General features: G+C 42.5%; 1 protein-coding gene across 1 annotated transcript; it reads right to left on the bottom strand.

Annotated features, from left to right (window-relative positions):
- Positions 1-2,406: 2,406 nt before the first annotated feature.
- On the bottom strand, positions 2,407-52,407 carry TFAP2D (transcription factor AP-2 delta). Its single transcript, XM_056343942.1, has 7 exons — positions 51,393-52,407; positions 47,690-47,750; positions 35,888-36,053; positions 32,992-33,110; positions 25,588-25,729; positions 18,623-18,736; positions 2,407-3,638 (listed from the first exon to the last, which is right to left on the bottom strand). The coding sequence occupies exons 1-7, from the start codon at positions 51,936-51,938 to the stop codon at positions 3,419-3,421; spliced, it is 1,368 nt and encodes a 455-aa protein (XP_056199917.1). The 5' UTR covers positions 51,939-52,407; the 3' UTR covers positions 2,407-3,418.
- Positions 52,408-72,089: the final 19,682 nt, after the last annotated feature.

The following is a 72,089-nucleotide window of genomic DNA, read 5'->3' on the forward strand; positions in this document are numbered from 1 at the left end:
GGCTGAGATTTTAATAGGAACAACAGTGAATTCGTTGCTTAAAACCCCACTGAAAGTTCCAATTTGAAAAAACAAAGGCATTTTGACACCGAACAGCTCTGATAACTAGTTCAGCAGAAAAGGCAGTAATAATTACTTTTTCCTTTCAATAAAATTATTGAGTACAATTACAAATAAAACCCAGAGAGCCTGTGAATGTCAGCAAACTTGCAGCTACCTTTTAAAAATAATTTTGCTCTTGATACGTGTTAAAAGAAAACCCAGAATGTTTGGGATGTAAATGCAGGTAGCCTCTTAATGGTAAGAAAATAGAGCAGTCAATCAGGTTGAATCAGATCTGGATTGAACTTGACTTTGATAGGTATATGTAGGGGTCATTAAGTCAAAACCTGGAAGTTTTGGGGCTTCAAGAGTGCTCAGGTTTATTAATATTAATAGATTAAAGGGCAATCCAAGTCAAAACTTTGTTTTCTGCAGAACAGAGGCTTATAGTGATTATGTAACAATGAAAGATGCAAGTCCTTAAATAAACTATTGTTGGGACCTTGGACCATATCCTGAATAGGAAAATGTTTCAAATAATGCTGTATACATATTATTTCCAATATCAGACATTTGAATTTGATTGTGATAAAATGCAGCTTTCTCAACAGTTTCACAGAATAATCTACCCAGCCAGTCATTCCTGCTTCTGCAGAAGGTTGATAATTTAGCGAAGAAAACTGAAAAGGATTTTAAACATTTTTTTTCTGCTCTTTTTTCCCCTCCATCAAAATCTAATTTAAATTTATCCACATCTTGGAGTAGAAGACCACAATCAAATTGCTTTACAGTACATTTTCACGTGGTAAATCTGTGTATCTGACACAGCCAGACATATAATCTGTCCCCCTCCTCCTTTTCTCTCTCTCAATTTGGGCAATAGAAGCAGCAGAAAAAGTTTCCTTTTCAGTTGTAATCATGGTTACTACTTTCACATTGAAGTATTTAATGTTCTAGAACAGTTCCACAATGTTTCTGTTGAAGAGATCTCTGAGGATCATTCATTTGATTTTGGCACTTCTCCAGAGATGCTGGAGTGAAAAATTCATTGAGCAGAGTTTAAGTTCTGTTAGGCACTTAGCTGATCTTAGTATGTTAAGGAGGTGGAGTCCCATGGAGATACACCTGTTTCCCTCAATGCATAGAGGGTGCATAGATAGCATTAAAGTAGGTATCTTAAGTTATATACCTACCACAAGCAAAGACAAATCTGGGCAAAATCATAGGATTCCCCCCCCCCCCCCCCCGATTTTTTTATGCAAACAAATAGGGACTCATTAGTTCCTAGTGTATTTTTCTCACCATGTTGGCAATTGCCTTACTGACCTCAAGAGGAACAGCATCATGCCATATTCACTCTGTTTTCTTCCTTACATTTGAAAGGCGAGGCTGATCTTGTCAATTCAGTTTGACTCCTTACATCATGGCTGCAAATGCCCTTGGATATATGTCATAGTCCCTAGGTTTATCCTAGAGCTGGTCATCCGAGATGTAATACATGCTAACCAGTTCTAGAAAGCTACGATGTAGACACGTGTATGAACGCTTTTATCCTTGGCTTCCTTTATACCTAGCTGAGAAAAGTACACACTTCCAGGGCATGATTCATTGTTACTTTGAGGTGAGATAAACTGCATACTGTGAGTGCCTTTTTCTCTCTCCTGATTATAGGGAGAGGAGGGTGATTAAGCCAGTTGTAGTCACGTGCAATGCAAAAACGCCACCATTATGTTCCAACTATTATCTGTGAAGAATGACAGGCACTTCCAGATGATCCCTTGCACCCATCCTAGACACTTGGTGTGCAAGTCAAGTGGCCACTCATAGGTCTCTATTGCTGTCTTCTGGGATCCTCCAGGTGAGTCTAGTTCTCTTCTAGGTTTCATGTCCTATCTGCCAAAACTCTGCGTCTGTCTTAGATACCCTGAAACATCTCAAATGGCTCTAAACACTTACACGTAGACAACTATATTATTTCCTACCTTAGAAAGACATGAATTGTCCCTTGGAAGAAAAGGTCTGGTTCTGCTGATCTTAAAAGGAAGTTTAGATGGCCAACATAACCCCACCCTGTAATTCCAATCCTTCCTAAGTTTCTCAGTAAATTGATGTCAGAGAAACAAGAAAGGGAATGTAATAAAAGTCTTGAAGAAGAAGTTAGAACATGGCTGGAAAAAGACTCTTGACTCAAAGAGGCTTGAGCTCAAACTATGCTTCCAATGTTTTCTGTGTGAGGATGTGTGGCAGATGGTAAAATGTTTCAAAAGTACATTAGCAAGGTTATTACCACTTAAATGCTGTGGACTACGCCAATCTGTCTTATTTGTCATTTGTTTTTCTTTTCTTTTCTTTTTGGTAAGTGAGTGGATTCTGTTAGACCTCTGCACCTCAGCTGGATTTCTAAAGACAATAAAGCTGCAGAAACAAGCTGTTGAAGAAAAGAAAGCATCATAAAATCAACACAACACAAAAGGTGACTCCAATTGCCTGCATTGATCCTGTTGAACAGAGACCCAGGTACAGCAGACTGCAGTGTTGTGGGACCAGGGGCTGAGAAGATAGAGGATAGAAGCCTGTGCTGTCAGTTAATCTGAAGTTCACAGAGGGATCAGGGCTCTTATTGAAACTATCAAGGTTTTTTTCATTTTAGTTTGCCATGCTCTTTCACAAGACACCATGGCTGCTGCTTGAATGGTCAGGACAGATTCCCAACAGGTTCTGGCCTCATTCCAGTGCAGCTTTATTGTACATTCCCATATGGGGATGAGCAGCCCCCAACACTGAATGGTTCATTTGTCCCACGACCCAAGAATTCCTCTTTTGCCAGTTTTTCATATAGTTTTCCCAATGGTGAGTAGATCAGGCATTTCCGATGGATCCGAGGAAGCCCTTCTTTAAATCTATCCAGCATGCAAGCAAAGTCAGGATGCTGGAACTGCGTGTCCGGCAACCGACAGACTGGCCCTAACTCTGCTGCTGGAGAAGAAAGTGCTTCAGATTTCATGTGCCACCTCAGCCAAGTCCAGAAGTGCTTATAAAAAACAGTGTTAGTGTATCATTCAGAACAATCAAATACTACGTGCACGAAAAAGTAGTTTAGAGCAACATAAATTTAAAAAAAGTGACAATTTCATCACACAATTACTGTACACTGCTGTTCTTAAGGTTGAATACTTTCCTCTCTCACGCTGCCTCTTTCTCTCTCAATCTTTATCTTTTTTATTTTCCTTTTCTGATTTTTTCTTTTTTTTTTTTCTTTCTTTTTTTCCCCCTTTTTTTGGATTTGGTCCACTGGAGATAAATTGCCCTCAATGATATATATATTTAAAAAAAATATCAGCAGCAAGACTCTCGAAATAGATTCTGTTTGATGTAGCTAGTCTGTCTTTTCTGTTTTGCCCTCTTTCACAGCAGCCTCTGAAGTTTTCCGCAGGGGGGCTTTCTCCGCGTTGGCGTGTCCTTGGCCGGATTCCGCCGCTCCTCCGTTTTTGTGCGATGTGTGCTTTTCCAAGTAGTTCAGCATTTCACTGAGAACAGTTTGGAAAGTGCTTAGGGCAGCACATATTGCAGGAGTTCCAAAACCATGAGTGATCAAACTACAAATGGGAAGGAGACAGAAAAAGAAAAAGAAATACACACACACACATAAATATAAATGCACTCTCATACATCGAAGAGTTTACAGTATACTCATTTTTCTATAGTGAAATTCAAGATTTGCTCCCTAAACTATTTATTACCTATGGGAGAAACAGAAAAGAAAAGAGTAGAGCCGAAGAGCAGACTCCATAGAGCTTCAAAGGCTGGCTTTGTAGGAGTCTCTGTTCTGAAACACTGTGGGACAGATCCTTGGTTGATGCAGATTGACACACTGTTGTTGACTTCAGAGATGCCCAGAGAGGATCCGTGCCCTAGGCTCTCCAGCACTGCTACTTTTTCCAGTCCCAGAAGATTTGGTTCCCCCCTTCTCAGGTAAATAAAACCAGTTCTCTGTGGTTTGTTCACTCTTCTAGATCAGACTCTTGAACAAGACCTGGTTATTCTACGTGGGTATATGACTGCATCTGTACTAGGAAATTAAGCAATGCCAAGGGTGCAATCTCTGAACCTTAGCACAATTGGCATGGTTTGGCCATATCTGTGCTGCTAAGCTCCCTCAGCATCCAACAAGGTGAAATCGGAACTGCCTGTTGGGAATAGTCCTGGGCCAGTGCTAACGCCCAGACAAAGTTTCAGATAAGGCTAGTTCAGCCAGGCTAAATTCACAGACCATACTAACCAAATAACAGTAAAAACAACCAAGTTCCAACCACGTTACCCTGGTGGTGTTGTATTTGCTCGTATAGATTCACCCTATTGCACCTTTCACCCAAATCAGGTGTTTTTTTAAGATTAATTTTTCTTACTGTTTTTCTGCACTGTAAAGTAGTTGAATTTCAGTGGTGGTCCCCACTTAACAGCTGCTGAAACGATGTATTGATGCAGTTGCCTGTCAGAGCTATAGTGGGTTAATTTCATCTCACTTTAGAGTAGCATTTCAGTGTACACATACATATCTAGCCATTTAGGATGTTTTGGGTATCCAGCCTGGGTTCCACCTGCAGATCCAGAAGTGTGCAGGATTCCTACAGGTCCCACCTCTTAGATACTGTCTCTGTAAGGATGTCTCAGCTACCTTAGGGTATTAGAAATGGCACTAGGGACCAGTTTTTAGGCAATCGACTTCAGCCTTATTTGTCTACATATGTGAACAGCGTAAGATGTTCATGTGAGGGCCAGGGAAACTCAAGTCGTACTAGACATCTTAGTATGGGCCACCAAGTTATTCTCGTCATTATAATGGCTCATTTTGAGAAGTGGTAAGTGAAAAAAAGCAACATCCAAATCCTCCAGATTTTTACTTTTAATTTAGAAACATAAATGAAAAATTATTACAAAGGTTGAAATGTCATTGCAGTTTTTAAAAGACTGGTTTCAGTTATCTCAATCCTGCTCAGGGCAGAAAGAAGACAAGAGGAACAGAAGCTGATTTGCGGTTGTGGACATATCTGAGAAATCAGTATCTTATTTTGGTTTGGGTGAGGGGGAAAAAAACCCCACCAAACCACATTACAGTGATTCTGACAAAAAAAAAAAAAAATATTTCCATCCCATGACCTATAAGATCTTGTTCCTGTGGTAACTCTCTGGGTGTCTTAGGCACCACATCAGTAAACCCTGATCTAATGCAGACCCACACATAGGTTAGAAATGGGAACATTTCACTTCTGCAAGAACCCCTCTCCTCTGCTCTTTGGCTTCTCAGTCTTTCCAGCTATTTTAGAAAAAAAATGAAAAAGTAAGAACCAAGGGAAAAGAGGTTATACAGGACATGGACAATTGCTAGGGTGCTGGAAGTATGTATATAAAAAAACCAGTATAGAAATGGCTCCGAGATACCTTTTAGGGTGATCTTTCTGTCTGCTGGGCATGGGAGCCCTGTTTGCTAGGAAAGCTGGTGTCCTAGGGAAGACACCAAATGTACAGGAGTCCTAACCAATACGAGAGCTAAGTTTGGAAATATCTCCCCATTTGAGACTGGGAGTGGCCCAGCCTTTTATAAAAGGTCTCCCAAAGGCTATTAACAAATAACTGGCTTTTAGAATGTTTATCCACCAGTCTCCAGGCACTTTTCAAAGCAGGAATTTATGTTTAGCTCCAGTCAGTAATGAGAGGAAAATGATAATTAAATATTTACAAGGACTATTTTGCAGACATCAATTAATAATAGCACATGACTTAAATTTGGACTCTTGAAGTTTGGACTTGTAGTAATATCTGCATCTTTTTCATTTAGCATTAAAAAGAAGTAAACTTACCTTGCTTTATTCATTTTTTCCTAAATGCCTAGCATACTAGGAAAATAAAGATCAACATCTTAAGTAATTTTTTAATAGCAAAATAGTAAAAACAAGATCAGCAATAGCATATAGGTAAGAGTATTTTTAGCCTTTTCAAGTCCTTTTAGGAGTCAGGTGATTCTGAGATTTTGTGTTGCATTTTATGATAATTTCTAGTCTTCATAACTCCAGAGAAATGAAAATGTGATGGAGCTTACAATAACAGAAAGCAAAAAAAGGAAAATTCAAATGTATCATTACTAATTATAATATCTTATGATTTTTACACTGCTTGTGTGATCTTCTGGGTCTCAATTTGGGGAACAGACTATACCAAGACATATATTTATGATCTTGCATGCAGAAGAAACTACTTTATCTATTTTAAAAGTTGGCAACATCTAGAATCATTCATTTCAAGTAGATGTAAATAGTAAGTTTAACAGAGGATTGAACAGAAAATCAATCTTCCAGCCTGCTCTCTTTGAACCTTCCGACTCCTGAGCAAAAGGAATAGTACTGTGTCCATTTGATAGCTCAGTGCACCCCGAAGAGGAAAGTGGGAATACTACAGTGAACACTTACAGAGATCGCCTCAGAAATGATCTGTAGGACTAGAAACAAAGGTAGAAAACTTTAGTGTTCTAAAATGCTGAGCAAGACTGTAGAAAATACCAAATGGGGCAAAATCTGATATTAAGGTACATAAACATAGATACCAGCTTGAAGGTGTGTACATCAAAGGTGCCTAAGCTCCCATTACCATCAAAAGGGACTTCAGGCACTTTCTTACCTGTAAGAGTCTACAGTGATTTGAGATGTCCTATGACATCTGAAACATCTGCACAGATTTGCTAGTTACAATATAGGACTGAAGTCCACCTTGCTTCCAGGTATTTTGATGCCAGGCATGTTACCCTTGAGTATCTCACATACCCCTAGATGTCGATGTTTAGGCAACTGAATGGAGCCCTGGGGCTTTGTTCAGTGTGGTCAGAGAAGTCTGGACAACGATTTATACACAAAGTGGATGTGTCTCCTTTATGGTAAGCTGCACCATTCTTCTGGTTACGCTGTGGGGTCCCGCAAGGGGAATAAAAATGTTTCTGGTGCTGTTTCAGATGTCTTATAGTAAGACATCTGTGTCAGGTGAGCAGGTAACACAGAGGGTTTACAGGGGAACAGCAGCCTTTTAAAGCAGCAATGGACTGATGGTATACATCATAGCATCTAAGAAGATGTTGCATGCTACTGTTTACTCAGCTATATCTTCTCCTAGATCTCCCTTGACTACATGAGAAGCTTAGACATCGATCTTATATTGAAACATACTATATTGAAACAAACATATTGAAAAAGAAAAAAAAGTATTTTATCCTGAGCAGAATCTTAAACTTCTAGTCTGAAAACTAGTATTCATAGGAAAAGGATTTTGTGGGGTGGATTAGGGGTCTATCACCTTTACAGTTTAGCCTCTTATGTTCCACTAATCATAAAATATGGCAGTTTTTTTGAAGATAACATATTTCTTATAAAAAAGGCAACTCTTTTTCATTGAAATGATGCTGCAGAGTCTCATGGAAACTCTCAGTTCCTGATGAATATATTCTTTTCCACAGATGGGTATATGCAGAGCCTATTAATTTTCTCAAGAAACTTATTAAGAGAAACCATTTTATGGAAAATTTCTGACCAGGCCTCCTTGCTGTGCTCCTGTGAGGGCATATTTTTTTAGCCTAGCTTTATGTAATGAGCATAAAAAGGCCAAGAGATGTTATCTTCTACTTTATGTTATGTTTTTATCAGGTAATTCCCCTTTGCCCTAATTTTGGTGGACTTTATTTCTCTACACGTTGAAGTCTTTGAAAAATCTAAGCAAGTTGGGTAATTTCCCTTTGCTGATGAAAGTAAGTTTCAAGTTGGGGAGAAAATCTGATTTTACATTTAAATCAGACATGACAGACAGAAGATTAATGGCAAAATATTCAAATGTGTTTCCTGAAACAAATTTAGTTGCCTGATTTTTCAGGCTGACTGAGCTCCCACTGAAATTGGTTCATTTTCGGTACACTCCACACCTATGAAACAACTTGCTTTCATTATATTTTCATTTGGGTTTAAAAGTGTGCAATTCAACAACGGTTTCATAATGGAGTCTTCTGAGTATTCTCAGCCTTGTAGTGTACCTTATTGCAACTCCTAGAAACAAACTTTATTGTTCTGAAAAGTGAGGCTAAAATTTCTGGGTTTGGTACTGTGCATGGAGAGCTGCAGAAAGAAGGTGACGAATATCAGGCCAACATATTATAAATCTGTATGCTTAAGGACGTTCAGACCTGCCTGCGATTCTGCCCAGCACTACGATGCAGTTATGGCTGCTCATGTTTTAATGATGGCCTTACTTAAAAGTGAAAAGATCCAAGTGTGCCTGAAGGCTTGGACTCTCGTTTGGCAGCTACCTCAAGGACTCCTCCATACCCCAGGCTGGTGAAACTAAGACATGCAGCAAAAGAGACAGATTCCCTCTCAGCAGGTGGGTGGGTGGGGGGTGGGGGGGAAGAGGCCATCTGCCCTGAATGTTTACACCCTCATTTAAAATAAATAAATGCTTCAAAAGAATAATAATGAAGGAAAAACAAGCTTGAACTTATTGGTCAGGCTTTCTCAGAACTCTGAATGTGAAAACCACTTAATGATTACCCAAATCTAACAACACATGACAGATGACAAATAACAAGGTGTGATAAGACTTTTGATGGCTGTAAAGGGAACAGAAAAAGATTTGAACCTTTTCACTGATCCATGTAACATCCTAAGTTAAAGGTGCCCATACTGAGTTAGAGGTGCTTCTGTTGATTTCAAGGTCTGTCCTGTGAAGGTTGCCTAGAGAATTAAATTGTGATAACTTTGCTTTGGAAGGTCAGTAGGTCTAACCACGACACAAGTTAGACTGATAGTCAAGGTAAGCACATGGCCAGTATGTGTTACAGGGATAAGAAGCCTACAGGATCAGGATCAGAGTGACAAACAGCACAGACGAAAGTTGTCTTGCAAAGCAGGCCCTCATGCTTGTCTTCTGTTCATAATCAGACAAGTGTATGAAGGACATGTTCTCCTAAGCAGATGGACCTCCTTTTACCATGTGTGAAAGCAATGGAGAAAGTAAGAAGATAGAGCTGATACCCCATACTTCTAAAATATTCCATTTCAGCTCTGTTTATTTTTGACTTTGAGACTGATTTTCCACACTAGGAGAATTACCCAGGCAACATACCTGAAACATCCAAGACTTTGACTATGGAATATTTCTGACCTATAGACCAAAGATGAAGCCACGGCACTGTGGCGCACATGGCACTCACAGAATCCCTCAGATGTTTGCCAAAAAATGTTTCCAGCATAGCACACTATGTTCTCCAAATAAACCACTGGATAACACTGTGACTTGCTGGTTTTGAAAGGGGAAAAGATGTACAAGCTGTTGGCTAACTGTGGATGAAAAGTGGCCTCACTGCTCATTACTACCTGTGGAGCCAAACACACCAGCGAGACCACAGATCCAAGATGACTAGACAGTTTTAAAAAAGAATGAGCACATCACTCACACAGGCTTCAGCTCCTTCAGTTTATCCTTTCATTTAGTTAATGCTCACATTTCTGGTCTATGGGAAAGTGGAGAAATTAATGAGATTCAACCAACTTGCCACCATGCACAGACTTTCTCCAGCGAGGCAGCCAATGCAGCTGAGAAGCCCCATTGCCCTCCTCAAATGAAAAAGACCATGAAGTAGACATTGTAAAAATGCTGTTGACAAGGGACAATGCAACTTTGTAATCCAGTAATTTGGAAGTGAGGGGATGGCATTGCTTTTTTTGGGAAACATGAATGTTCCTTAAATGTTATAAGAAATTTTAAGTGCTGGATTAAAATAAAGTCAAACTCTCCAAACTTTTTTCCATTTTTAATAAATGTATATTTTCTTTTTCCTTGGTAATCGTGGAACTTATTTGTTAATAAAGAGGATAAAGAAAAGAGATATTTATCTGTTCTCTTGACTCTATAAATTGTGACTTCAGGGAATTTCACACCCTTTCAAAAGGATTTTGTTCCTCAGCAGAGCAGGAGAAGGTGGTTGAACCCTTGCTACGGAAAGATCAAAGAGATAAACCCTGGGACAGTGAGGGGGAGATCCTGGAGGAATGAACTCTAATACCTTTAGTAAATGAAGAGCCAAGGAAAGGAAAGGGGGAAGAAAAAGAAAAAAAAAAAAGGAAAATGAAAGGAACAATTTGTTGATTACTAGTACCCCAGCACTATAGGAACCAGTGCTGTCCCTCAGCTAGCTGCATCTAAAGCCAGACTGGAAGAGATTATGGAAATCAGGGAACTCTAGAGGGCACCAGTGGTGCTCCACCACAAACTTCATTGCGCACCAGGCTTCTTCCAGTTCGTGCATCCAAACAAGAGGGCTTCTGCTGCTAATCAAGATGACTGGAATTATGACAGCAGTCACTCTACCTCCTGATAAGCGAAGAAGCATAAAAAAGAGAGAACAATATATAAGGGGGTAAGCACATCTGTAAAGACAAGCCAGAAGTAAGCCTTTGGGCTTGTCTCTTTGCTACAATTTAAAAAACATGTTGAGCTTCAAAACTCATTTCATTGCTCCCTTTTACCCTTCAGGAAGGGGGTTGTTACTTTCTCACTGCTCCCAAAGTCTGAGTCTTTTTTTTTTTTTTGTTCTCTGTCATTTTTCTGTGTCACCTTGTCAGTGTGATGCCAGGCACTTGCAGGAGACTAACAGCTCCAGGCTCAGAGATTACCTAAACAGCGAACCTTTTGTCTCTAACAGTTTCATAGGAAAGGTGTTTCATATCAGCTGGACAGCTAGGCAAAACACAGAATATTTTGTGAGGATGCTGATGGCTTTCATTATCTAGTTTTATTATTCTGAGTCTATTATTTTTGTCTGGTTTTATAAGGTTTCTGCACTGAAGGAAGTGTCACTTTTAAAAAAGTAGTTTTGCCTTTGCTGTGTTGCTGTCTTTATATTTTATATATAAAATAGATGATCTGGGTGTGATTTTGCATCTTGATGAAATATAACCTTGAAGGTAAAGGATCAAAGCCAACTTCCGTACTCAGTGAGTATTCGCCTTTCCTTATACGATGGATGATATTAGTAGGGTAGCTGAACTTTCCAAACATTACAGATTCTTATAGACACAGAGTGTCCCAAAAGCAGACATAGAAGATATGTCTATACCCAATTCTACACATGAAGAAAGTGAGATTAAGAGGCTGACTAATGAGGTCAGGGAGTCTGTACATGTAAGCCAAGAAACAGACACAGATCTCTTGAGTATAATCTCAGCAAATCTTCTCTTTTCAAGTCTTTTTTTGTGATGATTTTTGGCTTCCTGGCACAGAATGTGGGTCATTTGTTTTCTGGTAACTCTAGTTTTCATGAGATTTTGGGGAACTAAAAAAGACTTCTGCCAAAAATTAGGAATAAAAAGAATAAAAATCAAAGCTGTTCTGATGCAAGGGCAGGTTATGAAGGCAAAGACAAGACAACACATGTGAGTGTGACTTTCAGGTTGCCTGCTGAATCTGCAGGAAGCTCAGTTACAACATTTGAATGGAAGTGAGAAGCAGATACATGCTCTATCCACCCAACAAGAGAGAGTTAGGGTCTAAAATCAAGAAAAATACTAATGTAGTGTTTTGGACATTTGGTCCAGCTGGAGGCATATCCTAAACTCTGCTCCTTAGACTGAAGGCTGGTTTAACACTTCATCAACAGACTTAAGTGTGAAGTGAAGAAAGCATGATCTCAGATCCAGAACTCTAGCTCTGGTTTAATGCAGAAGCTACTACATTAAACAACAATGCTCATGGTCTTTCATTCTCAGCCCAGCCTTAAATTTTCCTCCGCAAAAGGGAACAGCTTCAAGAGGAGCAATGGAAAGTGAACATGCAGGTTCATGGAACTTTTAGAGTACCTGTAAGGCTGGTAGATATGATGGCTTACTCACAAAAGACCCTTGCACTGAGGGAAGGACAGATGAATGTGAGACAGAATATCTCATCTAAAACAACCCTAGATCCCTAGCTTCACCAGACAGGTGAATCACTCTGAGGTTCCTAAACCGAAGCTAGGGAATGCCTTTAGTCACTTGTGCCTGCATTAGCAAAGTGAAGAGCAGCCAGGCTCCTCCTCTGATCATGCGTGGTCTAGTGTAGCCTGGCCTCATCCCCATTATTCAAACACTTTAACCTACCAAGTAATAGCCATGTCTAAGCTTCCATCTGAGAACATCCTCTTGACTGAGATAAGGCTGACTGGTGCCTGGGAATTGTTTGGGACAGGAAGAGGTACTCTAGGCCAAATCCATAACCAGGAACCACAGCAGCAATCAGACATTAACAGACAATTATGTTCCAGTGTCCAGGACCATACCCACACAATTTACTGGATTAGCTTTCATGTATCTTTTTTTTGTGTATCTTAATTTCTACATGTCTCCATTCCTTCTCTGAAATGTGGCAGAAACATTTCCCTTCTTCACAGCAGGGAACTGTACAACTGAAAATGTTTCATTCATCTGGTCTGGTTCTCTACTCTGAAGAGGGTTGGATGCACTGTATGTCTGGGAAGTGCAAAAATAGTAGATGAGTGATACACAAGTTAATCCCAACCATGTCCCATACTGACATGCTTCAGATCTATCTGTGTGCCATTAACAAGAAAAGGATGGAGCTTGCTGATTGTGCTGGTCAACATTGTTCCAGATCCAGCAGAAGAACCTGTTAGCCTGCAATGTCACCATTCAGAGTGGCAGGATTATGGGTGTTGGGGGTTATCCAAGGCTTCACCATCTCCCATCACAACTGCCTGCACCGTATATTCTCTGAATGTGTGTCTCAGAGCTCTTGTGTCTCTAGACAGGCTTGTCTTCATCTGCTGTAGGACATGAATGCCCTGGTTCACCATTTCCAGGCATTTTTAAAGTGAATTATACTCAAAGCCTTATATATGTGTTTTGTTTACATGCATCTTTTTGCTTCCTCTAAATATTCCAAGCCCCTTTTTCCCTCCCATCACCCTGGATAATTGAGAGCTGTCTCTTGGTTTCACTGAGCATGAAACCAGGCATCTTTGCCTGATCTGAATCCAAAACCAACCAGCTTACAATGATAGATTTGTATAATATTTCTGTCCTGAAAAAAATAAAGAAAGATGAAATCTCAGCTTTACTGCTATCAGGAGGATTTGAAAATAGTTTAAGTTTCAGGAGAAATTAAAATCTTAGCTTTTCCCTTTTGTAAACACAGATACACACACATATATGCAAAAGTCTCACATGATTTTGTGTGGTTTTGGAGAGAAGACTACTGAATTATAAGTAATAGAAGGCATTTAAAAAGAAACGAAGGTCCATGTAATTTTTTTTTCCTCTTTCTTCTTTCCTTCTTTCTTTCTTTCTCACTTTCACTCTCCTTTTCCTGATCCTCACTCTATTTTGAAAGCAAGGGGTGAGGGAAATATGTTCCTCTAATTAAAGCGGTAGAAACTTTTGGGTTCTTTTCTGGTACTGGTGTGCTGACTTTGCTCTCTACTGTAGTAGACTCCTAAATGCATTTACACAGATCAGCCTTTAGAGGACAACAAAGAGACACAAGTATCAGGACAAAAAGTCTCAGCACTTAGTAATGGAAATAGATTTTCCCAGGGTTTTCTTGTTTGCCCTGTGGCTTAATGCTGATTCTGTCTTCAGAAACTTGGCACAGGGTAGCTCAAGTCTTGCCTTTCAGGTCAGATACACTGCACAGGATTATTCTACTTGCTCCTCTGCCTTTATCATGAAGGAAACAAAGAAGAGCTGAAGGACAGCTTGGGTAGCCCTGCAACATACCACCACTTCTTGAACCTACACTTACATATATGCTTAGAAATCTGAGTTGCCTCCAACACCTAGCCCGTGAGGTCAGTGGCTTATATGACCCAGCCCTGACAAGGCTGGATTTCTCTAAGTCTTAGTATATTATTTATAGCAAAGGTAAAGCACCTGACTGGGTTGTAATAAAGGCTGGTGGTTCCCTGAATTCTCAAGCTACATATATATTAGTGATACGTATGCATCACTGCACCCAGGAAGAGTTTGGGACACTGCTAGTTAGACCAGGCAACAAAACCACAGGAATTCCTCAAAAAAAGGAGCACAAGCAGGCAATACATGCCTGTGTCCCTGGCACTACTTCTATTTTCTAATAAAAATATAATTTCTCTGCAACGTTACCTTAAAATCTGCTGAAAAGGGAGAAATCTTCAATAAAGCATGTGTACTACTGCCCTGGCTTGGGTAGCGCACAACAGCTGCTGCTGTGAAGGTAAAGATCCATGGAATTGCCTGTTCACAGTCAAACAAGACTGGGAAATCATTCTTCATGCACACTGAGTTTTCTGTATTCAGGTCAGATGGACATCTCAGAGAGCAGCTGCACAAACGTGGCTGTATCAGGGGTGTAGGAAAGCCTCTGTTTTCCACGTATCTGGTAAAGCTGTGCAAAACTCAGCAGTTTTCAGGCTCACTGGCAGCTCCTTTGAAGATTTCCCCTGTTTTATGCTTTGTATGAACTTTGAGTTTGGAGTTTGAGCAAACCCAGCAATTCTGATCCCTTCATGGGAACTATTCTGTACTTCAGGTTGGACACATGTTTGCAGATCCTGATGAATTGGGACTTAGTGAAAAAAACTTCAGAGAAAAGTGTGAGCTTGAAGATTTAAAATAGAGGAAATGGGAAACACTGTTTCGATCTGACCTGTGCCAGCCTGTGAACCCTGGTCTTAATTTGATAACACTGAGCAAGTAACATCATGAGCAAGTGGAGCACATAACTCTGCATTTAACAGCTGTAGGGTAATTTATTCCTAAAACCCCCTCCTTTTTACCCCAAGGTGGTAGAGGCTGGATTCTGCTGTAGGTGTCAGGTATTATAGCTCTTCAAAAAGACTTTCATTATCTTAGAGTTTATTCTAATAATAGAGATTTGTGTGATTCCTGTGAATTTTTCTGGTCATTAAAAATTCTTTGACTTTCTGACATCTTATAACATAAGCATACACATATATGTATAAAATACCCACTTTTAATCTTGTGGTTTCTTTGCTGCCTTGATTATGGTTTACAAGGCAGAATTTCTGAACCTCTTCTTGTTACATTAAATCTGTATGAAACTATATGAGATTCCCCCAAATAAAAAATCATCTCATATTGGTTAATGGTTGAAAAACATGCTATATTTATGCTAAAAACATTCACAAAACCTTGTCAGAGATTCCAGTGAAAGACTATGGTTTGTCCTTGCCAAATGCACTATTTTGGCTCCATCCCAATCTAGAGATTTATATAGCATGGAGACAGAGAATTTATTGTGAGAAAGCCTACAGTTCTGGAATACAGATAGAAATGAAGATGAAAAATTCACTATTGAAAAAGGATGTTATAGAAATTGTGATGACTGTATGGCGTCACTACTTCAGATTTATGTTTCCTCTGCAAGACCTATTTGTAGAACACCAACAGCTCTTGGGCATTTCAGTCATAAATAACATTAATTTAATGTGCGTAATCAGTTCCAGCCACTTATTAAGACAGTCTAATTTTAGACTCTGACTATTGTAGATGTCATCAGAGTATTTGATGACTATAGTATGGAGGTCAAATCCTTCTCCAGCATACAGCTGCAAAGCTCATTATCTATAGATACATGATAATTGTGTTCATTTCATTGTATATAAATAAGGACAACCTGCTCTTTTGGAAATCTAATCTCAAGTGGGACCTGTGATCAGGGATGTGGGGGCCCAGGTACTTTGAGTATTTGAATTCTTGGTGTTAGGCATCTGCTTTTTTAGGCAGACGCTTTCAACACCTTCTTATGAAAAGATTCCTGACTGATGTATAATGGCAAGCAGCTATTTATGCTTGTGACCCGTAGGAAGCTGTGCTGTGCCTCAGACAGCAGTGAGCTTGTTGTTCCTTGGTTACAAGGTGTGTTTTGGGGTACCAAGAATTTCTTCCTCTTCTCCCATCCCCAACTGATCAGAAGAAAATTTCCTGTGACAGAGGTTGGTTCGGTCTGAGGCTCATCTCTCAAAGACAGAGAAACCAAACGATCAGCCAGGAGCAGTCTGTGTTGAAAACTTGCCTCAGAAAATAGTTAATGCTCCTCGAAAATATGGTGAATTGCATTCTCACATCTTCCCTGGCACCTGAGACAGGCTTAAGTGCCTCCTGTGATATTTAACCTCAAGAAGCAAGTAGTGGTAGGAGTTCAAATGACCTAGCTGTGAAGGCTGCCAGATACAGGGGATGGGAATAACAATATTTTTTTTGCCTACACTAGATTTATCTTTACAATGTAAGTGTCTAGTGTGTACTGATTGGCTAAGCTCCCATTCAGCTGGAGATCTAGACTAGACTGTTCAGTCAAGGGAGTTTATAGAGACTGCTTAATTGTAATGCAGATTTCATGGGTTCTACAGACAAGATCCCTAGAGACGACAGCAGGAGTTACACACCTGGCTGACATGGAAGCACCTTCATGTAGATGAGTAGAGTTAGAAGTCTGGGTCAGAAGCTCAGTCTGACCTCAGCTTCTCTACAGTAGGTGGAAAAGGAACATGGCGTCAGCTCCGCCTGTGGGTCTGGCAGTACTCATCGTTCCTGAAGCATAAGCAGAGAAGGCTGTCTGATTGAAGCCCACGGAAGTATCTGTGTAGGATCAAGACCTGTGCTCTACTAGGTGCCCATCTTCAGTCCAAAACTTATTGCCTACAGCAGGCATGAAAGTGCTGAATGATCCAGGAGCTGCCTACAGAAGCTTTGTACTCCAACCTACTGAAGTGTGGCAGAGAAAGAAGGATGGGAGCTGTACCAGCTGACAGCTTTTGTAGCTGAAGCCTTCAGCATGTTATCCTGACTGCTATTTCTTCTTTAAACACAGGAATCCTTGGGGACTAGCTACCTTGTATCACATTTACTTTGTGTGCATGTGATGGGGAATTATCTATTTTTCCACAAGGCTAGGTAGCCCATTAAAATCCCTCTATGAGGATCCTGTATAAACATCTCTTTTGCTGTGCAAGTGTAGTTAGGTATTTTGGGGTGCATGTGTATAAGGGAAAGGGTACATAGATGTAAGTGGTATGTGTATGTGTGTGCACATCACTGCATGAGAATGGAAGTGGGGGTGTCTAGGTATGTTTGTATACAGACCGAATCCACACAGGTATGTGTATGTATAAATAGGAATGTGTGCATTTGTGGACCACGCGTTATCCTTGCCTTTCCTTAGCCCCCAACAAATAGATGGAAATTGTGGGATGGTGGGTATTTTGGATTCCATTCAAAGTCTGAGGGACTAACCATCACACCTGACTGCTGGGTGCCTCATGCTCTATCAGAAACTTAATAACTAAATGATGCTGGGATGTTGGAGTATAAAAATTGCCTGTCCAGCCAATGAGTGAAGAATGGCTCATCTGGCTGTGCTGAAGAACCATGCAACATCATCCTAAGGCTTGGTGTTACAGTCTGTAAAATCTCTCTGGAAAGGTTATATACATGTTGATTTTTTCAGATATCAGCTAATGGCTAGGAAAAAAATAATCTGTAGCCTCAGCTAGTCATGTATTCCCCTCTGTGGTCTGAGCAAAGACAGGAGCACCTCTAGGATGTTTCATCAAATTTATCTTTGATAAATATCTGAGATGACCCTACTATTTCAAAGTGACCCTCTGGAAGTTCCCATATCACTCTTGAATGTATCTATCACATAGCCTAAAGCAAATACGTGAAACTGTATGTCAACTCCTGGGCTAACAAACGTTTCTGCTCCCGAACCATCTATACACTTTTATCCATAACCTGGATAAAATTCTGATGAAGTTTAGACTTGGTCTGTATGTACCATGGGTCCTTGTCTTCATAATAGCTTCTTAGGCTGTCTACACCAGTAAATTAAATACCACTAGGGCACAGGCCCAGGAACTGAGTCTAAATATATTAGCAGTCTCTGGCTTCTTAGTCTGAACCAGCTCACATTCTCACAGACCTTTCCAGTGTTGTTCAGGAATTAGTGCAGTAGGACTTAGCAGGTAGTGTACTTTGAGGCTAGTCTGCTTTGGAGGCCAAAGAGTTAATGGTATGGTCATGGTAAGGTGATGTCAAATGGTCTCAGTAGCATGAAGGTGGCTCTGGAACTATTTAGTTAATTGGTAAGGATGCAGCCTAACTGCTCTTCCTTTCATTGCTGCTTCGATTCATGCATATTGTTGTTGTTTTGGCCCTGAACTTGAATTTCTACATTTCTGGACCATCCGCTTCATTGGTGGGCTTGTGATTTGGCTCATATCTAGGCCAAGACAGCTTTCTGGCCAGATGGGGAGATTTGGCCAGCAGATGTAGAAAATTACTTACTCAAATTCAGACTGTGGTCCTAGAAGCAGGATGGATGCAAGTAACCTGAACTACATTGCTGGGCAGCCATGTGCTTTTAACAGGCACAGACAACAAAGGGATTATAGACATTATAGTCTTCTATGTAAGGGAACAAATACCATTATGATATCATATGTAGTCTTTACCCAAAATATGGATTTTAGTTAATTGTTCCTCTTTCAAAATCATACCTGAAATGTGTTAAATGTCTCTGGATGTCGAGGTCTAATATTGGAGTCGGTCTGGAGGATCCGAGGGGTGATCTGTCTTGACTTAGAAGGTCTTGGAATTCTTTACATATTTGTCTAAAAGGAAAGTTGAAAACCTTAAATAAGACAGGTGTAATCCACTCCATAAAGCTGATTCCCATAACATGGTCACCTTATCCTGAGTGATCTCATTCATAACAGAAATGTTTGGCAGAGGCATTGTCAAAGAAATTAAAGGCAAAGAAATCCCCCTCTTGCTTCCCTGCCCAAAATTCTCAGAGCCAGCAACGTACAGAATCTCTTGAACAGGAATAGTTCCCCTCTGGACCTGTATTAACACTGACATTTTAGAATGTGATTTCTCTCCCAAATTGGGCTCAGTTTGGCAGTGTTAAGTCTGTTAGCTCACCTACATTAGAAGCAAGGGTTATGGCTCAAAGAAAATTATGAACTGGCATTAGAACATGCCTGAAGCCTTTGTGTAAATAACCCACTACTTGTACGTTTGCTTGTGTGCACTGGTTTATCTGCAAATAGAAGTCCTGGTCATTTTGGCTTTGCCTTCTTGATCCCTGACTCTTAAGACAAATGGAACACTAAGAGTTATGAAGGAAAATGCTACCTTTGCTCTCCTAGCTTCCATTTGTGTTCATTCTCTGCTTTCTTGAAAAGTCTGGGACAGAAGAACTGCTAGATCCTCAACTGAGACCTCTCCTACAGGTCTGCCCAGAGTGAGAATTCATTCTTGCAGCAAGATTTAAATATCTTATTGAAACATTCATGAAAGTTGCTTTACATTTCTACCATGTATCAGGCAACTTAAGGTGTCTACAGCAGTCCAGAGAATGTGTTTCCTAACAGTGCTTCCTTCTTGCTGGTGACTGTAGGAAGAGCTCAGTGACTCACTCAGCTGTCAGTGCCTACACAACAGACAGGCAAGTGAGGCAAATCCCATGATCTCCACTTCTTCTCGGTGGTGGTTTCCTGGGCAATATACACTTTCAGTAGGTAGGATGTGAGACCCCAGTTCAGCACCCTGTAACGGGAACTCAGGCTTTGTCTTGCCTGGTCTCCCGCCAGCGTAGTAGCCCAACTTCTTTGAAAGGATGCATGGTCTTGCTGTCCTCCCTCTCCCTCTCAAGTCTTCCCTTATGTTTCTCAGGATGCCTCAGCACCTGGGTTAAAAACATCCCCCGGCACGCCTCTATATAGAGCCTAACACTAGGAGAGACCTGAAAATAAGGCCTTTTCATTCTTGTGATATTGTTGGATTGGGTCAGTTCATAAATTAGTCTAGGAATATTCTAACAACGTACTTTTTTAAAAAAGAAACCAAATGAGCTCCACTTAGTGCACATCCTTAGAAGAGTGCTATCTGGACCATGGGTGAACAGCAACACCACTTACTTTCAATGGGTTTATGATACAGCTAATCAAAAAAAGGAGAGGTGTCTGGATAACTCTATCAGGACTTCTCTAAAGGAGGATATCACTCTCCACTGACTGTATTGGAAATAAAGGCACATAATGTGGGGTCAGGAGGGCATGATGCCTAGCAGATGATCAGGACACTCACTTGAAATACCTGATATGAGCCTGACACTCAGCTGGATTGACTTAATACTGGTCACAACCACTACACGTAACCTAGCAAACAGTGCCACCTAGTAGAGTATACAGTGCCAGGGCTCATTCTCATGCCCTCATGCAAATTGTCACCATCTGATGAGGTCCATATAGTCATGCTCCTCTAGCCTCCTAAACAGGGTGGCTTCCTAAGAATGGATCCTGGTGTGTGCTATCTCCCAGAACATGCTCAGAAGGTGTTTGGAAGAGTTCAAGGAGCCATTCTAACATTTTAATAATACAGACAATTGCAATCTGATGACTCAGTGTGTATGTGATTTACTTTGTCAGCATAGTTGCAACCACTGTACCTGGGGCAAATTTCTAATACTGAAGAGTATTTCTGTGGTCTGTGACTTCTGTTAGAAGACTCTTTGCACATATGGTCCTAGATAAAGTTTGAGTTCTTCGTTATCATCTTTTAACTCTTGTCCCTTGGAACAGGGGCATAATGGAAAGTAAGTGGGTAAACTCAGCTTCTTGGTCTTTACAAGGTCCTCCGTTGCCAAGTTACAAGCAAGGAAACTGTATTAACCTGGTTGTACCCTTCATTATATCACCATTCTGTGACCTGTGGACATAGACTTTGGACACCATAGCTTTCTCTCAGCTGAGAGGAGAAGAGGTGCAGAAAACTCTTTCCTGCTGTGCTGCTGGACTTCATCCAAGTCTTATTTCTGTAAATGCTTGTCATCTGCATGGACCTAGACACTGACTGCTTGAAAAGACAGCATCATCTTAGCCTTTCAGGCAAAGAGAGGTATTCAGCAGAAATGTATGTAAATGCAGCATACAGTTTTAATGAATAAGGTCCTTAGAGGAAAAACAGTTCCTTTCAACAACTGAAAACAGTCAGTCATTTTGGCTTCTAAACAATCTGCTATCCCCAGTTGGCCCTGTCAGCACTGCTCTTCTCTCCTTGCTCCAACCTCTACTTTCTACCTGTTGAAAAAGTTCATCTTAAAAATTCTTATATTTTGACAAAGGAAAGTGTCAGAACCAAGTGTGCAATTAAGTTCCCTTCCATCTCCACATGTCAAAAGTCTTTACTGAATGATGGCAGATTGAAAGAAAAGAAAAAAACTTTTTTATTATACATGAAAACCTGTAAAAAGCAATAACCTACTTTTTTCAAGGGGATTTCTAGGCAAAGTGGTATCTCAGAGCCTCCACTACCAATAAAACATCACCTGGGGTAGTGTCAGGGGGAGGGGCTGGCAGTTGTTTGCCGAGTTGGACTGTGACTTTGAAAAAGCAAAGAAAGATGGTTATGCTGTCTTAGGGGCCACAGGTTAATAAAAGAAGTCCTGGTCATTCCTACAAGGGAGGCACCTAGTGATTTGTGATAGATGGTCAGATGTTCCAGTATATGACCACGAAAAGATAAAACACTCTGTACTGGATCAGATCAAGAGCTCATCTAGTCATGACCCTATCCCTAGCAGTGGCCAAAGCAAATGCCTCATGATGAGTACGAGAGTGGGACAAATTTGTGCCCATGGGTCTGATATATTCAAAGTGAGGTGGAGCTGCCAGATATTCAAAGACCAGATATCAGAGAGATGCTCAGCAGGTCCTGTGCATCCAGTCTCAGAGCTCCTTTTTCAGAAAACTAGCAAATGAGTCCAGAGTCATGAGCCACATGTTGATTATTGTGGACTGGCTGTAAGCAATGCCACAATAAAATTGTTGTTCACACTATTCTGTTTTGGTCCACATAAATGTGTGGATATCTGTCACATGTAGAAGGCCTTGTGCTGTGAAACTCTTGTGATTTTTCCCAAAGGACAGTGTGCCTCTCCATCAAGTGGAATTATTGATATGGCCTTCAGCAGTTCTGCATCTGTCCTAGCTGCAACATGATCAGGTTCCATCCCCTGTTGTAAAGTCACTCAGAGTCTCCCACTCCTCTGCAAGGTGAACTAATACATGCTTAAAGACCCTCTAAAACCAAGTGCCAGCTTTTTCTTTTTAATTTAATTTTATTTTTTTCTGTGTGGATTGCACAGACATGTCCTGAAGCCTTTCTAAAGAGTCTAGGGTTAACAGGCCAGTACCAACACCCTTTGGCCAGAACTATGACAATTCAGACCCTTTTTTTGAAGCATCTTCCTCTGGAGTGCCCAGATAATCATCTAAGTCGAAGGAGGTAAGTGGAGAGAAAGAGAGTCATAGGAGACCTTCTTCTCCCGTTGTTTACCCCTTTCTTATTCTTTCAGCTCTTAACCAAAACTTGCTTCACTCCCATCCTGCCCTTGCTATCACTTGTGTGCAGTGCTGTATACTGGCTACACAGCCCAATCATCTCTTCTTCCCATGATAATTACGAGGCAAGTCTGATTCTTCATTGTTTAGACCATCGTATTGTTGGAATAACTTGTTGCACCAACTTATACTGTCCTAGGCAGGTTCTGAGTTAGAGAATGTGAGAGAGCATTTCCAAGAGGTTTTGGTAGGTCATGTAGTTTGACACTATTAATGTGGTTTGTTCCATGATAGAAAATGATCCTGATTTCATTCACTGTTAATACCAACACATCCTCAGATGAGGTAGGGCAATGAAGACAGTGTCATCTGAAACTCAGTGACCTCTCTGTGTTAAAGAGGGCTACTGGCATCTGAAGTAGCAGTCTTTAGCCTTCACTAGCCCATGGACCACTGTTCTGTGCATGGCAGCTGAACTACTTCCACTCAGGGTGGGTGGATTGCTTGATCACAAGCTATAGATGCCATTGATAACACTGGGAGCTCCTACTGGACGCTAGACACTGCTGCACTGCAGACAGTAAAGGCTCTGTTCGGTTACCCACACATAGATATGTAGTACCCAACTCATCCATAACAACACAGTAACACAAAGAGACCTGTGTGCTTCTGGAGCAGCAGCTGGTAACCAAACCGGATAACCCAGTTCATCCCAAATGGCAGTAGGTGCCTATGTCTGGGCAACTGAATCAAGCCACTGAAGCTGGATGTCTGACTCCAGAATGGAATTTCACCTGTATCCTGGGAATCTTGGAAATAATTTTGTTCTTTTCCCTAGTTTTTCCTCAAGACCCCACGTGTGGAAGATCTCCTCAGTTCTGCCAAAGGCACACTTTCTCAGGGCTTCTGGCTCTGTCCCACAGTGGACAGTGGCAACACACAGAGGCAATGGCACTCCGGTTCTTTCCGTAGGCAAAGCTTGCCAGGAGTTATTTTACCATCCTGGAATCTCACTGTTGTTTTTGGTGGCAGCATAACAACGCACCACTTTTTCTGGTGCCATAACTCACAAGCACATGAGACAGGGCAATGGTGACATTACTAAATTGACAAACCTAGAGCTTACATATGCCTAGTGAATAATTGAAACTCCTGGCAAATGCCTAGAGTACTTACTATCAGACATATGGAAGCATGTCTGGGAAATACCATGCTAACGTTAGCTATGTCCTGGACCCATGTCTCCTGTAGTACCTGGACAGGACTGGTCTGTGAGTCACTGTTCTCCTTCCAGGCAGGAGAGGGCAGTAGCAGCACACACATTGACCCATCTGTCCCACTCAACAAGCACTTGGGCTGCAGTAGAGTACGGCCTGCCTTTGTGTTAGCGACAGACCTCTCTGCTCAGTTTGCTGGTGCTTTGAAGTGATGGAAGGGGGAAGAAAAGTAATTTTGTTCCTTGCAAGTGCAGGATAGCAGGCTACAAGCCCAGAGTTCATGGGGGTTTGGAGTAATGCTTGCCCACAACTCCCTATCTCAGTCGGTGGTGGTGAAAAAGTAGGTATGGAGTGGTGAGAAAGGGTAGTGAGACCCTTGTGTGTCCCTCAGTGGGACAACCTTTGGAGGCTAGAGCCAGAAAAGAAGGGGGAAGTTCTGTATCTTTATCATTGAGTAAGATTTTATCGATGGGACAAATTCTCCAGCTGGGGCAACCTGCAGCCTTAACTCTTGCTTAGGTTGTGCTGCCCAGCAGGACCATCAGCTCTTACAGAGTCAGGGGGGCAGATTGTTAATGGGCTATGCAGTGATGGGGAGACACAGCTTGCAGCCAGGAGATGCTTCTTGCCAGCTGGTTTATTCTCATGTTTCTGAAAGCCTTTAGGCCCTTAAAACAAATGTGGATACAGGTAACAATAAAACCATATTCCACTTATAGTATTCCTTTTAATCTACAAGGGACTTAAGACCATGATGTGTGAGGTCTTTCGTCACCTTCATTACCAGCAAATGCCCCCTGAGCCACATGGTGCTCTGCTTATCACCCCAAAGAAGGATCACAGGCTGTATTCACAGGATTCCTAAGCCTGAGATGTTTCAATACGTGTCATCTCTGGGTCACCTGCAGGCCAAAGAGCTCTAGATACAAAAGGGACACCAAGGCCAGGGATCCTGGCAAAGCAGAAGGACGCTGGGATACAAAGGGCAATCCTGTTGCTGGTCAGCCTTCTGCCCTACTACAGGCTCATTCCTCTCTGTTGGGTATTTCCCAGACTGGATGATTTCCAGACATTTCCAGCACTGGGATGGTGGTTTGGCAGCTCAGGTTTCTGGCCTCAGCTCTCCTGCAGCCTCACTGTGTAACACTGCAGTAATCACAGGAAGAGTATGAACAAGTTCAAGGTTACCCCATGCAGGCATATCACACACCTAGTGTAGGTTTACATTGTTCCATGCAGACTATTTATTCCTGTTTCCCATAGCTCATGAAGGCTAATTCCTCCCTCATCAAGGCTAATTAACCTAGATGAAACGTTATCCTAACACAATGTTACTGCTCCAGGGTGGTGAGTGGCTCGTTTAGAGCAGTCGGGTGTCTGTGTGTCTTTAATGGCTTTAGCAAAGCTCCCCTGCTGGTCTGCATTGTTCCAGTGTCTTTGACTTCAGGGAAACTCTTGCAATTTCCATCCAGAGTGGATCTGTCCCTCTGCAAACCAGCTCTCCCTCAGCAGACTAATGATAATTATCCCACAGTAACTAGCACTTCAGTAGAAGCTTAGATCTGTTGCTCACAAACAGGAGGCAAAGCCAGTCTCTGTCCTATAGATCTTACCAGGTAATATCCCCTCCTCTCACCTAAACCAAAGCACCTGAGGAGATATATGTGCCCCCTTAGCCACAGGCAATGAGAACATAGCTACAAAAATCTCGTTGTAGTCAATAAGGTTCTTACAGCATCTCTAAAGAAGCTTGCTCTCGCTTGCTGTCAGTGAGTACTGTTGTGATAGCAGTCACCGCAGTCTCAGCTCCATACTCCCACTCCTCCCTCCCCCAGCCCCCAGATCCAAAATGGAGAAGTGACAGACAGATTTCTTTTTTAGTTTCCCCTCCCTTCTTACTTTGTCGCTAGGATCATCTTTTTCCTCGCTGTCTGCTCTTTCTGTTCCATGTGCTGTCTGGCAATGTGCTCTCCTACTGCCTTGGCAGGGAACTCTGTTTCACAGGTGTAGCCGAAATCTCTGGCCAAATGTAACGCTTCCCCTGCGGTCAAACAAAATGGGTCAGTCAGTTTTTAGGGTGGTGGTGGTGGTTGTCATTGTTATTGTTATTATTATTATTATTGTTGTTATTGTTATGCTTACAGAATTTCTTCCGCTCTTAAAGAAACCCCAAACAATAGCAAATCACTTTTGTAGACATTTATTCCCAAGCTCAGTTACAGATCTCAGCCCCGTTGGGCTCATGCTTAGTCATCAGATGGTGCCAGCTAGAAGCAAGGAAGGGTATTTCTCTCATGAGAAAATACTAGTGAAGACACTCGGGTTTAGCTCCCTCCCTTGCCACCCGTGAGTACTGGGAAGTTGCTCAAGTTTTGTAAGCCTGCTTCATCATTGATATTTAAGGCACAAAAATTAACAGAAGGTAGGAATATATAACTCTGAAGAGCTGAGATTCAGACTTTGGTGTTTCACTTCTCTATCTCTAAATGAAGAATAGCCTTCTACCCCAGGAGGGAGCTGTAGGGGTAACACACATTTCAGCATATTTGCTTAAGGGTTAAGCCAGCAGGCACAATACAAGTGCCCCATGCTAAAGATGAGTAGACCCCAAAGTAGGGCATGAGAAACAATCCTGTGTCCAAAAATATCGCTACCAAAATTGACCAGACGAAATGAAAAGGGATGACAATGAAGATCACAATTGATGTTTTATAGGTGGTGAAAACAAGGCAAAGGGAATACGTTGCTTGACTAGCCTTTGTGAGAAGACTGTGACAGCGGCAGGCACTGAGTATCTCCCTACCGCACCATGGAGACTGGACACTATAACCCAACTCCATGCTGGTGCCAAATGCCTCTGGAAGAACCTGCCCCCCTCCACTAGCTTAGAGAACCCAGAATTTCGTTTTAGGGTTTACTGAACACTCTGGCCTGCGTGCTGTGACTCTGACAACCTTGGTGTGGGATTTATCTGATCAAACACAGCTGCCTGGGGTGTGAACATCTGTGCCTAAGTTAGTTTTTCCCTGGTGAGAAATAGGCACTTCCAGATGACACTTGCTCTCCTCTCACTGTAGAAAGTAGAAATAGGTCAGCTACCAGAAGTGTATGTTGAAGCACATCTGCATGAGGCACTAACAGAGATGTCTCCAGAACAGTTTTGGGGTTAAGATACTGTGGGGTTTTTATTTTATTTTTCTTTTTTTCAGTTGTGTATTTGCTTGTCGCTACGAGAAGTGGCATTGGACCCTGGCTCTTTGGAGACTAGGCTGATGCTCCAGGTGAACAATTAGGAAGGATGCAGGTACTGTCACACTTCCCTTTGAGACATGTGCAAGTGGAATTAATCTCATTAAATGTCAGTATTGATGTCTGACCTAATACTTTCAAGTCAGTGGAGACAAATTAGCACTTGAAGCATGTGTCATCCTATACTAAAGTAGAAGGCAAAAGCTGATCAGAGGAATTACAGAAAAGTACGGGTTAGAAGTGAGCTCAGGAGATCACCTGCTGCTGAAAGCATGGCCTTAGATTAGGTTATTCATGGCCTTTGCGAGCCTAGTCTTTAACATTTCCGACCTTGGAGATTCCACAGCTTTTCTGAGCAACATAATCAAATTTTTAATTATTAATTTAATTTAATTTAATCGTTAATCACCCAGAAGTGCTGATTTCTCCCTATTGACTACAATGTGACATGAGAGGACAGACACAACTGTGATAGAGATGGTGTGACAAATCCCGTACACAGCAGGACTGGGTCTGCTCTGCACAGACCTGGCCAAGCCAAGGAAGATGGAAACTTCCACAGGAGTAGTGGTCCTGTGCCAGGGGCAATGTGAGGCACAAAGAACAGCATGCACCGACCTCTATTCCAGACTCTATTCTCCACTTTTTCAGTTTATTGTCTCCCCTTCTATCATTGGAGTTTTTAGCAGAAAAATACCTTCTGTTTCCACGAGCCAGTACTTTGTTTTGTGTTCATCTGAACTAATCGGATTCAAGTACTACTAAAATACATGCACTGCTCCCAAAGAATTTGTTTGCTGACGCCAATCAACAACAACTTTCGCAGCTGTAACCAATTTTACAGAAAAAAAAATAAAGATTATACTCAAAAACATTTGGATTTATTTGGATTTTTTAAACATGATTTCCCATATGCCTAAAACCAGTAAGAAGTTAACAAGTAACCACTATCTCTGAGTTGAAAGGAGAAATGGTTTCCACTTAGTTTACAGCTTCCAGAAAAGTAAAAGAATTTTTTGGTGAAATTAAAATGGATTTCAGTGGTATTTTAACAGTGAGGCAGAATGAACAGTCATATAGCTGACTGCCAGTTTTGTATTTAAAACATCTATCTCAGACTTCCTCATGGATGAGAAAGAGTACAAATTTAAGCCATAGCTTCTAAATTTTCTGTAGAGCCGCTTCAAAATTTCTACTTCAGCTACACCTTTACTTTTCCTTAAATAAAGACTTAAAGAGTAAATCAATTGTAGAAGAGCACCAGGGTTTGCTTTTCAACAAAACTCCATTAAAACACTTGATAGGTTTGTTTTCATGCCAGCATGGAAAGAAGATGAAGCTGTCATCAGGTGGAACTACCATTGTCCATACAGCTCTGTCCTGCTTCCAGTCAGACCCAAGTAGCAATATAAGGCCTATAATCACCAAATAATTTAAACATTTAGCCATTGGAAAAGCAAAACTTTATGTGATGAAATGTAGGCATTTATTTAACATGGTCAACAACAAACTGACTGGAATTTGTGTTCACTCAATGTAAAAGAAAAAAAGGGAATGAAAAGATGAATTGTCATTCAAACTTATCTCTACAAAGATGGTGTATATTATTTACTAGAGTTGAAGAAATTACACTAAAATGTTTTGATGATCTGAGAAAATTATATAAAAATATAAAACATGCCCACTTTACCTGGAGCTAGGATTATTATTGTGATTGAATGTTAATGGGATATGAAGAGGTAAAATCATGAGCAAAAAGAAACAAAATTACTTATCTGCTTGTGGCTATAGATAGCTAAAAATGTAGATAGAAATGTACCTACTGTGTTTTGTGAGATAATAAATAAAAAATGTTTAAAATATATTTTTAAAACATATTTTTACTGGAAATGGAAAGCTGATGTACGCTACGAATGCACATTAGCACTATGCGTATTTATTCACATAAGCACACACTTCCATATGACATACAGAGTAGGAATTCTAAATTATAACATCAAGTTCTGAATAAAAATACAAACCTGGACATGAAAACACTCTGCAGAACATGATTTGTGATATCTCATTGTTGAGCTAAGATAGAATATTTAAGCCAGACCAAATGATGATTTGGTGTTTAGGAGTGGATTGTGATACACTTCTGTACATATTATTTTTTGTTAAACTCTGTGAATAGAGGTCCCTCATATTGCTGTACATAGGAAGTAAGTCTGCTTGGTGGGGAAAGTAGTTTGCACAAAATGTTGTAAAAGATGGTCTTTCTTTTTCTACATCATAATTTGGACAAACATTGATTTTAAGGGAGAATGTGGAAACGTGGGAAATGTGAACGAACCGACCTCTTTTACCTTAGATTTTCTGCCTTCTGCCCAGTTATTATTTACATCGGGGGGATTCATAGTAAAGTAAGAAATGCCTAAAATCCCTGGCTTTTATAACCGATTGCCTTGTTTCAATCTAAATCGAATATCTCTATGTGCAATATCCCCAGCTCTTTCCTTCCGCAGAGACAAAGTATGCGTCTTGATCCTTTCTCCTCAAACCCAGCACATGGCTTTGCAGCTATAGGCAGTGCTGCCTTTCCTATATAATTTGACAATTGACCAGAAAGCTTTGCCTGATGGAAAAGGACAGTTGCTGAAACTGAATTGGCAGCGACAACTCTGGAAAGCCTCAGCGGAGAGACCAGCCGCGTACCTTGACAGGTTTCTGTGGGCAGGTGCATGGAGCAGCATGTATGTCTCCTGGGTCTAGCAAGAGTGAGAGATGCTCCTATCAGAGTGAAGGCAGAAGTTGCATCCCAGGAGAGGGACACTCAGCGTCTGAATCTCCTACTCTCTCCTCCTCCGGATGCTCTACCCAGCAGAAATGCTACCCAGGGGGAGGAGGGACAGGCTGGAGGTGGAGGGAAAGTTTTTTCTATTTGTAGGGTGAGAAGGGAGGAGGAACAAATGGAAAGACATTTAAACAAAGGTTGGTGGGGGAGAAGTGTGACAGTTGATAGCACGGTGAAAAAATAACAGCTGACCTATTTTTCTCAAGAGTTTTGGTCCCCAAATGATGAATGCCATCAATTCTGTGTCCTGGAAATTTAGTGTCTTAATTAGGTTTGACAGAAAAACAAACTCCAGACTTTTTTATAAGTGCTTTTTATGGTTGGATTTGGGGGTTTTTTTTGTAAAAAAGTTTGGTGGTTTTAAAATAATTCATGCATTGATTTTACCTGCATCTGCAATTACATTCATGCTATATCTCTACCTTATAAGTGACCTGTCCAAACAGAAGTGGACATCTCTCCCCAAATCATTTCTTGCTCCCACTTGTGAAGCTTTTGACTCCTTTGAGCCAGCAGTAAGGCTTAGCCTTGGCAATGCTAGCATTTAATGGAGGAGCCTTTATTGTATCAGCTAAAATATAGGAATTTTCCTTTTAGAACTGGTAAGAAAAATGACCTTTCCCTTCATCTAATCTAGGCACTAGAGGGCATCCCTCACCTACGGGTTTGCGCGAAGATCTGTCCCGTACCGCTGGGGAGAGTCCTGCCACGCCGAGTTCATTCTCCCAGTCTGTCTTTCCACCCACTGTGCCGATTTATGTGGATGGCAACGTAAAGAGAGATGAGCTGTTCAAAGAATCCCTACTTCGGGTCCTAGAAGTCCCTACCTAGACACTAAAGATGCAACCTGACCAAAACAAGAATAATAGTAAACACTCAGCAGCCATGCTGAACCCCACATTAAGTAAGTTTGTAGAAAACAAGGGGCAACAGAATAATTTTCATGAAGTCTGGAAGTTTACATGTCCATGCAGCCTAGAAATTCATTGCAGTTCCTCTGCTGGACTTAGCAGTACTCCCCCAAACTCAATTATTTTAGTCTGTTTTAGAGAAAGAGAAGTATTAGTCATGCCAGAGACTTTTGAGATGGCTTTGGTCAATATACCTAATCATGGTACAACTAATTTTGTCTTTTTGTAGCTTAAACAGATATTCCAGAGGTTGAGCATATTCCTGCCTTACAGAGATTAATTAAAGGCCTCGATACATTGAAGACTGTGAACATTTTTAGTAATAATAAACTTAGAACCATTTGAAGTAATCAAAAATGACACAATCCTGGCTCCTTATGAGAAGTCCACACAGTGCACCTGATATTTAGGGTTTTAATAAGACCAAAAAATCATGATGTCAATTTCTGTATTGATGTCACACAGAAAAAGCCGATATTATTTTCTTCATGTCCTCTAAAACCCAGAATAAACCTGTGTCTTTGTATTCTGCTTCTTAAAGCAGCAGGAGCCAATGAAGGATGGGGTTCCTTGGGGAAACCGTGCTATGAGTTAGTACCACCTGGGAGTATTATCTGCATGTCCAAAGCGAGGAAGCTTATACCACAAAGAGTTCAAGGAGCACTGCCAAGTTTGGCCAAGGATTTGTCACACAGACAGAAAATGAGCTTCATTTTGTTTTCCGTTGGAACGTTAAACACACATGGTGGTGAATTTCCCAGAAATTCCAGTGGAAAAAAATTCATCGTTAGCATGTCTAGGCAAATAGGTCTCTGTCAAAGTGAGCTCAGTCTCAGTATATGTCTTTAGGACTCAAAGTAAGGCAGTCTAAGAACAAAAGCAATACCATGGGCTTGATAATAGGTTTGATATTGGCTTTGAGTAAAGGGCAGGGAGGCAAGAACAGCTCCATCCCTGGGAACGAGGAATCTAATTCTGACTTACAGTAGAGGTACTTTACCATCAGTACCAGGCTAGCAGTTGAAAGAGGGCTTCCTCACTCTCAGTCTCTCGTGACGAATGAGTAACTGGCCATATAGCTCTGTTTATTCTTCCCTGCTAAGCCCTGAGATGTATGAAGGACTGTGAAGGTAGGAACAGTCTTTGCGCCATAAACTGGTATTTTTTCCAAGACTGTAACTCCATTACAGCTTTCTCTTTATTACAAGCAGGTGTGATAAGGACACACCTGTATTTCAGAGCAGCCCCACTGTAGTTCTGTGTGTTCGGTGGCCCCTGAGAACCTTTGCCCCTCCTCCTAGATGCTGAAAAACCTCTGTTGTTGTGGATTCAGCACTCCATTGCCTTGTGGAGTCTCCATCCATTGAGACAATAGAAACCTCAGTAGACAAGGCCCTGAGCAACCTCTCCTAATTGACCCTGCTTTGAGCAGGAGGATTGAACTAGAGGATGGGCAGAGGTCCCTTCCAGCCTCAACCTTTCCATAATTCTGTGATTCTGTGGTAATATGTGCTGAGAACTCAGCCTACTTGGCTAGATCTGTATGGACCTTTCAGGTTATGATCCTAGAAGTGTTGACCTTTAGGATGAGCTGAGTGCTCTCAACATCAAGGAGGAGGGATCTGAAATTCCCAGAGCTGCTACTTGCAGCTAGACAACAAACTGAGTACTTAGTGGATTCACCCAGAATAGAAGAGATTCAGGTAGAGTTTCTTCCCTTTGCCTGAGGGGTTTGAACCTGCATCTCCCTGCTGAAGGTTTGAAGAGCCTCGCAGTATTTGGTGAATGATATTTAAACAACAAATAAAGGCCAAGAAAGTATCTCCTGGGCCTCTCTAGAGTTTATCTGAAAACAGATTTCATTCATTTATGTGTGGGGGGAAAAGGCTTGTCTAAATATTATGCCTTCTTATGGGAGAAAAAAAATAAATCACATTTTTGGATCAGCTCCAGGAAATTCACAAGTTTTTTAAAAAAGGAGGATAAACAAACCTACTTGTAGAGTTGGTATAAGACATTCATCTCACTCACAAGAACACTTGGATCATCGATTTGTAAGTCAGATCCCAGCACAAAAAAACACAGATCAATGCTGAGGAAACTTCAGGACCAAATCACTTGCTGGGAGCCAAGACGTCTCAGAGTGAACTTCCATTTTGCCACTCATTCTGTCTGTGGCTTTAGGCACACCAGTTCTCCTCTTTGTACAAAATACAGGTTATGATATTTAACACTGGCCAAAAAGTGTTGCATACAAGGAAACATTTTAATTATGTTTATATTATATTGCAATATTATAAACCCTACCTTCTACCAAAGAAGTCAAGAGTGTGACATTTGCTGCTTTTCTTCTTCCTGCAGGCAAATTCAGTCCCAGTCTGTCTAATTTTTCTCGCAAGCAGCGTCCTCCATTCTTGGATTTTGCTCTATTGTGAGAGAACAGTAGGAGAGAGAAACTTGTCTTTATTCTGCACTTTTTCCCCATGTTAATCGATGCCTAGAAATTGTATACAGGTTAGTGACAAATGTGTGGGGTAATGCCTGCACTAATGTCAACAATGGAAAATCTTGCAGAGCTGTACTCTGAACATCCTGCTCGCCTTGTACAAGTCTTTCATGTTGGTCCTTTGACAATGTTAGACATTACAATGCCTTCACAGGGGCATCAGATCCTCAGACAGCTTTCCACCTAGTGGAACCTGTGGTCCTGAATTGGGCACAGAGCCTGGGATTGCAATGACTGAATATAAATACTAACAGTGCAGTCGCTTATATCTGATTTAACCACCCCAAGCTCCAAAGACAATCAAGAGAGAAACATGCACTTCTAGCACAATTAAACAGATATCTAGAAAGAAAGGGCTTTAGCCATCTATCCCACCTGGCTATAGGAGGAAGCCCGGTAGCTACTCAAATGTAGATGTCTACATGGAACTCAGCTCTAGCGATCCCTCTATGATTTATGTGGAGACCTGGGTACTTAGAAATGTAGGCTACGAAGCCCAGTACTTGCAAGGAAGAAGGATAAGGCAATAGGAAATGCTGAAGCCAAAATCCCAGCCATTGCTGGTTACCCACGCCCCTATCCCAAATGCCTACATTACTTTGCTCTCAGAAAATGGTTCCTGGTGCATCCCACACCTGCTTTTCTGCAGTGTCTCAGCGTTTGAAATATCTGAGACATGCCCACTTACACAGAAGATGCAGGTTCAATTTCTTCCTCAGCCTGAGGGAATTTTAACCTGTGTCCTTTAGGCACATGCAGCAGCCAGCTGGCAGGGAATTACTGGTGTTAAAATGCTTAAACATCAAACAGTGACTGCAACCCAGATCTCTCCCATCTCAAATGAATGACCTGGTCATTAAGTGATAAAGCCATCACTACAATTACACATTTGCTTTTGTTCAACAAATATTTAATTAACCCCAATGGAGGTTGAGGAGCTCTCATCTTAGAATTATTAAGCTATTATGACTATTAAGCATGCTTAACTGGGTGTTCTGAGGTGCAGGTTCAAGTTCCTTCAGGCCGAGGAAGGAATCAAACTTGGAATACCACCATTTGGATAACCGGTTTTACACAGTGAGAGATACCACAACTTTGGCCATGTTGTACATCAGGAAATGGCTTCTGAGAACACTTTATTCTGAAGAAAATCTAGTTGGGAAAACACCTAGACAGTGACTGCTGACAGGGTGCAAAACCCACCCTGCCAGGGCTCTGGCAAACCGTGAATGGGATTTAGTTTTGCTACATCTCTGCTGGTCAACTACAGAACATTTGAGTCTTTTCTCTAGTTGCCACACCAACAGGTATAGCCTGACCAAATCTATTCATTTACACTCTCTGCTTTGTAAAGCAGAATTAGCGTAGCCAGGCTGCTGGCTGGGACCAGTCCCTGGCTTTTGCTAACTCCTGAACCGTGCCCAGGGTTGATTTGAAAGAGTGATACTTGGTCTGGGCCAAAAATCGATGGGGATTATTCTAGCATTTTAACAGAAGAAAGAAATTGGCCTCTGTGATCGGGCTGATGCCCTTGCATTCTTCATAGCTTGCACTAGTGTTGAAGTCTGTGGTATAAGTATTTAAAGCATATATTCCTCTGACTATTAGCTGAAGGCCTCTGCAGGGTGAAGCAATAATGGAAGAAAATTTGGGGGGATGTAGATTTTGGATGTCAGTGCCTATAGAGGTAGTTAAATGGGGCTCATGCCCCTGAAACAATTTTAAGATTTGATGATCTGTAGTCAGTACTCTGCAAGATGGCTCGAGACAGCTCTTGGAGTACTACATAACTTAGAATATCGCAAGCTGGTTAAAACGACTTTCAGTATAAGCAGGAGGATCAGTGTGGCCTTCAGTGACAGCAATGCAATAGCCCATGACTTTCCAGCTAGTTTTGATCAAAGGGCATTCAAGTAGCTTGTGCCATCTAAGCTGATGCCTCAGGGACATTGCGACTTACATATGCCTGGCTGAATTACAGCCGCCTCCTTGTTCTCCACTTGCAAGGTGGGACACAGACTGCCTCTTCCCTCCTTTCTGCTGTGGCTCTCTGGAGGTGGCTGCTCTGGTCTGTGAAGGGTCAGAGGCAAAACTGTACCTAATTACTTCCCTCCAGTATCTCATAGGATAAGGAGAGCAATAAAATCAGCATATTCTGTCTTTTCTGTACTCAAAAGGCATGCGGAGGAGAAAGGAAGAAAAAGGCATCCCTGCGCTCCATGGTTTAGTTTTCTATTGAGCGAGGGCTGTAAATACATTCGGTAAAACAATTTACTTTTAAATAGTTTCTCAAGAAGAAGTAAGATTTGTAGCTCTGGTGAAATTTTCTGCACATTAAGGGCTTTTCCTGTTTTGGTTGGGTTTTTGTTTGTTTGTTTTTTTTTAAAAAAAAACATTCAAAACAAAGCAAAGCAACACCTATCAGTCTCCGATGAATAAATGAACTGACAGGGTAAAAAAAATGAATGAGTTCACTGAAAAATGCAAACCTTCTGTGAAAAACATCAACACAGTCTTCATTTTTTGTATTTATTGAAAATTTCCCTAGAAATAGTTTTCACCCCCAGTCCATCTCCTGTTTTCCCACATGGTGACCACCTATCCAAGTAAGGAAAGGGAACAAAACCTATTTGTAGAAAACCCAATTACCGAAATTACAGCACTTTCTAGGACTTGTTATTCTCACCTTCAACTTACCTTCTCAAAATACCTCCTAAGAGGGAAGCATTGAGGCATTCTGGTGGTGAAAGGCGCCTCTTCACCTCTGCAATGGTCACTTTGTACTTGGAAGTGGAGCTGAGTAGGGATAAGCGGCCAGGAACAGAGCAGAACAGGTCGGTGGGGTTAACAACACAGGTGCCACCTACAAAACAACAGATGATTTAGGCTGGGGAAAACCTCTTGTTTTGACAAGCTCAGTCATGAAGAAAAATTCTGTTGTTCACTTGGGGCTGGTTTTGTTATTGTTTTTGTTAGGGTTTGGGGCTTTTTTAGGGGTGTGTTGTTTGTTGTTTTTTTTTTGTTTTTTTTTTTACATTGTATCACATTGTTGCTTTGAGAAGATGAATGCATCAAAATTTCAGCCTGGGAAAAGTGAGTTATTAGATCTCATAAGCTTTATAGTCAAATTAGATCATTATGGCTCTTTGATATAATTTGATTTTATGCTCAGCAGAAATTACATAATATCATTGCAAGACTCTTGTACTGACTATGATTAACAACATAAGATTGAATCGGATTCAGGTATCATTCACAATTTTAAAAATGCAGTTGGGGAAAAATGTAGGATGTTGGCCCTGCCAAGAAATGTTCATTTTAACTCTCATAGCAGTGTTTAGGATTACAAAGATGCACCGGCACTATAGGTTTGCAGAGATTTGCAGCTAGAACGGCTTTCCACACCTTTGAACCCTCGTATACTCCTTCTAAAGTTAGGTCAAATCCTCAGCTGATATGAATGATTGAAATCTATTGAGCTACATCAGTTTATCTCAGGTTAGTTCTAGAATTATTTATTGAAAATGGCGATTACTTGGCCTGGGTCTAAAACTGCTGAATGATGACCAAATCTTTCAATGAAGCCTGTGATCAATACCTCCTCAGGCAAAATCGAGCTTTTAACTTAAAGTTAATATGAGAGAGAGCAAGAGAGAAAACTTTCTCTGCAACTGATCCAAGAGGATAGAACAAACTCCCAGGGCAAAAAAACAGCCAACCAAACATCCTGAGGACTAACACATATTTAATCACCAAGTGCAAAACACTTTTCCTTGACCTGCCTTCTCCAACCTGACTACAATAAAAATCTCTGTGGAAGAAATAAATCTTACCACTGCATGCACAATTCTTCCCTGAGGGATATATGAGAAAAAAGAATGAGCTGCATATGACAGTGATATAAATATCATAGAATTCAATGCACTACTACTAGAAGGAGTTCAGATGATTTATGTGAGGATGATGATACAAAGACCTTCTTAGAGCAGAATGAAACTGTGCTCATCATTCAAGCTTAAAAGAAAGATACTGTATTTTTTAGGCTACCAGAATTTCTTCTTTCCTGCAAGCACCTTATTTTTTTGCACAAAACCCCATCTTTTTTGCACTGCAAGAGCTCACTTCATTATGCTTAAAAATTTTAGTTTGCAATCTAAATTCTGTAGTGTGAATAGAATAGAATGGAATGGAATGGAACAGAATAGAATGGAATAGAAAACAATAGTTCACTTTAGGCAAGATCTTAACACCTTTATTTTCTTCCACATGTAAACCTTCTTAAAATTAAGGTGACTATGTGTGTTCCAGTTTTAGCAGAGACAGAGGAATATAACTGAAGGACGAAACTTAAAGGCAGACTATTGCTTGCTTGCATAAGGCAAACAGAATTTCTTTCCAAATATTTCAGCTCTTGAAGGTATATTTAAACATTTGTGCTGACAGCAACACCAGAAAATAACATCTCTTGGTATAAATCCCAGATGGGTGAGATCCTGACTCAGTACAGCAGGGTATTTTATTCCTTTTCTAATTATGTTACAGGATAGTTATTAGTGTCCACATCTCAGACAGAATATAGAGGCAAACCGTGCATCGCCAAACGTATATACACATCAAGGGCACTTATGCACATTTTTGCACAGCTCAAAGCTACAGTTCATGAGCTCATATGCTCAAATGCAGAAGTCTGGTGCCACATGCCTAAAATGTTCTTGGTTTTTTGTTGTTTTGGTGTTTGGGTTTGTTGTTTGTTTGGTGATGGGTTTTTTTTCTTCATATCTGAGGCAAGGCTGTGAAGAAACCTATAAATATTTTCAATCAACATTTTCAAACTTCTGGTCTGTCAGGTACATTTGTGAAGAGTGTTAGCACTGAGTAGATTTGTTTGTTTGGCATCTTCTGCCACGCAGTACATATGCACACGTGTACATACACACGTCTCGAGAAAACAGTAGCAATGTGTACATATTTATTTACTTCAATAAGTCTGTAAATTTTATAATGAGTGAGACTGTACAGAAATCAGTGTCATATTAAAGTGTATCTTCTTGCCAGGTTAAGCCAGTATGTGCACCATTTATGCCAGATAAATAATTGTTCCTTTAATCCAAAAACCTGTTACCCTGCAGCTGCTCCTACCCTAACCAGAATTTACTGGAACACTTCTCATTACTATCAAATAGAAGACTGTTTACCCTCTACAATATTTTAAAACATCACGCCTATGCAACCTGATCTTAAAGAAAGCAATTCTAGGTAAACCAGGTATGGGTTAAAAGTAAAAGAAAACAACAAGCCTAAGTAATTTGCTTTCCAGAATCATGGAGAACAAGTTGCAAATTACAAGAAGGTAAAATCTGTTGCATATAATTACTTCACCATATTAATTATTCATTGACACAGCAACAGAGAGCGGTGTGGTGCTTTCTAGATGAAGCTATGTCTTTGTCACAAACTGTGTGCAGTTTTGAAGGCACGGCTCTCTTACCATAAACACCACCTTGAAGAAGAGATGGATGAAGTCCTGGCCTTTACACCAGGTGGTAAACAGAAAAAGGCATGACAGTAAGCAAAGGGAGGGCTGCTGGGAAGAGAAAGGAAAGGGTAAATGCAACCACACTGGAAGATGAAGGGTTAGGTTTCTTGCCAAACACACACTTTTTAGTGTGTTCCTTCCCCAGTGTTCTGATCATGCATTGGAGCAGACAAATGATTTGTGAAGAAGTGCATCTCAATGGGGAGAGGGCAAGGTATGTTTTAAGTTGCGCTAAACAACAGTGGCAACAATGATCTTTTCTTTCCTGTCCACCCAACACTACTGTAGGTGCTGTTGGAAATGCCAGTCCTTGCTCAATTGCCAAGCCAGCCTTGTCGAAACAGGGTGTTTGAGAGGTGGGATGCTAACAGATACCAGCTGAACAAGCAGGACAAAATACCCTCAAAAATAGAATGGAAATAATGCCTTTCATGAGTCTAGCAGTCCAGCCTGGAGATCTCTACTCCTCTTAGCAGCTTTTACTTGTTTTAGCGATCTTTACAGACTAGCTTCTGGTACATAAGACCCCATCAGCTCATCAGATGAAGAGCCACACACATAGCCACTGCAAAGTAATGTGCCCACCAGTGCACATAAAGATGGAAAAACTGTGGCCATTGCTCCCTGGCTGGTTACCCACACCACTGGTCCTACTGCAAGGCTAGGAGAAAGAAAAGGAGAGCAGGCAGAAGGGGAGATAGCTGGCTGGATCATCCAGCAGATTGCCTCAGCAATTTTGTGCTTCGAGTACCACATGAAATGGGCCTGTGAATATTAAAAAGACTGTTTTTAGGACAACTGTTTATACCCACAGGGAAGTGATTACGTGGTCTGGCCTGACATCATCTGTTGCCATAAGGTACTGTGTTAGAGATGACTGTAAATGGTGATTGTTGCACTCTTACAGCCACAGAGGTCTAAAGACACAAGCAAGCAAGATTTAGACAAAGGCGAAAAATCTTTTATAGTGCAACTGATAGATTAGGGGAAAAAAAAAAAAAAGGGAAAGAAAGAAGGGAAGATTTGAGGCACACAAACCCTTCTTCAGGGCTTCTCTTTCATTCAACTCTATTCAATTGCTTCTTTCTTCATGACAGAGTCCTACCCTCTGATCTGTTACCTTCATGTTGGTTTCAACAAATATGATTGTTCAAAAGGAAAAAGATGGGTGAGGAAGAGATATACTTTGTGCAGCAGACCACACTTGGGCGAAAGACCCAGGACCCAATGCTGCTGTATACTGTATTGCCCCAGCCACCAAGTCACCTCAGGAGGTTATATATAACCTCATCTAGCTGAAGGTGTCCCTGCTCATTGCAGGGGGTTGGACCAGATGACCTTTAAAGGTCCCTTCCAACCCAAACTATTCTATCAACCTTTTCTATTCTATGATTATTGTCAAGTGGTCTGAAGGAGAGGTATAATGAAAGACTATTTTCATTTTTGCTAGCTTACTTTTGGGACCCAATCCTTTTCCCTCTGACTGCTTCATGCTCATCACAACATACTCCTTTGTGTGAACTGTGCTTTTGCTTTGTTTCCCAAGCCTAGAATGAACAAAAGTTAGGCCATGTGATACTGAGAAAGGTAGTTACAGCAAACATGGAGAGAGTGTTTCCTCTTCCTTATTTCTGTCTCCCCATCAAATAGCACAAGTCAGTACAAAATGCCAACACAAGCTGATGATGGGTTGTGTAGATGACAGCAGCAAGAACAACAGAGCCATACTCTAACTCAACAGTCTTGTCAACACAATGAAAATCCCAATAACACATGATGTGAAAAAAGCTTGGTCTGTTTTGATTGTAGGTTTCTCTTTGTATAGATGAAGAGGACAATAGGGTGGCTGGAGTGCAATGATTTATTCTGATTTAGTTATGTGCTTGGGCACCTGCTGAAATGTAAGTCTCTCTGATGCACTCAGAGTTAAATATTCGTGCATCTTTTCATTGACAAAATCCGTATTCTTACATATTTTATGCTTCTCATAAGTAATGTTATTGCTTCATTAGGCATGAGAAAGACAAATATCTGTTGACATCAATGAATGATTTTTACACTTTAAGTACAAACATTTTTTTTAATGCAGGTCTCTAATTTTGTATAGATACACACACCCTTACACTCTGCATGGTCATTTCTTATTTGTTAATCATAACAGCTGCAATATGATGGGTATTTTACGTTCATTCAAGATAAGGTAATCCCTTTCTTCAAGATATTAATCCATAAATATAATGCACTTATGGAAAGAAACATCATAATAAACTGGTGACAACAGTGCAGAAATACTGTGACAACAGTGCAGAAGTACTGTTTATTTTGTTTTTCAGGATTTACATGTTTGTGTGCTTGTGTACATTATTAAGTATAAGCACGCCTGAGTGCCTACAGATTAATCTTACATAAAATATTAATAACATGCTATGCTTTTTATTAGTCTATTATTTATATCTACAGGTGTTGTTAGTGGGAGTCTTCAGCTTATAGTATATTTTCTGTTCTGAAATTCTGGCAAGTTTACAGTACATTACAAAATTAAAAAATGAAAATCTGCTTCTCCTTAGCTTTTTTTCCCCCTAGTAAGTAGCAAATCTAAGCAAGCAGTGAACTGTATAGAGTTTATTTAGTACTATTTAATCCTGTGTTCAGTTCCAAAAAGTCAATAAGCAATTTAAAATATTCTCCAAATTATTCTCACTTGACCCATTCATCAGTCTCTGGAGCTAAATGTTCAAAATTCTAAAACTCATCAATATTTGTCAGGAAAAATGTAAGTGCTGCTTTGTTTATCACTTATTGTTACGGTTTTTCTTAAGTTAAAAAACTTAGCATCATGTATGTAGTCTTGTAAACCAGCTCGTTCCATGAATGTAATTCTGAGATAATATCCCTCACTACAACATTCACGCTAAGAAAACAAAATCATGCCTGCATGCACAAAACATGTTTGTTTGTTTGTTTGCTTATAATATTAACCAGAAAATTCAACAGGACTGAGGGGATGGTTAGCCGTTTTTAAGACCAGTCTCTTACCTACATGACGTTTATAAGGCTAGTAAGAGTGTTAAGGGTTTTAAGCGTAAGCAGTGTTAAAAAAATAACTGGGGAGAAGCCAGGTATTATGGTGGGAAACAGAATAGCATAAACAAGGGGAGTTGTTACAGGAATTCAGCTTTAAAGACTATATGAACTTGCAAAAGGATGTTAAATCTCAGGCACCCAGGACCAGCCCTCTGTGACTGAGACGGTACCGACAGAAGCACAGGAGCACTTGTACAGTTCCTGGGGTGAAGGATAGGACCCAAAACAGAGCCAAAAGAAAATAAACCTACTGCTTTTCTCTTTCCTATGCACAAGCCATAAGAACTCAGCACTTTTGAATCCCTTTACTGGGCCCTCCCTGAGCCAGCGTTTGGAAAAATTACTGGGTGGTGTAGGTGAACTTGTGGGGCTGCAGGACGAAGGCTTGAGCAGGCTGTGCATGGTGTGGGTTGTGTGTGCAAAGAAGGGATGAGGGGCTGAGGCTCTGCCCCTGGTGTCCCACGAGTGGGGTCTGCATGGGGCCGAGGAAATGGTGTTGAGCGTGGGGGAGCTGTGCTCGTCGCAGGAGGCACTGGCAGGTTGCGTGTGGTTTGTGCGTGTCGGGTGCCCACTTGTGTTGTGCTTCGACACACTTTGCTCCCTGCGTGCGTGCCTGAGTTTGCGGGGTGCCAGGAACTGCTCGGTGTGGTGTGCATGGCTCTGAAATCGACACTGAGGCAGGCCAAGCTGGGACTGTGTGGGTCACGACAACCCACAGCTCGGAACGGAGCAAAGAAAAACACAGCGTACACAACCTCTACCCCAGCAGGAGAGGGGAGCAGCACAGACCCCCAAAGTGGGTGAGATCCCCACCCAGGAGCTTTCCATCGCCTCTCTATGCCCAAGCCTGGAACATCCCTTTGCAGCTCAACAAGGCAAAACAACCAACCAACCCAAAACCCATTAAAAAAAAAAAAACAACAAAACCAAACTAAAGGAAAAGCAGCCTAACCCTCAATCTCACGTCTCTTCCCCAAACTTCTCCCAAAAGGTCTGGCTGGTGCAGGACCCGGGGGGCGGCTCCGCTCCGCGCCGCCCCCCCCCCCCCCCCCCCCCCCCCGGCCCGGCGGCGCGCTCGGTGCCCGGCAGAGCCCGCTCTGGGCGGCTGCTCAGCCCCCTCCGGCCCCTTCCCCAGCACCAACTCCGGCCCCCTGAAAGTCGCCGACCGATTTGGCTTTAGTCGGCTGGAGATTATCTCAGCTGGAACCGCGAGAGCCATTAATTAAGCCAGCTATTTAGGGTTTTAATGCGATTTAAATTGGCCCTTGGAATAGAAAAGAAAAAAGACAACAGTGCTAATGACAGTGCATTAGGATCGGAACACAATGACGGGCTATTACAAGAGTCCCGAGGCTCTTGTAAGGTTCAGAAGAGCCGGGCGAAGGAAGGGAAGAGGACAACAAAGGGAAGACGAGGAGGGGAGCTGCCCTGCTCTCGGTGGGCTCCCGGCCGGGCACGGGGAGATGGCTGGAGCGCGGGGACCCCCGGCCACCGCCCCGGGACCGCCCGGCGCTGCCCAGCGGGAAGGAGAGCTGCCCTGCCCCTCCCCTCCCCCGCGGCAGGGGGCAGGGCCGGAGGGGGCCGGGGGAGGCCAGGGGGTCCTCAGTCACCCTGCGAGGTCACTCTGGCAGGTAACTCCAGTCAGGCCAGGTAACTGGCCAGGTAACTCCAGTCAGTTTGGCAGAGCAGGGGATAGCAAGGTGAAGGGGATGGCCCCTCTGCCCGTTCCTGCATCCCGGGATGCCTGGAGGAGCCCGCGGTGGTGGTGGGGTGGGGTGACACGCCAGCACCCTAATTTTTTCCCTTTCATCTACACACAAAGTAACAGGGGAGAAGATTCGCCTGGGGAGAGGCGCAAAGCCCTCAGCCCCTGCCCTCACCCGCCTTCTCCAATCTCTGCCCAAAGTCTCGTCCTTAATGACTGAGTCATTAGGCGGTAGTTTGGAGTGTCCAAAAGTAAAATTAGAATGGGGGAGAGGATCAAGGCTCAGCGAGTGCCTTTCAAATAAGAGGTGATACCACCACTAAGTACATAAAAGGCACAAGCGAAAAAGGGGAGCGCCTTTCCCCGGATTTTATTGGTAGACTTTATGGTGACTGATGGTTGAGCTTTTAAGAAGAGGGTGTTTTTTACTTTCTTTCTTTTTTTTTTCCTTCTTATTTTTCTTTCTTTTTATTTTTTTTTTTTAATCAAATAAGATCTGAGGGTTGTTCCTAGCTAGGCACTAATGCATTCGGATGTCAGTCACCTCTAAGCGATTTGACAAACTCAAGATCTCTTAAAACGTGCAGAGTTCAGATCATATTAATTCCCCAAAAATGTTTTGATTCAAAGTAGTTTGTATTTTATGTTGCCAAGGGCAATCGAAAAAGAGCTATTGCCGATAGGTTGGCCCTTCTCTCTTCATGGCCCAGAGGCGATAGCAGTATTTAAGCTTCTGAAATTAGCCTGGGGCAGGAACGATGGATGATCACAAAGCGAAACAAGGGCTTTTTTTGGAGTTTGCCATCTCGATTTCATAAAACGATGCAGGCCAAATGTCACCGTGTTGTCTTTTTAATCCAAATATGTGGAGGTGAGGACACCAAGCCTGCATACACTTCATGTCCGAGGGATGGAGAAGGGATGGGTGTGGAAGGGGGCTTGGAGGGCATTTTAAAAAGAAGGACATTCCCGGCCCCTCCCCCACCCCCACCCCACCCCCACCCCCCCAAAAAAAAAGAAAAGAAAAAAGAAAAAGGTTATTTTAAAAAGAGAGAGAGAAGGTAAAAGAGAGACAGGAAAATCAAACAGGAATCAGGTTATTCTGCTTTTAAAATGGCAACCTAGAGAGGAATTAAAAGGGAATGGGTATGTAATAAAAGCCTGAGACGATTAATAGGAAAATATAAGAGGGGAGGGATTTTTTTAATGATTAAAAACCATAGACGACTCCTGTAAATAGAAGCTTCATTTCTTCAAGTGATTTCTTTTGAAACGAGCGATCTGAATATTCAACTTTAAGGCAAAGCTCCACTCTGTATGTACAACATTAATATGATCTCTGCAGAATTTGGTACTCAGAAATATTAACATATCAAAGCCGGTGCCTGAGGCTAGAGAAGCTATCGATACAGGAGCAGTAGGAAAAGTAAAGATTATTGGTTCTGATGGTTAGAGCAGGGAAGCTCCGGGCTAAATCCTGCACACCATTAACTGAAAGTGATAGCATGGGGATCTCTGCCCTGGACTCGGTGGCAAATATTTTCTCTAGCTAGTAATTAGCTCTCCAGCACCTAAGCCTTGCAAAAATCTTTTACTTTCCGAGCTTCATTAAAAGCAAACACCAAATCACTGCACTAAACAATCTAGAAGGCAGCTGATATGTGCAATGGCAGCCAGAGATGGAAGCAGTTTGTGATGTTTGTCAGTCTTATCAGTACTAATACCAGGACTGCAAACCATGGCACTTTCTTTAGAGATTGCTTTTTTTGAGAGAGGACTAGGGAACGCTGTATTCCTCTGGGAAAGTATATGGGAAGTTTTCTTTTCCCTTCCTTCCTTCCTTCCTTCCTTCCTTCCTTCCTTCCTTCCTTCCTTCCTTCCTTCCTTCCTTCCTTCCTTCCTTTCTTCCTTCCTTCCTTCCTTCCCTTCCTTTCCCTTCTTTCTCTTTCTTTCCCTTCTTTCTTTCTTTCTTTCTTTCTTTCTTTCCTTCCTTCCTTTTTTTTCCTTTCTTTTCCTTTCTCCCTTTCTCCCTTCTTTCCTTCCCTCCCTCCCTCCCTTCCTTCTTTCCTTCCTTTGCCCCTTTTCTTCCTGCTGCTGCATCTAAAGCACTCAAAACCAACCTTTAAAAAAGTGTATATATTAGTGACAAAAATAAAATAAAAAATCTGACACGAGATGTTTAAAATATTAGGGAAGCCGCTCTCGAGTTAATATATTCTTATTGATGTATTACTAGAAAAGAAGTGTGATTTATTTATATGGGATACTGTATAGCGCTTAGGCGCAGGATGTTTTGATTACTGCTAACACCTATCGCTTTTTTTGAAGTCGGACAAAATATTTATTATGTATTTTTAATATACATTTGAAACTTATCCTCTCGCCTTTGATATCTTCCCTGAATATGCCAGGAGATAGATAGCAGTGCAGTAGTAGTTCAACACTTAAATCAGGGTAGAGAAACCCTCACATTTTCATGCTGGATTTCCTTTACTATCAATCTTTAAATCCTTGAATAATTTGATCGCTTTAAAAAGAGAGAAGGGGAGAGAGAGGAAGAGAGTCTTGACTGCAATCATCTGCACAGGTAATTGGAATCTGCTTAGCAGGAGCTGGAGAGCTGAATAAACCGGAGTTGAGCTGAGCTGAGGTTTGAGCCGCCCGTCAGCTGGGAAATGAGAGCCGCAGCCAGACTCCACAGGCACAGACCCCAGCTGATGGGGACTCGGTCCTCCTCTCCCTCAGCTAACGATCTCCTCGGAGGTCAGCTCTGGGATCAAACCCGAAAGAATTACCCCTTCTTCCTCGGGATAACTAGAGCCCACCGAAACCCCAGAGACGAGCCCCTGGGCAGGCGCAGGCACCGACACCACGACTCGGGCAGGACTTGGCCAGCCCGGCGCTCTGCCAGCCCTCTCCGCAGCGTCCGCCCAGCGCTGCCCAGGGAGGGGCCCGGAGATGTGGACACCCCCGGCCCCGCCGCTCGCCTTCCCCGCACGCCCCGGGGGGAGCGGCGCGGCGGGGCCGGGGCCGGGGCCGGGGCCGGGGCCGGGGCCGGGGCCGGGGCCGGGGCCGGGGCCGGGGCCGGGGCCGGGGCCGCGCGGCGCGGCGGGGCCGGGAGCTGTCCCTTCAGCACCACCGCGCCTCCGCCCGCCCCGCCGCTCCTGCCGCCCGCCCTGCCGAGCCGAGCCGAGCTGAGCTGAGCTGAGCTAAGCTGGACCCCCTGGTCTGCAGCAGGTGCGGGGAGAGGGCACCCCCAAACCTCCCCTCCCGTACATGTCACCGCCTGTGCGCCCAGGTCCGCCCGCCACAGCTGCGTGTCACTGTTGTTTCGGTGTAAAGTTTGTTCAGGTTGAAATCAGCCCGCTGCTCCGGTAGGATCGCATCGCCTGAAACACCTCTTAAACATCTGCTTTTCAGGGCGATGGAATGACTAAAGAAAGGCAGTAACGGGTCAAGAAGCGCGAGTTCCAAGGGGCTGAGCCACCAAGTGTCCTCTCTCCGACTGCATTATTCGTTTTATATTGGAAAGGAAAGTATGTGTTTAAGCTTGTAAGAAGAATGTGTTCCTCAGGCCTTTAGACGACTTTTGTTTCTCTTTCAGGGTAAGTGACAGCAATAACAAACTCCCCGGAACGCTCAGGTTTCACAAACTCTGAAGAAATGCTTATTTAACAAGAGTTCCAAATCTTTCCTCTAACTTTGACGTTAGATATTTACATTGACAGATGGTTATCAAATGAAGTGACACTCAAAAGAGAGTTCCACACCGGTCTGTAGCGCTACTAAAAGCACATTTCCAAAAAAGCTCCTTCCTTTCCCCACACAAGATCAAACTGCCGATTTAACAGTCCTGCGCCAGGGAACACGTTTCTCAAACTATCAGGGACCAACTCGGTTAAACGGGGAATGATAAAAGGAATCAAGGCGGCTCTGGATTCAGCGGGAGCATCCTAGAGCTACTGAGGAACAGGTCATTTGTAAAGTGCAAATGGACTCTGAAATGTGAAGTGCTCTAAGCTAGTTTGAAAGTGGTTCTGCCAAACGTCAATTTATCACTATTTCGGCAGTAATCCAAACTGCACTGAACAGTGAGGGAGAGAAAGAGAGAGAGAAATGGAGAGGGGTTTATGTTTACAAAAACTGATAGACGCAAGTATTTGTAACCTCTTACCTCTTCTTATCACACCTCCTTGCCCGTTCAGTACAAGTCCACACTGGGCCTCCACTGAGCTCTTAAGTAACGAGGGGAAAAAACAGGAAAGAAAGAAAATCAGAATCCCAGAGAGACCCCACAGACCTTTTGCTTTGTCACACGACTCACTCAGGAACAATAGTTAAGGTGAACTGGAAAACCAGTGACTCTCATCGAACTCCAGTACTCTGGCGAAATCCCACCGCCACCCTGCAGTCTGCCCCTGCTCCACCAAATGCACAATAATTATCAATTTCATTTCCATTTAAATAAGAGTTTCTCCTGAACTAGGGACTTTAGGTCGGCAGTTACATGACAGGGCAGAAGATAAACAAGTACTCTTGAGAGAGGTGTGTTCCCACTCTACCGTTGCACACACAAAGGTAAAAATACAGTTTTATGTAGTATTTTTGCATGTTTAGCTGCATATTTTATGTGTGTGTATATATATATATATATATATTTACACACACACGGAGCTAAATTCATGTATCTGTTTCCCGACACCTCTATACCGACTTACAAAGTATTCATGGAAGTAGACAAAGAGCACAAACACCAGACGACCTATTGGGCTTTGCCGGCTACACAGAGTCGTAAGGGTGTTGTAACAATGCGTGTGTCCGCACATAGGTGGGGATGAATATGCATCTTTGCGCACACACAAACAGAGGCACCCATGTGTGAGTGTGGGGTGAAGAACCATCCAAAAACCTGCCTGGGGCTTCTGGTGCACATCCGAAGAGATCTCATTTCTTTATTCTCCTGTTACAAGGCTGATTATTTGGGGATCTTCGCCCTCCTTAATAAATATTTTTATTGGAATGATAAAAGACTTGAAAGGGTTGGGTTTTCTTTGGGTTTTTCCTTATGTTGGGGTTAAAAAAACACAACAAACCAAACCTAAATCTTTGCCCAGTGGAAATGTGTTAAAGACGCATTTTCCTCTACAAACAAACGAGGTATTGGACATGAAAGAGGCCTTTAAGGGTGTTAACCTATTCAACAGCCCGTGAAGAGTTAAGTAAATGCGGAGAGAGTCGGTGCATAATAAAAACCCCACTTTACAAAACAATCTTTACAGTCCTGGCTCTCTCCCCCACTTTCACCATATTGGCGCTGGCCCTGTAAGACCTTCCTTTTCAAGGCTCTTTTTTATTTTAAGTGTTCTGCCTTAAAGTGATTATGAAATCAATATGAAAAAAACTTGGCGACTGAGCATAAATTAAAGCGGTGATGGGAAAAGGTGTGACAGTTTTCTTTGTTGCCCATGGAAAATCTTTTTAGGGCACTGAAAGATGCCACTCCAGCTCCAAGACTGTTTGCATCTGTTAGGCTGACTTAAACCGCCCTCGAAACTATTGGACATTCACTTAAAATTCTGTTCAGGGAAAAGTATATTTACATTTGTTGCATTTGAAATGAGGCATATGCTGATGAACGTTTTAAAAAGAAAGACTAAGGAGAAAGGGGAAGACTGGTTAGACCACAATTTTGGTTTAAAAGTATTTGTGTGCAGTCCTATTTCTGTTTGCCAGCAAAACGCTTCTTTCTAAGCCCAAGGTGATATTCGCAAGAGTCCAAGTTTGTTCTGAATCATCTAAATCGTAACGAGAAATATTAATATTTTCAAGTTGTCACCGCTCAGCCTTTTCGATACCTCAGTACACTCCCTCTTCTGTTCGGGAAAAGAAGGAGGAGGAAAAATAAAGAAAAGATTAGGTACAAAGGCGTTAAGTCTTTTACTTTCGAATGAAGTGTGATCGAAAAATTAATATTTTCCAAAGAAAAGCTGTTGATTTTTTCTTCTTTAAATAAATAAAAAAAGAATGTGCCTTTAGCAGCTTAACCAACCTCTTCTCCTTTTTTTTTTTTTTTTTTTTTTTTAAAGGGAAACATGTTGTTTGGTCGGATGACATTGCATAAATGACCAGTTGAATGGCACTAAGTCGAAAATTGGATAAACTATGGTGCTTTTTTGCCCGGGACTTAGGCATTGTCTGCTGTCTTGCAAACGTTCCTAATCCCCTCTTTTGAAAAATACAAGGCTTTGTGCCTGCCAAAGAAAAAAAATTTGTACAGATACAAAAAAATCAGCAGCAGACGTGGTTATAAAAAGGAGTAAATAGGTTTTAGTTGAGCTGAGCAGTGAATGGCAGACTTTTTTTTTTTTTTTTGAGGGGGGTAACATAAGGAGATCCTTGTGAAAAATGTAAACAAAAAATGGCCAGAGAGGGTAAAATTATATAGTGAATTTTAATGCAGAAAGCTAGGTTTAAATAGTTGGGGTTTCCTTCTCAGAGATATAAAAGATAACATTCTTTCTTGTTGGGTTGTTGGATTCTTTTCTCCTTAAAAAAAAAAGGAAAAAGAAAAAAAAAGGGGGGGTGGGGGGGGGGGAAAGATTTCTTTTCTTCTCTACCAATAGAGGTTTGGGCGGGTTTTTTTTGTTGGTTTGTTTTGTTTTTAAAGGAAGAAAATAAACCTTCTTAGTTTTACAAACTTCGGTATATTTTTTTTCCCCGAGTCTTTGACCGCTACGTCTTTTTTAGAAAGACCAACATAGAAAGCTTTGTATGACTGGGAGCCAGATTTGGGGGAAAAGTAAGTACAGTAAATACGGTCCCATTTGTCTGTCCCCGCTGATCGGGAAGCCTTTAGTTCCTCACTCGTCGGGAGAAGGAAGGTTTGCTTTTGGTTGGAAGGGACTTTGCGAAATGGGTGTGAGATACAGGAGGGCGTTGTTTGTAATTTTGGAAAGAAATTTCAGTTCAGCCACCGGCTCGATTTACCGGAGGTGAAGTTTTAGTGCGGGGGAAAGTATTTTTGAGCGGATAAAGCTGATGGTTTGGATACATAGAAAAAGAATTTTTTTTGGATGAGTCCAGATGCCGGTTAGGGGGGAATGGGTGAGTGATTAGACGCGTAGATAGATGAATTCAGCGTTATCTGCTTGTATCTCTCTCCCTATTAACATCTAGATCGCATATTGCGAGGGATTTTTATCGGACTGAGTATTTCTGACGAACGTTTGCTCCCGTTTATTTCTTCCCTGCCTCATGCCACGGAGTTCAACGGAAGGTTTGCCTTTGTATGTGTGTCGGAAAGGAGATTTATCTCCTGTCCTGTCTTTTTTCTTTTTTCCTACTCCATCCCTTCCTAAACACACCTCCCTGCTCCGTCCGTTCGTTTAAACGGTTCCGTTCGCCGAAAGAAAGGAAAAGTTTAGAGAAAGCAAGAAGCTGGGTTTGGTTTGGTTTGATTTAGGGTCTGTGTGACATGGATAAGGGGCTGTGCAGGCACACGGGGACCCGCACGGGCACACACGCACCCCAAGATCTCCGGGTGGGTTCCACGGTCTCAGCCATCACGGAGACACAACCCACGCGGGGAAGTCAGGCTCGAGTTTGGGGGGTTTTTTTGTTTGGTTGGTTTTTTGTTTGGTTTTTTTTTTTTCTTTTTTCCAAGAAAGGCCACTTGCCTTTGCCCATTTTTTTTTTCCTCCCCACATTTTTTGTTGCTACTATTCTGGAGGAGACGGGCTCTGGATCGGATTTTGGATGAATCTTCCCACCTTTGTATGAGCTATTCTGAGCGGAGGAAAGTGGGGAGGGTGAGGGGGGAACCGGGGCAGGGGGAGGGGAGGAGAAGGTGTCTCGAAAGGAGATCGCATGCTATTTACCTGCAAATCGTCTGCTCCCGAGGCTGCAAGCCCGAGGCTTGGTCCTGGCAGGAGTCTTTGATCTGGATGCATCCCATATTGGGATCCATGGCTCATAAGAGACAGGTCGTGGCGGCGGTAAGCATCTAAGCACCCCAGCTCTCTCCTCTGCTCGTCCAAGCAAGAGGACTTGAGCGCCCGCGCATTGTGCAGGTTGATAAAATCAGTGGGTTCCCCATGGTGGATCTGCTGGTAGTATTGCTGGGAGTGATGGAGAGAGTTCAAGGAGTAAGCGTCGGGGTTGACTGCCGGGTGGCTGTGTTGGAACTCGTAGTGGAAGGACTGGTGGTGCAGTGGGGTGTACTGGTGGTTAGTGGAGAAGTACGGGGAGGCGAACTCGGTGCCCGTGGTAGAGTAAGTGAGAGGAGATGAGGAGGAATAGGCGACGGTCGAGTTGGCCACAGACTCCAGGCATCCAAGCTGCATCAAACGGTAACTGTTTGATCCGTCATGACGTATCTGAAAGGAAGAAGTGAAAAGAAGACCCCAAAACTGGAGGTTTGTCATTGAAAACCCCGGGTACGGTTCTTCCAAGCACGCTGTCCTGCATAGCTTCTCCCCCTGCAGAGGCGTCTAAGCCTGCAAGCGGCAACCCCAGCAACAAAAGATCCTTTCCTACCTTGGGCTGGTGCCATAAAGGTCTGTTCAAAAAATCATAAACAGCCCAGCCTGCCCTTATAACCGCCAAGCGAAAGGAATCCACGCGCTGAAATAAAAACTATCTATCTATCTGTCCATCCATTCATCTTTCCATCCACCTCCTAATCACAGCTGTAATATCTGGGGCTGACACACAAAAAGTCATCAAACAGAGGAAACTACCGAGAATACACACAAGTCCCGTCCCTATGTTACAGCGTTACACATTGAGAAAGCTTTGCCGCCTGCTCGCCTTCCTTTCTTCCTTCCTTCCCTTCTTTTTTTTTTTTTTGAACCCCTATTTTTCTTTCTTTTTAAAATAACGAATCAGATCCAAAATTCCCCCCCTCTTTTTCCTGCGTTTCGAAAGAAAGGAGAGTCCTGCTTTTTAGTGAGAACTCCCCATTCCTGGCGAGCTGGTGGTGATTTTTCTCCACTTCATTATATTATTAGGGGTATTATTCTGATTTTCGTTCTGGCAACGGTTTTAACGTGGTAATGAGTTGCCCTTTCTGGCGACAGATGTCATAACGAATTTTCTCTCTATACTTCTTTAAGTTATCTCTGAAGCCGGATTATAATTAAATGTAACGGTCCAATATGGATTTTAAAAAAATGGAAACAACCACACAGGCACATACACACACACATATGCACACACAGGCACACACACATCCACACACACGCGCACAGACACACAGACACACACACACACACACACTCACACACACAAAATACCTCTGCATCGTGGACGAGACCTGGAAAGGTAGTTGACATTTTTTGGTTCTCCGAAAAAAAAAAAAAAAAAAAAAGAGAAAAAAAAAACCCTCTGGATAAAATTCCCCTCTCCAAATTAAAAAAAAAAAAAAGGAAAAATTTGAAAAATCCAAAGTTCATGTATTTCCCCAAATTTTTTTAGAAAAAATCTCTACAGACAGAGAGAATTTGCAATGTATCTGCATAGATCAGATCTCTCGCTTTTCCATGCACCTCCTTAAAAACCTGTAGGAACAAAATTTTCCCTCTGCACAAAAGCTGCTCCCTGGATCAGATTTTGTACTTGCTGGGTATTTCTTTGGCTGATGTCGTAGGTCCCTTGGTAATATAGAAGTTTTGAAAATTAAGCATCAGCACTGAGAACTGGGAGGACAATAGATAGAGGAGCTTCATCCCAGGAGACAAGGAATAAATATTGTATCTTCGCCTAATAAGGAACTGTAGGTTCTTTCAACATTTTTATACATTTTTTCCTCCACTCTTTAGAATGCTTTTTCTTACCCAGGCTAATATGGGAGCGAATCTGATCGAAGGGGGTATTTTGTGTACATTTTATTGGGAAGACATAAAGCTAATATATATTAATATATATTATTAAACCATCCTTTTCAATAGGTAAGTGCTCCTTCCTGTTGATTATACTGCTTTTAAATACTGACCAGAATCTAACATTGCACATTTGTATGTGTCTGTTTAACTGTATTTTTTTTTCTAAATGAAAACTATGTGATTTGTTTTGGTTTAGGTTTGGTTTTACTTTTTTTTCTTTTATTTTTTTTTTTTACCCTTGCATTTACATCGAATTTAAGTCCACCCCACACTCCAACATGCTTTTAAAGCTTCCTAATATGCTATCTTACAGGCTTCTTTAAATAGCATTTTCAACATAAAACTAGGGTGAGACCACAAAGTATCACTGCAGTGACATATGATATGGAATTATACATAAAATACATATAGATCTACGGGATTACACCTGTACTAGGAGAAAGAAAAAGAGGGAAGGTAACGTGTGAGCTGAAGACCACTGATGACTGTTTCGACATTTCTAAGTGCCGATGTATTTTAGTGATGGAAGTACAGGGAGGCTGCGTAGCCCTGGGTTGCAAAGCTGAGGGGGGTACGTTATTTATTTATTTAGGGACACCCGGTCCGAGGAGTTGTCACTCGGGGAGTGAGTCCCCTCTGCTTGCTCAGCTCCCCCCTGTCCCTCTGCCCCCAGGTAGGGGCTCTCCAGACCCCGAAGTGCTGCGGGCTCCTCCCGGAGACCGCCCGGGGGGGGGGGGCCGCCCGCTGCCGGGCCAGCTCGGGGCGAGGGGGGCGGGGGGAGGGGAGTCACACACCCTCCGAGAAGATGCCAGCCCAAATGGCATTTCCCGGCGGGGTGGCTCTGCTGATGGCTAGCTTCCACAAATGATAAGCCTGGAGATAGGAGAGGGAGTAACTTGCTTCTAATTGCCATTTAATTTGGGTTGCTTTTAAGCGTTTAAGCTGCGAAGGTGTCTTAATAATAAGCCGCAGGCAAATACGCATGTGGCTCTCTCCTTCTCGCTTCCCTCTTTTTTTTTTTTTTCCATTTTTTTTTTTTTGAAGGTCCAGGTTTTGGGAGGGTTTATTGGTATCTGTTCATGCAGGCTAACAGGAGCTGTCACTCAGCCCTCTTTGCTTTCTCCAAATGGACAAAGGCACACGACTGGAATGGGGATGCATTGTCTGGGATGGGGAAGGGGGATTACCCAGGCTGGCGGAGGGGCCGGCAGCAAACACCTCGCACCTCCCCGGCGCGCTGCTGGGGGTCTCGGCTGGGCTCCCCCCAGCCCCCGCCCCCCTTCCCCAGGGGCGAGGGAAAGCAGGAGGAAAGCGAGAAGGAAGGAAGGAAGGAAGGAAGGAAGGAAGGAAGGAAGGAAGGAAGGGAGGAAGGGAGGAAGGAAGGCAGGAAGGAAGGAAGGAAGGAAGGAAGGAAGGAAGGAAGGAAGGAAGGCTGAGAGGGAGAGCGGGAGGGACGAAGGAAGGAGGAAAAGGAAGAAAAGAAGGAGGAAGGGAGAGACGAAGGTGGAAAGGAAGGAGGGAAGGGAGGGAGGGAACAAGGAAGGAGGAAAACGAGGAAGGAAGAAGGGGTGGAAGGGAAGGTGGGAGGAAGGAAGGAAGGAGGAAAGGGAGGGAGGAAGGAAGGAAGGTGGAAAAGGATGGAGGGAGGAAAAGTAAAGAAGGAAGGCGGAAAGGAAGAAAGGGAGGGAGGAGGAAAAGGAAAGAAGGAAGGAGGAAAGGAAGAAGGGCAGGAAGGGAAGAAGGAAGGAATTTTTTCTTTCTCTTCAATTGGATTTCCTGTAGTTCTAATGTTGTTATAAAAATAAAAACATTTCTCCCCAATATATATTTGACAAAATTCTAGACACCCTTCCAAGTTCACATTTTGTTTGGACTCCTCAAGATTTTGGTAGAGAGAATAAAAAACATGCAGAAATGGGCAAACTCTGCTCTTCCCAACGCGCGGCTGGAGCCTGGCGAGCGCAGCCTGAACCGCCACACCAGCCCGGAGCAGGACGGCTCAGACCCAACAAAAAAAAGTGACAGACACTTCGAGCACATCTTCCTAAGGGAGGGAGAAGTGTCCCTGCCCTTCGAGGAGAAAGGCAAAACCCCCTCCCACACATCCAGGTCACCGCCGCGCCCCTCCCCCCCCCTCCCCCCCCCCAAGCTCGGTGGGTTTCCCTTAGCCGGTTATTTGCGTAGTGTAACTTTAGTCCTGTCCGGGTCTGGGTGTTGGGTTTTTTTGGTGGTGGTTTTTTTTTTTTTTTTTTTTTTTTTTGTTTTTGTGTGGGGTTTTTTTGTTTTTTGTTTTTTGTTTTTTTTGGGGGGGAAGGTTATACATACCGTGGGGACCCGGGCAGGGGAGCGGGGAGCGCAGCCCAGCCCCTGTCCTGGTTCCCTGCAGGTCGGCTGCAATCCCACCCTCTCACCTCTGCAGGGCACTTTGTGTCCTACCCATTCCCGCCCGCCCCGAAAACTAGGGGTGTGGGAGAGGCAGAGAAGGGAGTTGGGAGCAAATTCCCTTCTTTTGATCCTGCGGGGACCGGAGTGCCGTTCTCATCATCCCGCACACAAGTGCTACTCTGGGAAGGGGGCTGCGCGGGGGGACACACGCACGGTGCAAGGGCTGATGCCTTCCCAACTCACTTCCCGAGCTGCCAGGAGATCACGCCGCTGCAAGAGATCCGTCTTGTGAGAGATCTCCCCCGGGTCCGACCCCTTCCCTCTCCACCCTCCCTCCCCAAGCCCACGCACCCTGGGCATCCCCACAGCCCCGGCACCAGCCAGCCCCGAGCCCCACTTCGCTTCGAACAACAACAAAGCCACCGAAATGGTTTTGTTTGGAGGAAAGTTTATGAGGAACCCGGCTTGCCAGATGCACGTTACTGGTCAGTTCCATCTGTTAGCTTCGCTTCCAGACCCTAAAAAAATCATATAGACCGTTTGCGCTTTTAACTACCCCCCCCCCCCCTCCCCAATCCAATTAATAACGCGAGTCAAACTGCAAAGCACTTATTAATTGCTCCCAAAGAAAATGTTTCAGGAAAGTTAATTGGGAGCTTTCTGGGTTTCCAACCAACAGCATGAGCTAATAATGGTCAGAGCAGACAGACTTTGCGTTGAGTTTCATTGTGGCTTGGTGCGTTGTTTATCCCCTGCTTACAGTTTGCTTCTGCTCCTAAGCTACAGAAAAGGGGTGTTTTGGTCTTTTTTAAAATTTTTTTTTCCCCCCAAGGGGTCTGAAAAAAGGCTGACTTGGCTGCTGGAAGGGATGTGGGAGAAAACCCCAAGCAAATAAAAGCTCCCTCCCTGGGATCATCTTCGTTTCCCTGGTAGTTCACTGGAGTGTGCTAAGTGGCTGGTGGTGCTGCAGGGACAGTCTGGGCTTGGCGTCTGGCTGCTGTGTGAGAGCAGCTCCCTGGGCTCACAGAGCTCTCTCACCTCATGTTTGACTTACAAACGTTTCCCAGCATTTAGGAGCCTGAAATTATACATTTTCCTTTCATTTTTCCTTCCTGCCTTAGCTCCTGCATTTTTGGCCGGTCACCCAATGTTTATTTTATTTATTTTCTAATTAAGAGCCTTCTTTTCCACTGAAAGTCACCAAAACTTGGACTTTGCTAGACCTAAAGCTCTGACCACTTTTCCTGGAATTTCTTGTGTCTGAATGAGACCAGAGAGCAGTTCAAGTCACCACAGGCAGCTGGGGTCAGCAGTGCCAGGACATTCCCAGGGCAGGGTCCATCTTCTGCAATGCCCTTTTCTGTGAAGGACCCCAAAAAGAAGTCCCCCTTCAGCGGCTAGCAAAGGCATTTTGCTTAATACTCTTTTCCATCCGCTTCATCCTCTGCAGTTCCTAAAGTCTGTGGGCTGTGAGCTCTGGGGACACTCAGCTGACCTAAAAAAAAAAGCAGCCCTGGGGTTGCTTTTGTGTATCACTTGGTCTTGCCCATTGTTTGCAGATCTGTTGTTGTCGATCCTTTGTCTCATCCCCCCCCCAGCAAATCTTTTTCTCCTCCTGCTCCCCTGGTCTGTGTAAGTCCTCCCTCTTGTTTCGCAGAGTGGGTGAATCTGAACAAGGGCCCTCTCTGGGCTAAGCATCACCACCCCCATCGCCATCCCTGAATTTCACATGCAGGGAAGACCCTGGGAGAAGCCCAGACCTCCTTGGCTAGAGGTGCTGGTAGCACCCCTCCATGCATGCACAGAACACCCACCTTCATTTTCAGGCAAACCTGTATGTGTGCCTACCCTTCCACTCACCCAAATGGAGAAAGACGATCCCTGCCTGTTAAATAAATAAACCCTATACACTCTCAGGGGGAAGCAAAAAGAGACCATAGAGAGAAAATTTGGAGGTTTTTTCCTCTCTTGTTTCCCTTTAAGAAACATTATTTTGAGAGTACGGGTTACATTGTATTGCTTTTTCTCTTCCAAGAAGGAAAAAATGGAGAGAGAAAGATTTTGACACTGGCTATGGGCAAGAAGTGTGGAGAGATTTTCAGGGGGGTTTCTTCAAGCTGCAAGATCAGAGATGTCCTGCAGAACACTGCCCATTCGCCTTCCCTCTGAACTCAGCTAACCCCTCCAACGCCCACCACCACGTTTCCTCCTCCTTGTAAATTTGTATTCTGCTTCACCACGACCGCCAAAAGGCAACATAATGGGACAGAGAAAATGCATTTGCAAGCAATTAAAATGCCGTGAATATATTAGTTGAAAATTAAAGGAGATAACTGGTGTCTCCAATCATTTCTTTGATGGCAGCAAGACTTCCTGCTTGCTGAGGCTTTCATGAAGACTCAAAGGCAGCTATATTTCAACCCAGGTGCCTGGCATCACTCAGAGTAAATGCAAAAGGAAGAGGCGAGATGGCTTCAAACATGTCAATATCTATGAATATCGCCTTGCAAAAACCCAGACCAATGCTTACTTGGAGTGAATGCTATTTGTACCAGTCTGTGCCAGGATCAGGAGGGCTGTGCTTGTGGCCACTGCATTGCAATGTGGCTTTCCAGACATTTGGTGAGGGTGATCCACTGAGAAACTCTCTTCACCTACATTTTCTGGCTCACCTACCCCTGTCCTCATCTTCCTTAGACTCTCTCTTTCCTGCTGGCTGCTGCCTACCGCTGGCCAAATGTGACTGTGAGTCCCACAGTCCCTGTCCCTCCCTTCTTATTTCTTGTGAGAAGTCATGGTGATGTGACTTCCCTGCTTTCTCCTTCAAGCACCTTGTCCTACAACCACAGATTTACTCCTTATGTGGAGCTGCTCCACATGTTTATACTCTCCACTTCAGTGATCTTGCAGCCATCTCATTACTCCACCTCCTGACTGTTTCCCCACATCTCCCTGAGGTGCTGAATGCCCCATCCCATCTGTCTTTGCTCTCCAGCCAGACCTCAAGAAAGCAGTTTCTCTTGGCTTGCACTTGTAGAGGCATGGAGATCCTACTGGGGAAGCTGCCTAGGGCCCCTTCTTACATGGTTCCTAGGGCTGTACCTGCTCCATGGAGGCCCCTCCACCTGGTCCTCCTTGACAATAGCTGCTGGTGTATCTTGGTCTTTCACACACTCCTGCTTTAAGGCATTTATTTCATTGCCACTGTTGTGTTTTCAAGCTGTCTATCTGCCTTTTTCTCTCTGCTTTAGGCACCTGCATCAAGAAAAACAGGCTGTCTCCACTCTTTCCCTTTTGGGATTTCCCCCCTTTCAATCTTCACACAACACTGCAGTTTTGCCAGTGCCTTTTACTGCCATGTTCCTAATTTCTTTCAGCATCTCTACCGCATCCCTTAGGGGGGTACACATGACGACTGTCTGTGGCAGCTGTCCTCTCTCCAGTTCTGCAAACACTGAGACAATGAAAAACCTCCTTCCCTCCTTCCAGCTCTCTCTTGAAAGCAAAAGCTACTTCTGTCACTTGCTCCTGCCAGTTCTTAGGGGCCATTTTTATTTTCCATTGACCTTATCTGTACTTGAAGAATACGCTATTACTTTATTTATCTTGCTCTCTTGTGCAGTTCATTCATCCCTCAACTTGGCTCCTCTCACATATCTTACACTGACTTCCCTTCATTAGGTAATCCCCCCAGACCTCTTTTCTCTTTGCTTGATCTATCTCACCCATACAGCTCACCTTTTCTGCCTTAAATTCTTTTCTGATTCTGTGGCTATCTGGAGGTATTTACTGCTGTGGGTAACAGAAACACAACAATTTTGGAGAACCCTTTAACAATCTCTTTGCTTTTCCTGTCTATGTAATGACTTGTCAAATTTCTCCTATTCTGTGTGTTTTGCTGTTCTGAAAGGAGATGTTTGGTTCTAATCACAGACTTAACTAGATGCTAATTACTCCTCTATGTGAAAGCCTTGCCTTCCTTCACATCAGTAGCTCATCAGCCAATTCCTCTTTGCTTGTAAGTGATTGATGTTTTTAAATTTTGGGAAAGGAAGCAGTCACAGATATCTTAGCAATGTTTTGTGCCCTCAAGTTTATACCAAGGAAAAAGCCAGAAACTATCCCTTAAATCTTTCACTATGATAACATTTTTTTTTCTTCAAATTGTGATCATGTATTTTCTTGCTACGACTATGCTTTCTAACTGCTTCAACTAGGATTTCTCTAGCAATATTGCTGCTGTAAGTTATTTCTGCTATTAATGCCACACTGGTAAGCTGTTAGAAGGAAACAGAGACACAACCAGCTTTGTTCATGAAATGGGATGAGGTTAGCAGTTTAATGGTAAAAGCAGCATGAAACCTGATTCTGGGAAACCACACAATGGTGAAAAGCCTCAAAATGTGACTTGAAAATTAACAGGAGTCCTGGTTCAAATTCTTGCTCCACTTCTTGTGAAGTGGACATTTGAAACTCGTCCTTCTAGACTTAATCATTTGTGGAAAAGTTTATAGGTTTCAAGAGGGACATTCCTCAGGACCAGAATGGAACGGTGGGGAAGTTTGAAGTTAGGAGAACTGTTGTCTGATATTTCCACTTGGCTCTGTAAACTGTGAAGTCCATACTTAAAATAGTCTGATTTCAACAAAATTTGTGAGATGCTTTCATTGACTTTTTTTAACTAGCTACCAAAGAAAAGTGATGAAGCCTAATTCTATAGAAAGCACTATAGGAAGCTGTGTGGGATATTCCTGCTCATTGATGTAGCATAATATCCATGCTGAAGCAAGACAACAGGAAAAATCTGTATGTAACAAGGATTTTGTATCAGGCCATCAAAGTTCAGTGGGAACTGTCATCACCACCTTATATTTTGTTGCTCAGAAGAAAACACCAGTGATGAAACTGGAAATCTTCTAGTGCATCTAGTCAAAAGTTTTTGGTGTTTTTCTTCTCTTGCCAGTCAGCCCACAGGGCAATTTTAAACCACATGTAACCAGCTAAACTAGAACTTTAGAAACATTCCTGATCACAAACTGGCTAAGATGACATTATCCACATTATTTTCTGGATGCCTTTCGATATAGGAGGCAAAATCTTATCATTAAACTTCTCTCTGGTAGTGGAGAATGAAACATTTGTAGACTGTGATGTATTAAATATGTACCTTATATTAGAATCATCCATAATTAATGCAGACATTCCAATAAATAATACAGTGTCAGGGTTCTTTGGATTATTGAGTGTACTCCACTGTGCTCATATACTTATGCACTGGCAGTAATAGTGAGAAAGTTTCCTTATCTAATTAAACACTGCGTTCTACTATATGTTTAAATAGCATTAAGGTTGTGTCACAAACTTGAAAGAGTAAATTCAAAGGTAAGACTGACATCTTTGTCCTTCGCTCATGAGTCATATATTGATGGCTTCTCCCATTTTTTCCCCACCACCCTGCATATCTGCATGGATATGCATCTTCATGGATCTTTTTTATATCCCTTACATTTAATTTGTAGCCTTAACACTAAAATTAGGTGTAATAGTATTAATATTTTAAAGAGATACTTTCCTCAAGAGCCTGGAATTGCTCTGAATAGCTCAAGTAAATCTGTATTTAGGTTAAGTAATATATAATTTTCACTGAACACATATATTTGTTAACAGATTTAAAAATGGGACTTGTATTGACCCAAGAATCCTGGGTAGGTGCGAAGAAACCACTATATATTTTTATTGGTTCAGTATTCAGGCATTTGCTATTAAAATGCATAAGATGTATCCCCAAAACTGAAGCCAGCTACTTCAGAGACATAAGATTCCACTGAGGGAATAGTTATTTATGCTTTAAAAGTATTTTTTAATTTCCCAATTGATCATAATAGCTCATGCATAAAATCAAGAGATTTTGGGATTTCTATTGCTTTAAAATTGGGCATTAAAATTCATATGGCAGAAGGAGATTTTTTTTTTTTTTTTTCCCAGTTTCTTTCCAGAAGTAAGATCTTGTTTGCAGGATCTGATTCTGGAGTGATATCTCTGATAGGGGAGACATCATTCATAACCTGACAAGAGCTACTAGAGGACTGGTAATGAATGTGTTGATAGAGCTCACTGAGCTCCATTCTGCATCCTCGACTTATGTCAGTAATCCCTGTATAAGCCAGTTGTCTCTTTGACCTCTATGGGCCTGAGTACTCTAGTGAAGGTACAGGGGTCAGGCTGTAAAAGACTAGTACTCTCTTGCATGAGGGATCTGATCCAAAGATCATCTTAAGTCAATAGATCTCTTTCCCTCGAATTCAAAGAAATGTGGAAAATGTCCTAAACAAGTATTTGGATTTGTATTGTGCCTGAAATATAAGTAGAATAAAAGGAAAAATAGCAGTGAAATAATGTTTGCCTAGAAAATGTCTTTAAAAAGCAATTAAAAATGTTAGTTCCATAGTCTGAAAGCTGAAAAAGATTTATTATATTTTTGAGAACCATGAGAAACAATTATTTTCCTCCCTTCCTTCCTTCCTTCCTTCCTTCCTTCCTTCCTTCCTTCCTTCCTTCCTTCCTTCCTTCCTTCCGTCCTTCCTTCCTTCCTTCCTTCCTTCCCTCCCTCTCTCCCTATTGTATAGTATTACCATTATACATACATATATATGTATATGTATGTACTAATGTTGTGGACAGCCTAATTATTCAGTTTCTAAACTGTGACTTAAAGTGTGATTTTCAGCAGTAATTTCCTTCAATTTGTATCGTCTGGCTGTTCTGAAATGATTATTTGCAGACCAGTGAATGAAACATTGGACGAGCAACAATTTTTGATTATACAATAAAATGACTGCAATTGAAGTGCAATGTTTTCAGTAGTTTAAAGACAATGAGCTATAGCTTACTGACCCTGTTCAGCAAAGTGCTTAGCTGAAAAAATGTTTAACTTTATTTCTGAGTGTAGACTTAAAAAAAAAAAAATTGCAAGGAAGCGCACTAGTAAGCAACATGGATTCAGGATGAAAACAGAAACTGGTATTCAGGTGAGCAGAGACCAGGATATAATTTTGGTTCCTTTTTTAGGGGTGAGGGATGTGGGCCATGTATTAAATGATGGTCAAATGAATATATTATATATCATAAAAAGACTCCACTTTGCTATTTCTAACAATGCTTATGTATATTTTCCATTTCCTTAATGAAATAAATCTGTCACAATAATGACCCTGTCTCTTCCTTGTACATCTATGTCTCTTCCTCATGTATATCACATATATACACAATACAGATGCATCATGCAATTTTGTGGTAACATGACATAGAAAGAGAGATATTTTGCGATAATTTGCACCACTATTTTATATCTTCATTTTAGACAATCAACATATTCATGTTAATGTAATTGATTCACTTCCCATTTGCATCAGCTGAACCTCTGGTCTACTGTTCTGAAATACAGAAACACACTCCTTATGCATGTGCAATTCCTCATCACATCGGTGGGAAGTGCTGAGACAGTGTTAGCAATCTCATCTACCTGCACATGCCAGTGCATAGCGTAGACTTTTCGCCCACTCATATCCCCCCAAATTACTTTTTCCATTAATATGTATCAAAAGTACATAGGAAGAGCTTGTATTTTCCTCAGATGGAAATATGAACACTGACTTTCCATGTAACTGTAACCCTGACCCTAAATTTGCAACCCTTAAAGATTAGCTTAAACAGAAGATCAATTTTGTTTATAGCAATGAGCATTGATTTTTTGCCCTGCAGTGCATGACACTGGCCTGGCCATTAATAGAGGAGAAAATATTACTCACTATGGCTAGGAAGTTCTATAACATAAAAAGAAGCTACATATCATAGAATCATAGAATGGTTTGGGTTGGAAGGGATCTTTAAAGGTCAGCTAGTCCAACCCCCCTGCAATGAGCAGGGACATCTTCCGATAGATCAGGTTGCTCAGAGCCCTGTCGAACCTGACCTTGAGTGTTCCCAGGGATGGGGCATCTCCCACCTCTCTGGGCAACCTGTGCCAGTGTTTTACCACCTTCATGGTAAAAAATTTCTTCCTGATATCTAGTCTGAATCTATATAAATATGTATCTGCGCGTGTATTTTTGTTAGTATATATATTTTAGATACATACATAGAATGTTATCATGGGCTTAATACCTGCTGCCCTGCAGGGTGGGTTTCTAAAATGAAAAGTTACTTTTCTTTATAGTCTTCAAAGAACCCCCTGAGCTAGGTTAGTTGTTTGTAGTAGCCCAGGGGAGGAAGAAAGCCCGTTTAGTATCCCTCTTCTTTCTTGCAGCAAGAAGCAGTCTGGGATGTGGACGCACCCCCCCACCCCGCCTCTCCCCCCCCCTCCTCCCCCGGCCGCGGGGTGAGTCCCCCCTGCGCCCCGCCGGCGGGAGCTGTCCATTCAGCACCCCGCGCCACCGGCTGCCCGCCCGCCAAAAAACACAAAGGAAGGGAAATATTAATTAATTAAAAAAAAAAAAGGGGGGGGGGGGAGAGCTTAAAAAAAAAAAGCAAAAAAAAAAAAAAAAGCAAGCCAATCTGCTCAATCCTCTGCCTGCAGGCAGACTCTAACGGAAACCACATATGCTTTGCCTCTCCCTATAAGAAATCTTCATTGGGGCATTAAAATACTTAAAAGGATTAGTCGTTAAATACTTGTACATTTGGTTTAATTCACTAGAAACGCTATGTCACTGGGTTACATCAGAAAGCTAGAGAGTTTTAATCTCACTTGCAGTATTTACCTAGATGTTTTATTCCTTCTGCTGCTTGTTACAGGGATAATATTAATATCCTACTTGTCCAGAGGGAGGAAGTTTTAAAAAAAAAAAAAAAAAAAGAGCTGGCGGCTGTCTGATGATATAAAAATATCAAAGAGACTTTTAAGGTGAAACAAAACAAAACAAGACAGCATGAATTGGAGCATGGCATTCCTTCCCACAGCCTGTTGCTTATTCCTGCTGCTGATGATGGAGGGGTAAGGAGCTGTTATCTTAGGAAAAGAGAATAACTTAGTAGATCACACAGATCTTGGGACATTGGAGGTGGTGGCTTTCTTTAAATCCATCTCCTTTTTTAGCCTCAGTTTCCCCATGCAACAGGTGTGCAGCTCCTTTGTAATTCTTCTTTCAGTGTAGTAGCTAAAATGACTCTACTTTTGGCAAGGGTCCAGAAGAACTTCTCTTCAACTAAGTAAAGAGACAAGGGCCATAAATCAAATGAAGGCACATACAGAAACTCCTTCCTGTGGACCTCTCAGTGGGGAGGGCAGTTGGTGTGTAGGGGGACATCATCATGCGAGCCTTGGCTCTTTTTGTGAGTCATGAGAGGACAGACTGTTACAGCTTAAAGCTTTTCTTAAGTTGTAGACGTTTCTGCACTTAGTCCTGACATTCCTTCTACAGCCTTACTGTACCTATATTCATTAAAAACCACCTCAATAATGAGATATCAGTGAAATTCTTTGCTTTTCAAATCAAGAGTTACTTTATTCATATTTCAGGCTGTTTGGGTGAAAAAATGAGAGAAGGGTAAAATGTCTGGTCCTATTTAAATGAATGATTGTATTGCCACAGATTTCTGTTAATTTCATAAGAAAAAACTCAGTGGGGTGGTATATATTTATTATTTCCAAGAAGAAAGCCCTGGATCTTTTCTAGAAAGGCAAGAAAGGATTAACACAAGACAAGTTCCATCAAGTTCTTTGTTTGCTTTGCAGTGTCTGAACAGCAGAACAACCCATAGCCAACCATTTTCATTTTTTAGTGGAGTTATTGCTGTTAAGAGTAATCTCACTGGAAGTTCTGGCTTCAACAAAGTACAGCCTAATCTCATGATAATTTCTCTTGGCCACCATCCTGAGTCAAGGAACCTCCAGAAATAGCAACATAGACTTCCCTGTAAAAAAAAAGTAATAAAAATACAGTGTCACTAGCTTTGTGTAGAGATATAGAGGAAAAATTACCATACATGCTCCCCATCTCCAAAGCGCACACATATCTGCCAATAATCTGGAATATAATTTCAGTGCTGAGATTTAATTTCATATTTTATCTGTCTGAGCTAAACAATACACTGTCCTACAATGTTGAGGTACGGGGTGAAGCCTGGGCAAGACTCATCAGATAAGGCATGCAGTTGTTTTGGATTCAGAAGAGAGCATCCTATGCTGGGATTGCCCAGTCATTCTTGCAAACTATGGAAGAGGGAGCATTCCTGGGAATAGACAAGAAGACTTCCTGAATGCCTGAATGATGTAAGAAATATAAGGAATACCATTCACTATACAGTGACTCAGGAGACATTTCTTTTTGCCTCTTATAATCAATTGCTTTTATTCATTTATTTCTTTGTGGAACCTCTCCCTCTGTTTTGAGGTGTTTTATACCTCCTAGACCTCTCAGCCTAATTTAATTTTTGGGGGTGTCTGAATATCACCCTGCCCTTGAGATAAAGGGTATTTTTTTTGTGAGGCTTTGTGCCTTGTTGTGCTTTTTTCCCCCCTTAAAAGCAGAGAATGGTTCCTTGTATTCAAAGCATAAACGCAGCTGCCCATGAGACTGCTTGGATGAGGACTAGATAAGAGAGTTACATTAGGGCAGAAATTCGGGTCACATCATATCAAACTGAAAGCATCAGGCCAAAGATACGCTTGGCTAATAATATTTATATACAATCATTTTAAATGTGAAAACTCCTGTCATGAAAGAAATCTCTTTTCTGTCTCAAGCTGGTGCAGGTATTTTCAATAGGGTTATGTTGCTGCTTGCTAAAATGCAATGCATTTGCATCTTCTTTGCATTATTTATTGTTATCCTGCAGGCTGGATTGTCACACTAATCATGATTTATGTCACTGAATTTTATCAGCTTCTGCCAGATAATATTTTCCCGTGGTGCCCCTGGACTTTAGGAAGAGAAATGCCAGTGCAAGTCTTTTACACCTGTTACACAGCATAGGTAGATGTTGCTTGTTGTCAGTCATGCAGAAAAATGTCTCTCCTTCAGTAGTAGCTCCTGGTATTGTGACCTTACCACATCCTTAGCAGACAGGCTCTTTAGTGCTTTCAAAGCCTTTAGAACCGTCTTACAGGAACACTGTATAAGTTTATGCTTGACAGACCAAGGGGAGAATTTTCCAAGTCACTGTGATGTGTGCTGCAATATGTGACATAGTAGGCACTGCATGTGATTAGAGGACAGTGGATGATTGGGGTGGGGATTGGTGAAGGTTTTGGGCTGTAAAGTGAAAGATCACTTCTTGCCTCTGCTACTGACTTTCTGTGTCACCTTGGACAAATCACCTACCAAGTTATATTCCTCATATTTTGCCTGTGTGGTGTATCCATTTCTTCTTTTCTTTTTATGTCTTACCTCTTTGCAATGTTAGCTTCTCAGGATGAAGACTGAGTCTTGCTGTGTGACTGCATGTTGCTTGAGAGAATGGGAACCTTGATTGGAGCTTGAGGCCACACCCAAAATGCAAAAAGTAAAGGTTTTAAAAGTTTTGCAACTCTTTTGTGGGGGAAAAAAAAGAAGTGTAACACACAAGATGAAACATTGAATCATCAGGACTTCCTTAAAGACTTGCTGCACTTTAACTTGTTCTGAGAGACTTTGCTGTGTAACAGCCCGGCTGTAGATCCATACAAAGAGCATGAGTCTGCTACTGCGATTGGCATAAAAAGACATTCCATTGCCTGAAAAGGTGAAATGAGGAGTCCAATGAAAGGTTCAGACTTTGTTGATTGGTCTGCACTGATAAAAGAAATACAGCCACAGCAGGTAGGGTTATTTAAACCAGACTTGAAAGAGGAGTGGGATAAGATCTGGCTGGCCCTTGGCAAGCTGTGGGATGACATGCCAAGGTTAGAAGGATGGAGTGCTAGCAAGGGCCTTAAACCTGTTGGTTTAAGATATGCTGGCTACACTGCAGCACACTTGAAGTATTCTAGTCCCCCTACAGCCAGGGGCTGCTGATGTAATAGGACCCCTCAGGAAATCACCAGTGAAATACCTCAGAGGAATTAAGAGGTGTTCATCTAAGAAGGTGATACAGCCCCCTGTAGATGATGTAAAGACTCTGGTACCTCCAGAGGGCAATTCAATACATCCTAAAGTAAATGGAATAGCTTGTCCCCTTGAGGTATCTACTGATGTCCTTTGGCTATACAGGGATCTTTGATCTCCATTACTTTCACATAGCTGAAATCATGTGAGAAGAATCCCAGTGGAAAAATTGAAGGACTTCTATACTGGTCTATACTGATCAGGTCCAAATTAAATCATCAGCCAAATCAGCTTATCACCAGTATCAACTCTTCCAGAGAAAAAGAGCTCCAACAATAGGAATTAGGGATTCTTCTGTTTGTATTTTAACATTATTAATATTTATTATGTTTGCATTATTGACATTTAACCAGTGAAATACCTCGAAGGAATTAAGAGGTGTTCCTCTAAGAAGGTGGCACAGCCAACAGACCAGCTGATAGGCTTCCACACCAATGCACACAGCGCGGGCAACAAACAGGAGGAGTTGGAAGCCACCATTCTTCTAGAAAGCTATGACCTAGTTGTCATTACCGAGAATCGGTGGGATGAATCCCATGACTGGATTGCAGCTGTCAATGGCTATAGGCTCTTCAGCAGGGGTAGGTAAGGAAGGAGAGGCAGAGGCGTTGCCCTCTACAGCAAGGAAAGTATGAAGAGCTGTCTCTGAAGAATAGCCATGAGCAGGTTGAAAGCTTATGGGTAAGAATCAGAAACTGAGTCAACCAAGGGAATCTTGTAGCTGGTGCCTACTACAGGCTGCCCCGTCAAAGGGGATCTATCGATGAAGCCTTCTTCCTCCAGCTACAAGAGGCACTGGGCTTGCAGGCTCTTGTCTACAGGGGGACTCCAACCACCCCAGCATCTGCTGAAAGTAGCATGGTGAGCTGTAGGCAATCCAGGAGAACCCTGGAACGCATCGAGGATAGCTTCTTAAGCCAGGTAATAGACAGCCCTACCAGAGGCAATGCAATACTGGACCTGTTGGTCACCAATGCAAGTGAACTAATTGGTGACGACAAGATTGGAGGCATCCTGAGCTGCAGTGACCATGCACTGGTGGACTTCACAGTCCTGAGGGATATGGGTCAGGTGAAGCATAAAGTCAGGACCTTGAATTTTAGGAAAGCAAACTTCCAGCTCTTCAAGGAGTTAGTCAATAAGATCCCCTGGGAAACTGCCCTCAGGTACAAAGGAGCAGAACAGAGCTGGCAGATCTTTAAGGATGTTTCTGTAGAGCACAAGAGCTGTTGATCCCCAGGTCTAAGAAACTGGGAAAGGAAGGCAAGAGACTGGCGTGGGTGAGTCTTGACCTGCTGGTCAAACTAAAGGCAAGAAGGAAATGCACAGGCAGTGGAAGCAGGGACAGGTATCATGGGAAGAGTACAGGGACGCTGCCCTGTTGTTGTGTAGGGATGAGGTCAGGAAGGCCAAGGTGCAGCTGGAGCTGAACTTGGCAAGGGATGTAAAGAATAATAAGATGGGCTTCTACAGGTCTGTCAGCTGGTAAAGAAAGGTCATAGAAAGCGTACCGCCCTGATGAGCAAGACTGGCAAACTGATTACAAAAGATGAGGAGAAGGCTGAGGTACTGAACAACATTTTGCCTCAATTTTCACTGGCAAACTCTCTTCCCACACCTCTTGAGTGGATGGACTGCAAGATGGGGACTGGAGGAGCAATGTCCCTCCCACTGCAAGACAGCAGGTTTGTGACCAACTGAGGAACATAAGTCTATGGGACCTGATAAGATGCAAGCCAAAGTCCTGAGGGAACTGGCTGACGTAGCTGCCAAGCTACCCTCCATGATTTTTGAAAAGTCGTGGCAGTCAGGTGAAGTCCCTGGTGACTAGAAGAAGTGGAACATTGCACCCATTTTTAAAAAGGGTAGAAAGGGGGACCCTGGGAACTACCAACCTGTCAGCCTCACCTCTGTGCCTGGGAAGATCATGGAACAGATATCCTAGAAGCTATGCTAAGACACATGGAGGACAGGAAGGTGATTTGAGACAGCCAACATGGCTTCATCAAGGGTAAGTTTTGCTTGACCAACCTAGTGTTCTTCTATGAGGGAAGGACCACATCGGTGGACAAGGGAAGAGCTATGGGTGTTGTCTACCTGGACTTCTGTAAGGCCTTTGACAGGGTCGTGAGATTCTATAGATTCTATAGGTTTGAGTTGGAAGGGACTTTTAAAGGTCATCTAGTCCAATTCCCCTGAAATGAGCAGGGACATCTTCCAGTAGATCAGGTTGCTCAGATCCTGTTCAACCTGACCTTGAATGTTCCCGGGGATGGGGCATATACCATCTCTCTGGGCAATCTGTTACAGTATTTCACTACTCTCATAGTAAAAAATTTCTTCCTTATATTTAATCTAAAGCATTACCCCTTGTCCTATTGCTACAGGCCCTACTAAAGTCTGTCCCCATCTGTCTTATAAATCCCCTTTAGGTACTGGAAGGCTGCAATAAGATCTCCACAGAGTCTTCTCTTCTCCAGACTGAACAATCCCAACTGTCTCAGACTTTCTTCATAGCAGAGGTGTTCCAACCTTCTCATACTTTTGTGGCCCTCCTCTGGACCCACTCCAGCCGGTCCACGTCTTTCCTGTGCTGAGGGCTCCTGAGCTAGATGCAATAGTCCAGGTGGGGTCTCACAAGAGCAGAGTAGAGGGGGAGAATCACCTCCCTTGACCTTCTGGCCATGCTTGTTTTGATGCAGCCCAGGATACAGTTGGGTTTGGGGGCTGCGGTGCACATTGCTGAGTCATGTCTGTCTTTTCATCCACCAGTACCCCCAAGTCCTTCTGGGTAGAGCTGCTCTCAACCCCTTCTTCCTCCAGCCTGTATTGATACTAGGGGTTGCCCCAAAGCATATGTAGGACCTTGCACTTGGCCTTGTTGAACCTCATCAGGTTCACATGGGCCCACTTCTCAATCTTGTCCAGGTCCCTCTGGATAGCACCCTGTCCCTCAGGCACATCAGCCACACTATTCAGCTTGGTGTCATCTGCAAACTTGCTGAGGCTGGACTCAATCCCTCTATGTCATTGGTGAATATATTAAATAGTACTGGTCCCAATACAGACCCCTGACACCCCTGACACCTCTTGTCACTGATCCCCATCTGGACATTGAGCTGTTGACCACTACCCCCTGGATGTGACAGTCCAACCAATTCCACATTCACTGAACAGTCCATGCATCAAATCCATCACTCTCCAAATTAAAGAGAAGGATGTTGTGAGGAGCCATGTCAAAGGCCTTATAGAAGTCCAGATAGACTTCTCTATAGGTGTTCCCTTGTCTACTGTTTAGTCACTTCATCATAGAAGGCCATTAGGTATGATTCTATAATTAAAATTACAGCCAGGTCCTTGAACAGGCTACTACAAAAGCAATATTCTTGCTTGGAGTTAGTTCTTGTCACCCATGCCAGTTCCCCACCTTTGTTTCCATATCCATTGCCCTTGGCTCTGAATTTCTAGTCACCTGGAATTTCTTTGACAGCATGCTGCTCCCCTCCTATTACATGCACACTACTCGTGGCATAGGTCTATTTCAGATGTTGTTTAAGCTTCTTCATGTGAACAAGGAGGGAACTTTCTTTCTTGTGCAATTTTGCATTGTTTGACGTCCTAACCTAGGGCTGAGTTTTCTGTCTTACAGCCACCAGGAGAGCAAAAGTTCTGATGAGAAATAGGAGAAACAAGTGTTTAAGTGCCACATGGTCTGTGGAGTTGCATTTTTTTGCATAAGTGGATCATCTATGACATTTTGCTTAAATAACAGCATTCTAACCTGGGGTACCAGATATACCATTGGTGTAAATCAGCACAACTCCCAAAGGACATGTGTTGATTTTACACCCACCGGACATGTGGCTCAGCCAGCCTGTGATTTTAGCACTTAGTTTTCTTCATGAACAGAAAATAAAATTATCATTTGCCTGTGATAAGGATATCTTTAATCAGGAACTGGGATCTACTGTACTGCTAGGTGTCAAAAAGACAGTCCTTAATTTAGAAGCATCTCGGTGTAGCGCAGAATGACTCCTTGAATGCAGGAAACAAGGGATAAAACAAAGTGACAATGAAAGAATGTTCAAGTGTTCAGTTTTATGTGGACACAACTGGTTTAAGGAATTAGGGTTTTAACAGTGAATGAAGATAATTCTTTTGTTTTCTTGAATATATATTTAGCTACAAGTGTTATCAGGGAGCTGAATTCTGATCTCATTTCCAT

This window comes from Falco biarmicus, chromosome 6 (genome assembly GCF_023638135.1).
Source record: "Falco biarmicus isolate bFalBia1 chromosome 6, bFalBia1.pri, whole genome shotgun sequence".
Taxonomy (NCBI): domain Eukaryota; kingdom Metazoa; phylum Chordata; class Aves; order Falconiformes; family Falconidae; genus Falco; species Falco biarmicus.

Excerpts from the sequence above, each read along its gene's own strand:
- TFAP2D (XM_056343942.1), bottom strand. The coding sequence starts at position 51,938 with ATGACAAACCTCCAGTTTTGGGGTCTTCTTTTCACTTCTTCCTTTCAG. Across the intron at positions 33,111-35,887 it reads TTAGGAGGTATTTTGAGAAG|AGCAAAATCCAAGAATGGAG; the intron begins GTAAGTTGAAGG and ends CTCTCACAATAG. Across the intron at positions 25,730-32,991 it reads CTTGACTTCTTTGGTAGAAG|GGGAAGCGTTACATTTGGCC; the intron begins GTAGGGTTTATA and ends GTTTGACCGCAG.